General features: G+C 36.1%; 3 protein-coding genes across 6 annotated transcripts in view; 1 reads left to right on the top strand and 2 right to left on the bottom strand.

Moving 5' to 3' along the window:
• The window catches only part of LOC121424698 (tRNA pseudouridine synthase A-like), a 33,112-nt gene extending 7,029 nt beyond the window's left edge, over window positions 1–26,083 (top strand). Inside the window, exons 2-13 of one of the 3 annotated variants that reach the window (XM_041620449.1) lie at window positions 14,586–14,817; window positions 16,583–16,704; window positions 17,463–17,692; window positions 18,368–18,496; window positions 19,039–19,113; window positions 19,172–19,175; window positions 19,892–20,031; window positions 20,407–20,522; window positions 21,400–21,474; window positions 22,080–22,150; window positions 23,048–23,156; window positions 24,733–26,083. In XM_041620449.1, coding sequence (XP_041476383.1) covers window positions 14,626–14,817; window positions 16,583–16,704; window positions 17,463–17,692; window positions 18,368–18,496; window positions 19,039–19,113; window positions 19,172–19,175; window positions 19,892–20,031; window positions 20,407–20,522; window positions 21,400–21,474; window positions 22,080–22,150; window positions 23,048–23,156; window positions 24,733–24,957 — 1,488 coding nt within the window. In that variant the 5' untranslated portion in view covers window positions 14,586–14,625 and the 3' untranslated portion in view covers window positions 24,958–26,083. Of the gene's footprint in view, window positions 1–275; window positions 3,923–14,585; window positions 14,818–16,582; window positions 16,705–17,462; window positions 17,693–18,367; window positions 18,497–19,038; window positions 19,118–19,171; window positions 19,176–19,891; window positions 20,032–20,406; window positions 20,523–21,399; window positions 21,475–22,079; window positions 22,151–23,047; window positions 23,157–24,732 lie in introns of those variants that run through there. The other 2 variants (XM_041620448.1, XM_041620447.1) reach the window with 2 other exon arrangements.
• An 11,070-nt stretch (window positions 26,084–37,153) lies between these two features.
• Window positions 37,154–47,755, bottom strand: LOC121425415 (E3 ubiquitin-protein transferase MAEA-like). Its single transcript, XM_041621460.1, has 10 exons — window positions 47,576–47,755; window positions 46,184–46,261; window positions 45,053–45,160; window positions 44,122–44,325; window positions 43,366–43,488; window positions 41,073–41,249; window positions 40,183–40,316; window positions 39,747–39,871; window positions 38,760–38,824; window positions 37,154–38,178 (listed from the first exon to the last, which is right to left on the bottom strand). The coding sequence occupies exons 1-10, from the start codon at window positions 47,612–47,614 to the stop codon at window positions 38,077–38,079; spliced, it is 1,155 nt and encodes a 384-aa protein (XP_041477394.1). The 5' UTR covers window positions 47,615–47,755; the 3' UTR covers window positions 37,154–38,076.
• Window positions 47,756–50,603: 2,848 nt separating this feature from the next.
• On the bottom strand, window positions 50,604–71,872 carry LOC121424870 (U4/U6.U5 small nuclear ribonucleoprotein 27 kDa protein-like). 2 transcript variants are annotated; one of them, XM_041620708.1, is made up of 8 exons: window positions 71,732–71,872; window positions 67,531–67,623; window positions 60,844–60,895; window positions 57,452–57,520; window positions 56,591–56,655; window positions 55,647–55,726; window positions 54,737–54,801; window positions 50,604–53,640 (listed from the first exon to the last, which is right to left on the bottom strand). In XM_041620708.1, the coding sequence occupies exons 1-8, from the start codon at window positions 71,772–71,774 to the stop codon at window positions 53,586–53,588; spliced, it is 522 nt and encodes a 173-aa protein (XP_041476642.1). In that variant the 5' UTR covers window positions 71,775–71,872; the 3' UTR covers window positions 50,604–53,585. The 2 variants fall into 2 exon arrangements, with proteins under 2 accessions (XP_041476642.1, XP_041476643.1); XM_041620709.1 differs by lacking the exon at window positions 50,604–53,640 and having other exon boundaries at window positions 54,757–54,826.
• Window positions 71,873–72,089: the final 217 nt, after the last annotated feature.

The following is a 72,089-nucleotide window of genomic DNA, read 5'->3' as shown; positions in this document are numbered from 1 at the left end:
TGCTTTTGCAGTGTGCTTCATATTCAAAGTGACAAATGAAAAGTAATTGTGAATAAAATGCAGTGTACATGCAACTGTGTTATTTCAAGATTATAGTTTAACCCAACTCCGCAGTCAAAAAATTTAGTGAGTTCTTTCTCTCTCTCTCTCTCTCTTGAGGCAGAATATAAAACTCTGTTTGGATATATAGAGTAAGTTTTTAGCTCATATTTGCTCAAAATGACAGATGTAGATTGTCACTGATTGTCTCTGTCTTCTTTGCTTTGTCATCACAGGTCCTTGGTCAAGACTTATGTGTGACTGAGAATCAACTCTCTCACCATGGGCCTGTTGACAGACACTCGAACCCAAGCTGTCCTGTCTCGTATTATCCTGGCTGTCCATAAGCCTCTGGAGGTGGTTCTCTATATCGCCGGTGTGGCTTCATTGTTTGCATTGGCATTCACCCCTCTTAATGATAAGACTTACTTCTCTGAAAATGCTCTGTTACCAGGCCTGGTGGAGAGGAAGTACCTGATTGATCGTAGCATCAAGGATTACGCCAAGGAACTGACCCGACTTGGAGCTGTAGATAATGGTAAAGGGCCTATCCCTGAAGAATGGCTGAAAGCTCAGTTTATAAACCTGGGCTTAGATGTATATTCACAAAACTTTACTGTACAGCACCCGTTCATCACTAAAACAAATGGAACCCAAGGAACTGGAGGTGTCACTGGAACCAATGTGTATGCTATTCTTCGAGCCCCAAGGATTGCAGGTACCGAAGCTATAGTCATCACAGTACCCTATCGTAATAAAGAGGCTGAAGCAGGCAGGTCAAGGACTCACCATGGCATTGGCCTGATGTTGTCATTAGCAAGCTTCTTCAGCAAGAACACATTTTGGTCAAAGGACATTGTCTTTGTGGTTGTGGACAAAGAAGAGGTTGGGATGCAAGCCTGGTTATCAGGCTACCATGATATCCAGTCAGAGTATCTCCAAACAAGTCTAATGCTCGGACGTAGTGGCTCTATCATTGCAGCCATCAATTTAGAACTTGGTTCTGAATTTACTGATCACATTGACTTGAAGATTGAAGGTTTAAACGGACAGTTGCCCAACCTGGATCTGTTCAACCTGGCTGTCAGACTTTGTCGTTTAGAGAGGGTCCCTGTAACATTCCAGAATAGAGCTGACCCTCCCGAAAGACTGGTGCTAAAGTGGGCAGGACTAAAGCATTCAGCCACAACAATGCTTCTCAACATGGCTAAGCAAGCTAGTGGAAAGCCAAGTGGAATCCATGGTCTGTTTGTGCGCTACCACATAGAAGCCCTGACTCTCCAGGCTCATCCTGCAAAGCGTGGGTTGGGAGTAGAAGCAGTTGGACGTGTCATGGAGGGAGTTGTTCGCAGTATCAATAATCTCCTGGAGCGGTTTCACCAGTCTTTTTTCTTTTACGTCCTCCCCAGCTGTGAAAGATATGTTTCAATTGGCCTGTACATGATTCCGTTTGGACTTTTGTTGGTTGTGCCCACACTGCGCGCTATGGCCCTTTGGCTTCTTGCAGTTCAACCCATCGAACAGATTACCACTTCAGATGAAAAAGATCAGGATGAGAAAGAGGACATTGATAAAAAAGCAAAAAAAGAAGGTCGTCCCTTTGGTCAAGTAATGCCTCTCATAATAGGTGCACACATCATGGGAGCCATACTGTTTGTAAGTCCACAGTACCTCGTCAGTGAGCACATCAAAGCGTTCAATGTCAGCCAACAAGGTGCCATTGCTATTGGATTTGCAGCATTCTTTGTTGGCTCGTCATCACTTCCCATTTTTGGTCGGAGGAGTAATTTTCAAACAAATGAGCAACTTCCTTCGGACTGGCAGCTCTTAAAGTGTCTGACACTCATTTGGTACACTGTGACTCTGCTGGCGGTGTCCATGTTCAACTTTTCTCTCGCTTTCTTTGTTGCTGTGCCAACGATTCCCATTGTGGTCCTTGTCCGACCTGTAGAACGTGTAATCTTGAAAATAATTCAGGGGTTTCTTCTGATGGTGATATCCCCCCTATCTTTGATATATTCTTTTATAACTCTTAATCATGGCTATTTTCATTCTAGCGATGCTATGATAGACATTCTTAACCAGGGATTGTACAAGACTGTAGAATCCTTATTTGAAGGTGTGGTCAATGCTTACTTGTTTGGCAACAAAACATTTGCTTTGATAACACTTGTTTGGTTTCCCATCTGGTTTCTGTTTTGGGTAGTACTCTTTAGGAAAGCAAGTAGTACAAAGATTTCTAAATGATTTGTGTCAAAAGTTATCTATATAAAGCATGTGGAAGTAAGAATCTAAATAATTTCCTGTCCTAAATACATGTATGAATTTGTTCTTTCACTGATGACACATACAGTTTAATCTGCCCGAGTAAAATATTTTGGGACCAAAAAATGTTGTTGATAATGCAACATTGCACTCCAGTCTGAAAAACAAAATGCTTTGACATACACTATTCTTTGACTTTCATTGTTTTGAAAGTTGAATTTAAAAGCGTAGTCAAGTGTACATGTGAACCCTTGGTATGTAAAACACAATTGGCAGTCACATACATGTTAATACACTGTTCCAGTGAAATTCATCATGCAAATGATAAAATATATTGAAGTGAAATGCAATTATGCACAGTGCAAACTCAAAATGCAATTGCATTGGTTATGGACAAAGTCAATAGAAAATCTGTTTCATCTGAAATTTATAAATAAGTGATTATTCTCACTCTTATTGACAACAGTCATTTGATATGATGCTATTTATGACTGAATTATGAATTCTGTCTAAAAAACAATAAAATAAAAAGATTATAACACAAAGAAATGCATAAGATATTTAAAAAACAATAAAGTACATAAATTGATTTTGGTAGATTTTTTTTATTTTTAGTTGTTAGGGAAATGCCTCAAAGAATATTCTCACCAAGAATTAGCTTTCTAGGAGCTGTATTAAAGCAAAAAGTATGATTTCTTGAATAAATAAGCATAATAAATTCATGTTTAACATATGTGCACTTTTTGCAATTTACCTTATATGCATTGGCGTTTATTATGTCATTCTCTACCATTATGCAAATTTTCGTCGCGATTGCGTGCTGAGACTTAAGGGGGCCTAAACCCCCCTTCCCCCCCCCAGATTTTAAGCATACAAAATAGCCCAGGTTAAAGGGTTAAAAGATAATTTTTTCAAACCCTTGTGGTGCAGTCACATTTCCCCTGTGCCAAGTCAAAAACAGCAGTTTTCACATTTTTTTGTACCTGCTACACTTAGGTGGTTTGAATTAAACAGCTGTTTTTGACTTGCCGTACAGCCGCCGTTGGGGAATTGTGAGAGTAAAATGTTTAACCAATACATTTTCCAATGTACATGTAAGTAGTGCATTCATACATAGCACTTGAAAGATACTTTGAGTCTCACTGCTCTGAGTACTTTTTAATAATGTCAGTTCAAACAGGATGCCTACATGTATCTTTAATACATGTTGATATTAAAATATAGTTTTGTTTTTTGAAATAGTGATGGATGTTGTACACGTAGCCTTGCCACATTTTTTAGCAGTGGATCCTTAATATGGTCCAGGGAATCATAATAAAAAAAACAGAAAACAATGACCAAGTGTCTTGTATAAACTTACAAGCCACAGCCAGGGGGATTCAGGGAGTTTGATTGAACCCCCTAGATTTTCCCAAGCAGGAAAATTAAGGGAGAAAAACGGGTTCTTTTGTCCGAAAAACCCAACAAGTTTTTCTAATGACTTTTTTTGCTTGTCAAATTTTTCAGCCAAGGAATAGAAGGAATCAAACCCCCTCATGAACTTCCCTGGCTACGGAGCTGTATTTGTGTTATTTGTAAATTACACTGCATAAATAGAATCTTGTAGTTTTGCTGTGAAGGTGATCAAAGAAAAAAGACTAAACATTGATTTCTAAAATGTACAAGATTTCAACGTCCACGGATATTTTGTTTTGATGCCATATTTGTATTGTTTTGTATTACGGATGTTGCTATCATGTCTGCCTGTCATCCAAAATAAATATAAATTCAACACCAACAAAAACTTTTCTGATGATTTCATTTTAAAAATTAAACTGGGATTCAATATCCAAGGCAATTATGGTATAAACTGACTCCTCATACGCTGCACATAATAACTTTTGTTAGATTACAAATGGAACAGGCTTTGAGAAGGTACATGTACTGAGGGAATCATTTGTCCAAGAATGGACTGGCAGATACTTTTTTACCAAGGAAAAAATAGAGCTATTGCCAGTCTGTCACGTGGGAAGTGACTTTTTTTTTTATTAGACTACTGCTGCTCGACACCAAAATAATGAACACGTAAAAACTGAGGTTTACAGTTATGAAAGATTTAATCAAAGCTCTTAAATCATTCTGTGGTTTCCTTTGATTTCTTTTACAATGAGTTACATGAAAATATACATGGATATGGATTATGGATAACAAAATATAACTTAACTTAAACGGTAATATCGTTGATGTGAGCCCCCATCATCATATCTGGTCTGACACGCCCCACTTGGCCCTGGTGGTCGGTCCAGTTCCTGGCCTCCGCAGGTTGCGATGTCTCTTCTCCACTCGGCCTCGGCCTCCGCAGACTGTGTTACCCCTCGATGAGTATAGCCCCCAGATAAGATAGATGTGGCTTCAACGAATTAGTGGACGAGATCGAGCCCCCAATGATGACATGAATTTTGACCAGTCATGTCGGTGGAGAACCGGCGGCAGCTGGGGTCGTTATCTCGTCACCGACGTAGTCCCTCAGTTATAACTTAGACTGCCTATACGAACATCTGTAGTCTATTCTGGCTTAGGTGGTTCTCCCTGAATTACTAAAATTGACCTCCTAATATACACTACCGTTACTAGGAATAACTGTACAATTTCTAAAGAGTAATCCAAGGAATTTCAATAGCAGATGAGTGCATAAAGCAACACATTCTTAAAAAGACTTCCTGTGCATTCTATACATTCAATGCTAGAGCACTTTTTGCTATGTATGACACCTGTATGAAAATTCTTACATAGCATAAAATATGACATCAACCTGGTATAAGGGGGGGGGGGGGGGGGGCATCAAGCGTTTCCAATGCTTGCTTTTAAAACATTCAAAACAGTAAATATTTTAAACACATGTTTGAACTCTTCAAATGTATAATTAAATTTCTTTCCTGACAATATCCCCCACCTTAAGATAAAATTAAGGGAACCTGAATTATATCCATTAAAAGAAATTTAAAACAGAGTCTTCTTTAATAAGGTCAAATCTCTATCATTTTCCATGAAAACGTTAATATATCATAAAACGAATATTTCATTAACTATATACAGTGGTATATGTATAAATGCAAAGACATTTACAAGAGCTCATTTTCAATTAGCCATCTCAGTTTAAACAATATATATATATTTTTTTAGATAACAATGTAACCTTTACTGTCTATATCAATGTGTTTTGCAAACTGCTTTGAATTCTACAATATATGAAAGTCTTGTAAAAGACCAATAAGAATTATCGAATTCAGCAAACTTCTTGAATGCACTTTTTTTAAATACAGTGCTATAAAACTGCATTGATATTAATCAAAAATCATTAAACTGTCCTAAAGTTGTATTTTCTTAACAAAGTAAAGGTATTTGTATCATTGTTATGGTTAAAAATTCCACTTTACGAATACGGCGATATACCTTCCAAACTGCTTCAAAAATGAAGTCTTTTTACGATTTTACACATTGCTTTGCTAATTGAAAATCAATTATCTTATCAGAAATTACTGAGAAATCACTTCTTTTTCTTTTAAGATTAAAAATTCAAAATGACACTTAATATATGAAAACAAGATGTCTTAATACTGAGAGAAAATACCTTTGATACTGGTGTATGTATAATACGAAATGCAAGATAAGTTTTATATTTTTCAAATCCTGGTTCAATATAATGATTTATTTTGAAATACATCATTGATTGAAAATTTTATGTTAGTTCTGACTGGTTCAGTTAAATGCAGTGTATAATTTCGAAAAGTGTCAATTCAAATTTCAACTCTATATTCAACATTATTTCAAAATCGACAATGAAGATTTAATTATTCCTTTCTTTTTCTTTTTACTGACATGAATCATAAAAACATTTCACAATAGTGTCATTTAAAATGACTGAAGATTTTGCTTTCTTTTAGAGTGATTAAAAAAAATGGCTTAATTTGGTAAAATAACAAGATTTCTCTTTTCTTAAAACTACGATTACAATCTTAATCAACTTAATAAAACCTCTGTCCTAAACTAACCTATACTATGTATAACTAAGCCCTACCAAACAAAGTTTCCTTAACCTAAAACAGAACACTGCAGAGCCTTTTGAAACGTGAACGCTGTGTGCTGGTTCCAGGGTTCCTGAAAGAAATGAGAAAACCTTCATGAAGTATCTGTCATGTAATAATCATAAAAATATAATATGAAACAATTCATTTGACATTAAATACATCATTAAATAAATGAAACTTTAAGACTTATAATATTTACAATAATCTGCTCATTAAATCAGCAGCTTTGTTTTCTGATCCTTTTATTGAGATCATGCGAAACCTGTATTCTTGTAGGCACATACACCATCTCATAATTCGCTTGTTTGTCATTTTCATTGTTTGGAGATACGTGAGGGGCTTATGGTCAGTATGAATTTCAAATACTCTCCCAAACAGATAATAGTCAAATTTCTTGACCGCCCAGACAATGGCAAGACACTCTTTCTCTACTGTAGAATATCTCTGTTCTCTAGGGAGGAGTTTCTTGCTTGCATAAGCCAAGGGAAATTCTTCCCCACCATGCTCTTGCATGAGCACCGCCCCGATACCAACATCAGACGCATCAACCTTTAACATGAAAGTCTTTTCAAAGTCTGGCAATCTCAACACAGGAGGTTTAGCAATTGACTCTTTCAAACTGACAAAAGCATCTTCCTCTCTTGTTCCCCATTCAACATTATTAGGAGTACCTTTACGAGTCAGATTAGTTAAAGGCAGGGCCACGTTTGCATAATTGGGTATATAGTCCCGATAGTAGCCACAGAGCCCAAGAAATGACCTAACCTGCTTCTTAGTTTGGGGTCTTGGAGCTTTAAGCACTTTGTCAGTTAACCTATCACTAGTAAGGATTGCCCCATCGCCTATCCTATGACCGAGAAATTCTATGTTTCGAGAACCTATGGTGCACTTGGATGGCTTAGCAGCCAGATTGGCTTTGCGCAATCTAATCAAGACCTCATTCAGCACATCTACATGTTCTGCCCAGGTACTTGTGTGAATTAAAATGTCATCTATGTAATTCACGACATGTGACATTCCCTCTAGTACTTTTCTCATCATTCTTGTGAATTGGGCACTGGCGGTTACAAGCCCAAATGGCATGTATTTGAACTGATATTGTCCCTTGGGAGTAAGAAAAGCAGTTTTTTCCTTATCCTCATCACGCATTGGAATTTGCCAGTAGCCTTTTGTTAGGTCTAGTTTTGTGAAATATCTACTCTTGGTCAGTGACGCAAACAATTCTTGTGGGTTTGTCATTGGTTCTGGATCGAAGACTGTTACTTTATTCAAACGCCTAAAATCGACGCAGAAGCGATTTGAACCGTCTGGTTTCTTAACTATCACTATCGGATTACCATACGGGGAGTTAGATGGTTCAATTATTCCTAACTCAAGCATGGAATCAATTTCATTATCAATCTCCTTCTCCATTGATTGGGGTACTCTGTGAGGTGGAGATCGTATGGGTTGATTGGTGGTTAGCAAGATTTCACAACTAGATACGTTTGTCTTTTTAGGGATATCAGTGAATACGTCTTGATATTCACAAAGGATCTTTTGAACTTGCATCTTCTCATTTTCACCCAAAGCTGAATCTATCTCAACTCTATCTACAAACTCCTTTTGAGTTGAACTAGGCATTTTAGGCATTTCATTACCCAACTCAGAATTAAGTTCGGTCATCTCTTCAACTTCCATGACCTCATCATCATCATCATCATCATCAACTTCAAAGCAACCAACAACGGGTGTGTTCACTGGACGACTATGATATTTCTTCAATAAATTGATGTGATACGTCTTAGCTACACCCTCAACATCTACTATATAATCATAGTCAAATTTGACTCCTCTGATTTTGTAGGGACCTTGCCATCTCACCAACAATTTATTGTGCTCAGTCGGAAGGAGAATGAGCACGTCGTCACCTACATTCAATTTTCTAGTCCTAGCTTTCCTATCATAGTACCCCTTGTACCGTTTCGCAGAAGACTTCAGTGTTTCTTGCGCAATTTGCCAAGACTTGATTAACCTATCTCTCAATTCTATGACATATTCATATTCACTCTTAAGTTCAGGCTCTAACTTATCTGCCGTCCACAATTCTTTCAGGCAGTCCAATGGGCCACGAACATATCTCCCATATAATAGTTCAAACGGGGAAAACCCCAAGCTCGAACTCGGCGCTTCTCGTAAAGCAAACAATAGAGCCGGGAGGTATCTATCCCACTGAGACGGTTCTTCGGAGCATAACCGTTTCAAAGCCGATTTCACAACCGCATTGTAACGCTCGACTAACCCGTTACACATGGGATGGTACCGAGAACTTGTCAGTTGTCTGACCGACAACAACCTACATACTTCATGCATCAAATCCGATACAAACTGAGTACCCAAGTCCGACATAACTTCCGTGGGAATACCAACTCTGCTATATACTGAAACAAGGGCCTCTGCCACATCAACAGTCGATATCGACTTAAGAGGTATCGCCTCCACATATCTCGTAGCATAATCAACAATGGTTAATATGTGTGTGTGTTTACGAGCTGAAGGCATGAATGGACCCATAAGATCGATAGCGATACGCTGAAAAGGAACACCAATAAGTGGGATTTGACCAAGACTAGCCTTCGGCACACGACCTTTATCGACAGTTTTCTGACATATATCGCATGACCTACAGAAATTCGCGACATCTTCACACATCCCAGGCCAATAAAACTGCGCCTTAATCTTAGCCAAAGTATTATTGATTCCTAAATGTCCACTAAGTAATGATTCATGCGCAACTCGCATTATCTCTTCTCTACGAGTCTTGGGAACTACAAGGAATTTAGGACCTACACCTTGATTATTTCCATCCTTTTTCTGTTGGAACAGAAACTCACGCTCACACAAATACAAGTACCGTGAATTGTTAACCTTATCAACTTTCTGCCATAGAGGGCCTAACGATACATCATCTTTCTGTTCTTTCAAAAACTCATTGGATTCTATGTTAACTACGGGATCAGCTACAGTCAAGCCTTTAGTTGGCTTAGAGTCTCTCAATTTTTGTGAACGAGTCTGAACCGCCTGTAATTCAACATCGACTTCCTCCGAAATCACGCTCTCAGCTTCAGACTTCAAGTCACTTGAACACTCCTTATCTATTTCTTCCTTTTGTCTTACCACATCAATGACCTCAACATCATTCTTTGGGACCCAATGTAAATTGGGGTCACTCGCTTTACGAGCCCCTTTTACATTACCAATGACTAGATCATACAAGCAATTGGGCATACACACAGCCACAATCTCTCCTTCGAAATACGGCGAATCTACAACTATCCTAGCCAATGGAAAACGCCTGATTGTAGTATCTATTAACCTGACTGCTCGACATTTACCTATAAACTGATCTTTCATAACCAAAGCTTCCTTTACTACACAGGTAGTGCAACCTGTGTCACGCAACACTGATACGGGAACATTCCCAGGCATCAATCTCCCAGATACGACAGGCAAACCATCGTCCATTGAATCTATATCATCATAAGCCATTCCAACCTTTTCAACGACTTCGTCTTCACTACTGAAATCATCGACCACAGACCCGACAGACACACAACAAGCCGTCATGTCTACAACTTCAGACTCTATTTCATTTACCTGAGGACTCCCCTCACCCATGTCTGACTTAGGGCCTCCTTCCCCTACAAACATCATACCCTGAGCCGCCGCAGGCCGGGACAACATGGGACACGCCCTCCTTATGTGATTAGGATTCCCACACATGTAACACCCTCTCGCTTGAAAAGGCTTATTACCTTCATTCTTCCTTATTCTAGACTGAATTTCATTTGATTTCTGATTAGTCCTTCCAAATGGTTTTGACATAGGATTCTTACTACCCGACTTCGGATCTGATCGGAACCGTTCGGATTTCTGCCCACTAGAGAACACGTGAGGCCCATGCGCACTAACATAAACTTCCGCACAATTAACCGCCTCTTCAAAATTCATGCATTTTCGTTCCTTAATGAACCTAGCAACCTCCTTTGGACAATCAGTCAAAAATTGCTCTCGCAATATCAGATCCTCAAGAGCCCCTCTACTACTATCTATCTTAGCCGCCTCTACCCACTTATCAAAATGAGCCTTCATCCTAGTAGCAAATTGTTTGGGACGTTCAGAGTTTAACGGCCTACTTAATCTGAAATTTCGCCTATACCCTTCCTCAGTGAGATGATAGTATTGCATCAGCTCATCTTTTACCGCGGTATATTTCTGGCGATCATCTACATTCATCCTATTCACTACATCTAACGCTTTCCCTGTCAGATTAGAGATTAGATATATTACCCACAAGTTATCAGAAACTTTTTGGCTTTTCATTAACATCTCAAATTTGGTTATGTAAGCATCGAACTTATCGTGGGCATCGTCAAAACGACCTACTTCAAGCTTTATCCCACATAACTGAGGTACATCATTCACCTCTTCCTTACGCATATGCGCTAACTTCAGTTCATGCTCACGCTCCTTTTCTCGAGCTTCAATTTCTTTCTCTCGTTCTATCGCCTGGCAACGCTCAGACACAAACCTACTCAACTCGCCCCCACTAAGGCCCATTTCCCTACCTAACGTGGAAAATTCTTTCATTTGTTCAATGCTAGCCATAGCGACTATTAACTATAGATTCCAACAAATTCAAATATCCTAACAGGCTTTAACCATCCGCATAAACAAAGCAAAAGCTTTAACACCTGGCAACAAATGCCAAACCCCTAGTGCCTTTCAACAAGCACACTAGAATGTATCTCCCAATGAGCATACAATTAAACCATGCGGAACCACACTAATCCACTTCACACAAGAGGATTCAAAGCCTAGTCAAATTCAACACCGGAATCTATTCAAGCACGTAAACTTGCACCAACAATCACAAATTGCCTAAACACCGGGCATTACCAAGGACGTAACCTTGGGGAGAAACCACTAAACATTGTATCAATGTCAATAGACTACTTCATTAATTATTTCCTAAACATGGAAAGGGAACCATAGCAGTAATTAATTCTTTTCCAGAATAATTTTAAATATTTCAAGCAGCAGTGTCTCGGTGGGACCTCCAAATTGTCACGTGGGAAGTGACTTTTTTTTATTATTTAACTACTGCTGCTCGACACCAAAATAATGAACACGTAAAAACTGAGGTTTACAGTTATGAAAGATTTAATCAAAGCTCTTAAATCATTCTGTGGTTTCCTTTGATTTCTTTTACAATGAGTTACATGAAAATATACATGGATATGGATTATGGATAACAAAATATAACTTAACTTAAACGGTAATATCGTTGATGTGAGCCCCCATCATCATATCTGGTCTGACACGCCCCACTTGGCCCTGGTGGTCGGTCCAGTTCCTGGCCTCCGCAGGTTGCGATGTCTCTTCTCCACTCGGCCTCGGCCTCCGCAGACTGTGTTACCCCTCGATGAGTATAGCCCCCAGATAAGATAGATGTGGCTTCAACGAATTAGTGGACGAGATCGAGCCCCCAATGATGACATGAATTTTGACCAGTCATGTCGGTGGAGAACCGGCGGCAGCTGGGGTCGTTATCTCGTCACCGACGTAGTCCCTCAGTTATAACTTAGACTGCCTATACGAACATCTGTAGTCTATTCTGGCTTAGGTGGTTCTCCCTGAATTACTAAAATTGACCTCCTAATATACACTACCGTTACTACGAATAACTGTACAATTTCTAAAGAGTAATCCAAGGAATTTCAATAGCAGATGAGTGCATAAAGCAACACATTCTTAAAAAGACTTCCTGTGCATTCTATACATTCAATGCTAGAGCACTTTTTGCTATGTATGACACCTGTATGAAAATTCTTACATAGCATAAAATATGACATCAACCTGGTATAAGGGGGGGGGGGGCATCAAGCGTTTCCAATGCTTGCTTTTAAAACATTCAAAACAGTAAATATTTTAAACACATGTTTGAACTCTTCAAATGTATAATTAAATTTCTTTCCTGACACAGTCCAACCGAGGATGATACCATGACTTGTTATAAAATATGACTGGACCTATTTGGACACGCAAATCGGGCAAACTCAATGCCAGTGCTCTTTGACACAATGTTTTTTTTCCCCATTTTCTAAATTAGTTCTCAAGCATTTCACAAGCTCTTTTAATTGCAGTGCAGTAGAATATTTGCACATAGTTTCTGCACTATATAAATCGGTATATATATTGTAGTGATCACTAATACCTGGTCACATTTGTTCTACGGCGTCTGTATGGCGAGTCGAAAACGGTAGTTTCATTCATTTTTATTTAAACCACCTATATGTACATGTAGCTGGTACAAAAAAATGTTAAAACGGCTGTTTTGGACTTGTCGTACGGCCACCGTAGAACAAATGTGACCAAGGTATAAATGGCATACATGTAGGGAACGCCACACTGTCACTCTGGATCCTTGCAGCATGACTGAGCATTTGTGCTTTCATATTTGTAACCCATTGCAAACCATGTGTTATAAAGCCCATGTGGTCAGAGGTGCACTCTCAGCCCATCGTGTGATTACAATCCATTTCATCATACGATAATTGCACTTACTGGTGATCAACATGGAAATTACTTTTTTATATAATGATTATATGAGTGTTATTCTTATAATGTGACCTAGTAGGCCTATAACCACACCCCAAAAAAAAACAACAACACACTCTTTCCCCTCCAAAATATGTAATAATTAATTTAAAGATAAATGGGGATGGTGATGATGATGATGGTGGTGGTGGTGATATGATTATAGTAGCTGTGATGATGATGATGATGATGATGATGATGATGGTGGTTGTGGTGGTGGTGGTGGTGATATGATTATAGTAGCTGTGATGATGATGAGGATGATGATGATGATAATGGTAGTGGTGGTGGTGGTGGTGATGGTGGTGGTGGTGTTGATATAGTTAGGACTTGATATAGTTATAGGACTAGGTGTGATGATGATGATGGTGGTGGTGGTGATATAGTTATAGTAGATGTGATGATGGTGATGATGATGGTTGTGTGGTGGTGATCATATTTATGATTGTAGTAAATATGATGAAGATGATGACGATAGTATTGAAATTTATATACATACATGTAGTTTGATGATGGTGATGATAGATGGAACTCATAATGATATCAAAATAATGCTGATTGTTTGAAATAAATGACATGGATATCTGGAAAGCGAATGAAAGATTCTGTGGTCTAGATTTTTCATGATATTTAATGGACTGGATTGATATTATACAGACCTTAAAGCATGTGATTCAGGGATGAGTTTTTAAATGGCGATTATTGTATCATTAAACAAGTGCAATAAATTTTATAAAATGGACCAGTGGTGCCTATTTTAAACAATTTTGCTTAATTTAAAGGTCAAGTCCACCCCAGAAAATGTTGATTTGAATAAATAGAGAAAAATCAAGCAAGCATTATGCTGAAAATTTCATCAAAATCCAATGTAAAATGAGAAAGTTATGACATTTTAAAGTTTCGCTTATTTTTCACAAAACAGTGATATGCACAAATCAATGACATGCAAATGAGACGGTCGATGATGTCCCTCACTATTTCTTTTGTTTTTTATTGTTTGAATTATATAATAATTCATTTTTTACAGATTTGACAATAAGGACCAACTTGATTGAATCATATAAATATTAAACAATGCTAAATTGCACATGTTCAGGGAGGAATTTATCATTGTTTCACAGAACAACGGAGAAAATTGGAATATTTCATATTTCACATAATAAAATACAAAAGAAATAGTGAGTGATGTCATCAGTCTCCTCATTTGCATACCGACAAGGATGTGAATATAACTGTTTTGTGAAATTAAGTGAAACTTTAAAATGTCGTAACTTTCTTATTTTACATCCAATTGTGATGAAATTTTCAGTGTTATGCTTGTTGGATTTTTCTCTTTTTATTCGAATTAACTTTTTGTTGGGGTGGACTTGTCCTTTAAAGGTCCCAGTTTTAACATGTAGCACAATATAGTGAACCTACATTGTTTGGGAGAGTGTGATCTACATTACTGTATTGTGTTACTTCTCTCATGAATAGTGTGAATTTGTGAAATGTACAGTACAGGGTATAAGACCATGATGTGTACTCTAACTCTCTTATTAATAATCTCCAGCTTCTTTGAATAATCTTTTAAAGGTTTGACAGATACCGGTAAGGCTATTCACTTTGGATTTCCATGATTCGTAGAACATTAACCAACCTCTTGAAAAGTGCTGCATCATCTTTAAAAATGGCTGACGCTGTCCCGGTGACTACAGCACTGTCTGCTGATGGAGGTGGCACATTGGTATCAGCCAGAGCAGACGATAGGAAGAGGGCAGCAGATAATTTGCTAGATGATAAAGACAGCAAGATACAGAAAACAGAGGTATGGATCTTCAGAAAATCAAATTATACTTGCATGGTATGCAGTGCATGATGGTGCCATGGTTCTGAATTGACCCCTTTCCACCTCCCTTTGACCTCTTAACTCTTTGCATGCTGAATTCATTTTGGGGGATGTTAATGGCAATTGTTTCCATGTTATTTTCTTCAATTAAAGATGGCCATATTGCACCATTGATACTTCTTATCATTATCACTATTATATAGATGTTATCCAAAAACTATTGCATTTTATTTAGATGATCTAATTTGAAGGTAGGGGAAAACTAATTATTACGATAGTTGAATTTAATTGTACGAATGTGCAAGATTGCAACATCAGCATGCAAAGGGTTCATTTTTTGTCTCACCTGCGAAGCAAAGTGAGACTATAGGCGCCGCTTTTCCGACGGCGGCGGCGGCGTCAACATCAAATCTTAACCTGAGGTTAAGTTTTTGAAATGACATCATAACTTAGAAAGTATATGGACCTAGTTCATGAAACTTGGCCATAAGGTTAATCAAGTATTACTGAACATCCTATTAGAGTTTCATGTCACATGACCAAGGTCAAAGGTCATTTAGGGTCAATGAACTTAGACCATGTTGGAGGAATCAACATCGAAATCTTAACCTGTGGTTAAGTTTTTGAAATGTCATCATAACAGAAAATATATGGACCTAGTTCATGAAACTTGGACATAAGGTTAATCAAGTATCACTGAACATCCTGCATGAGTTTCACGTCACATGACCAAGGTCAAAGGTCATTTAGGGTCAATGAACTTTGGCCGAATTGGGGATATCTGTTGAATTCCCATCATAACTTTGAAAGTTTATGGATCTGATTCATGAAACTTGGACATTATAGTAATCAAGCATCACTGAAAATTTTGTGCAAGTTTCAGGTCTCATGATTAAGGTCAAAGGTCATTTAGGGTCAATGAACTTTGGCCGAATCAGGGGTATCTGTTGAATTACCATCATAACTTTGATAGTTTATTGGTCTAGTTCATTAAACTTGGACATTAGAGTAATCAAGTATCACTGAACATCCTGTGCACGTTTCAGGTCACATGAGCAAGGTCAAAGGTCAATGAACTTTGGCCGAATTGGGTGTATCTGTTGAATTACCATCATAACTTTGAAAGTTTATGGATCTGATTCATGAAACTTGTACATAAGAGTAATCAAGTATCACTGAATATCCTGTTTGAGTTTCAGGTCACATGATCAAGGTCAAAGGTCATGTAAGGTCAATGAACTTTGGCCATGTTGGGGTTTTTTTGTGAATCTCTGTAAGTTTATTGGTCTAGTTCATAAAAAGTGGACATAAGAGTAACCATGTATCACTGAACATCTTGTGCGAGTTAGAGTAGTATTCAAAGTCAGCACTGCTGCTATATTGAACCGCGTGATGCAGGTGAGACGGCCAGAGGCATTCCACTTGTTTGTAGACTATTGCCTCCTCTTGAAAAATCCTGGATCCAACAGTCGAAAGGAAAAACATAATCACAATTACATGTAACTGTAAACTTACTTGATTAAATCTGCATAATGGTAGTGACCAAAGCGAAGGTTGAGGTTAATAATTGAAAAATATGACAAGACTAGTACAGAGGACCATTTTATGTCTATCAAATATGGCATTGTAATTTTATAAATTGTTTGCTTTTGTTTTAAAATTTGTTTTGTATCCTTTTTTAACATCAAATAAAGAAATGATTAGAAAATGAGATAAGAATGTTAATTGTCTTGTACATTTACAGGATACTGTCAGCAGCACAGTCACCAATGGTGGTAGTGAAGGTCAAAAACGAAACAAGGTGTTAAAACGTAAAGTAGCCATTCTCCTTTCTTATGCTGGGGCAAACTATGTCGGCATGCAGAGGTAAGCATAGTTCGGTGACTCGATATTGTTTTTAGTTTTTGGACGGCATGGTTATGGTTAGGCTTACTAGTGGGTGTAGAACATTAAACTCGTAATGGAAGCATTACAATGTCATGAGTTTGCCCATGCTATTTTGAAAACATTAAGATTTCAAATAATAATTGGTGCATTTTTCTCATCATGTAAATGTTACAGTGCTTTGTTACATCATGTATTAACAAGGCGTGCGTAATAGTACTTCTTCATAGCCTATCAAACACAATGACTTTAATTATTAGTGAAAAAAAGTGATAAGTGAATCTGGCTACTCTCATTCACGGGGACAAAACCAGATTCAAAACTTTGGATTGAAGATGAGTGAAAGTTTTATTACAAGTATTGAAGGTGGGCTCTACATGTATGCCTGCATGCCTAAATTTGTTGATGTTGTTCTTTGTATTCTTGAGAGTGAAGTGTGCTTTATCAAGACTAAAACAACATATTCACTAAAAATCTTTAAACCACCATTCCACAGAGAACAAGACAGCCGAAAGACCTTTGAAAGACCAAGAATCTTGGTTGATCTTTCAGAGTTCTCTCATTGAACCTACAATGGTCTTTGAGGTCTCACATGAGTCCTGACCAATCTTTCAGTGGTCTTCATGAACTTCAAAACTTTTTGAAATGGTTCAAAACAGTCTAACAACGGTCTTACAGGAATAAAAAAAGCAAAACAATCGTGCCCCAATTTTATCCATCAAAACTGTTTTTACCCTCAGGAACCCGGGAGTACAGACCATTGAGGAGGATCTAGTGAATGCATTGGTCAAATCAGGAGCCATCCCAGAGGATTGTGGAAGGAACATGAATAAGATGAGCTTTCAGAGATGTGCAAGGACAGACAAGGGGGTATCGGCAGCAGGCCAGGTAGTCTCACTCAAGCTACTCATGCTTGATAACCTAGTAGATAAAATCAATGAGCATCTACCACCGGTCATCCGAGTCATGGGTAAGCTTCACTATTGTTATAAAATCCATCACCTTCTTGCTAGATAGTACCTTGATGAAGTGTGATGTACCTTTTATTTGGAAGTGTTTTGTCTTGCTTAAACAGTTATGGTTATTAAGAGGTCTTATAATCACATTTATATCCTGAACATACAAGGCTTTCAAAGAGCATTTATATATGAAACATTCCTTTTTTCAGGATTGGTTTTAATACTTGATTGTAATATTCTGATTTTAGATAAAAGTAAGTTAAACTTTAGGTATGAGCAAAGATAAGGAGGGGAATATAGAGAGAAGAAGGCCAATTAATATGTGACAATGGGACATGTGACTGCTTCACCAACTGGATGAAGGTGGGGATTGCAAAGGCAACACCCTTTTTTATGTCTTATTTCTTTTCTCTCAGCTCTTCATACCCTGTGTCCCCATTCTCTTCTTCCTCCTCACATGTACCTACGTCTAGCCAAGTCAGTTGCCGATATCAAGGTTATTAAAATGCATTTTTCTTGACTCTAACATGTATCTTTACTACACACCATGTTCAATAGTTTTCATTCAATTGGAGATATTGTTCCTTTAATGTTAGATGCCCTAACTTATTTCTTGAAAAAGTCTTGCATCAAGTTAAATTTCTTGAACCTTTTTTTACAAAGATATTTGGTTTTATTTTTAACAGATGTTGTAAGGACAACAGGAGGTTTTAACTGCAAGAATAATTGTGAGTTCAGGACCTACATGTATCTGCTACCAACATTTTCTTTTACCCCGCTAGAGAGCTTCACAGAGGAGAAATACAGAGTTACTGGTTAGTACATATATTCATGGGTAGATCCAGGATTTCATGATAAAAGCAATTATCAGTAATATACAACATTAATAAAGCACTTAATACACATTGTTTATTGAAAAGTTGAAGAACTTAATAATAACTTCTGTCAAATGGATGGAAGGGGGGGAATACTAAATAACATAAACATAAGCCTTCACAATTAAATAAACGAAAATAAAAGGGGGAAGGCAAAGATAGAAGAGGGGCACTAAAATAATTATTCACATGTTATTCGCATAGGCCATGAGGGAAAATTGAAAATTGAAGAAATATTAACTGAATGATGAATTTTAAGTACAGCAAAGTATGAGAATTAATCATTAGAGTTTCAGGAAAATACCAAGTAGTGTTCAAATGAGGCTTGTAATCAGGTGAAAGAAAAAATGCATGAGGTTAAGTACACTTTCGTAAACAATTTTCTCAGGATCGAGACGTATTAAAGTCACAAAGGCGCAACTTGAACACATGCATTATGAAATGCAAAGATTGTCATGTTTGTTTGTTTGAATTTTCTACAGATGAAAAGATTGAGGAAGTGAATGAGCAACTCAAGAAGTATATCGGCACTCACAATTTTCACAATTTTACATCAGGAAAGTAAGTAATACTTCTCAGTGATCATCCATACATGTTATAACAATTTTACATCAGGAAAGTAAGTAATACTTCTCAGTGAACATCCATACATGTTATAACAATTTTACATGCATGGCTGGATAGTCCCATTAGCTTGTATTCCAAAGTCAAGTTTAAGTAAGACCATGCTCAATTGTAAATTATGAGAAGCCCAAAACATCAAGATTTTGTTTATGTTGTAAGCTTCTTATGTGAGGTACTTCTCCATGCCTTATTGGCAAAAGAAAAGAAAAAATACTATGAGAAAACTTGTGGGTTAGGAGTTGGATGGAATTAAATTATCATAGAGCAGTGCTGTAAGAACTCTTTGTTTTGCTTCTTCATGTGGACTTACTTACATATGTGGATCCAGTAATGTATATTTTTAATTTTCCTGTAGTTTATTCTAACGGCACTCTCATTAAAACAAAAGAATATATGCACCATATATGCATTAACCTTTAGTCCACTTTGAAGTAAATGCAGAAGAAATGAGCACCATTCTCTTTGATCACTCTTTGAATGAAATACAAAATCAAACTCATGAAAGTTTCAGACATACTTTACTGGTATTAATAATTTTAGTACTTTGTCTTTGATTGTGATAATTTTCATGTATAGAAGAAATCTATCAAATACACTTTTATAAAAGATTGAAACAATTTACACCATTCTCAGATCTCTTGTTCCTTGCCAGCAGAGCCAGACTTACCTGTTTTTCCTTTTCTTTGTCACTCTCTCTCTTTTCCTTTGAAGAGCCTACAAAGATCCCAGTGCCAATAGATACATCAAGGAGTTCACATGCGAAAAAGGCTTTGTGGATGATGGCTTAGAGTTCGCCGTCATAAAGGTCAAAGGTCAGAGCTTTATGCTACATCAAATTCGCAAGATGATTGGTAAGTTTTTCTTTTATTTTACTTGTTCTATTTGACATTATAGAGAGTTATTGCTTCCAGGATGCAGGAGCGATTCAAGAAAATAGGAAATGTATTGTAAAGTGCCCTTCATGACAGAGGGCAACCAATAAAGCCTTTAGCAAAAACAGCAGTTTCATCATGGATTTTGAAAACCCCTGACATATTTGCAATTTTTTGTCAGCTCGGAAACTTTGGATGATATGGCTTTTCTGGTTCACCAATTTTTTACGAAGACATCCCAGCTGTTATCTTTCCCTAGAAATCTCTATGTTGATTGGTCATTTACTTGAATAACTATATGTATCCAGCAGTTATCTTTAGATAGTAAGTGGGGTTTATCCTTTTTGTTTCTAGGTCTTGTTCTAGCTGTAGTGAGAGGTCTGACCCCACCAAGTACTATTGAGAGAGCCTTTGAAGAACCCAAGCTAGACATTCCTAGAGCACCTGGCTTAGGCCTGGTATTAGAAGCGGTATGTTTACCATTGTCAATACACTAAATGGGGTACTCAGTGTTGAAAATAATCATACATAAATAAATAAGAGTTAAACTCACCAAGCCAAAAGAAATCTGATAAGAAATATTAAACAAGGTAATTTAATTTCAAATCTTAGCAATATTTTGTGATAATGGTTTGATGCATGCAGTCATGAATATTCATTAGGTGGGCTCATGATGTCATGTCCCCACTCTCCTATTTCTTTATGATATTGCATGAAATCATCTTTATTTTTCATATCATATTTTCATGTACGGTATGTGTGTTTGATATGTTTCCCCTGTAACAAAAATGTTGTACAATTGATAGTGCATACATTAACCCTTAGCATGTCATGGATACATTTTTGTGCAATTGAGTTATCATTTTTTCTTTAATGCTAACAGTACATGTTATATCCAATACTACTAATAAGCACTCTAATTGATTGGGCATGTATTGATTGCACCATGAAATACAAATGCCAGTTGTGATAACTGTTTCAAAATGATTTCATACACAATCCAATATGACTACCTGAGTGTTAGTATGTATGAATAAAAAATAAAGGCCAAATGATTCTTGAAGAAATTACAAAAAAGCATTGTATTTCATCAAAATGTCAGGTCTTTTTCCTCGTTTTTAAAATACACCTCTCCACATGTGCTTATTTGTGGTGTTAATTTTTAGTGTGATTATTTTGCTGCTTATATTTCATGATTTCACAAAATTTGGTTTATGTAACTGTACTAGATCTATATCCTCAATGATATTGTGACAATTAACCTTGATTTTACAGACTTTGTCATGAAATCATTGTTTACTGCTTTTAATTTTAACCTAATGCTATCAATACTCTTCTGGCTCCTAGGTTCATTATGATTGCTACAACAGACGATGGGGCAGTGATGGGCTCCATGAACCACTCACCTTTGAGCATTCTAAGGTAAGCCATTCTAAAGCCAACTCTTCACCAAAATTCAAATGCATAAGCACACATATACAAAGTCTGCATAACAAAGTTTGTGAATTATAATAAGCAATAGTGGTAGGGGTAGAGGAAACGTTGCTCTATTTTTTGGCTGGAGTGGCTTTTCATAGTATTCCAAAAGAGTGGAATGTTCAGGATATCCCCCAAGCTGTCATTACAATATTGACAGACTTCCTTTGATATGGCATGGTGGCCTTTTATTATTATATATTGTAGAATACCTGTCTGTGGCTGGGATTTAGAAAGATTAGTTGATGTATTTTGTAATCATTATGATAGAGTTTGAGATTTCTCTCAAAATTTCCCTCTATATGTGTTTTTGCAGAAGGTATAATATTGAAAATGTGAGGTTCTTTTCCTATTAAAATATTGTTAAAGTCTGATACTAATCAGTTCGATTTTTTACAATATAAAATGGACCTTTCTAGATCTAGTATTTGTAGATCTATATTTTTTAAGTGCGACTGTGTGTTCAATGACTTTCTCTTGAGAATTTTGCAATCTGACCCCAAGGTTTACTTAATTATTATTCATGTTTTTATTCTCTTTTGTTTTTATAGGATAAAATTGAGGCATTCAAACACAAGCACATCTATCCCAACATCATTGTCAGAGAAAAGTACAACAAGTCGTATCCTTTAACATGAATCTCTGTTAGTCTGCTAAAAAGACCCTTTGCGCGCTGATGTTTCAATTTTGCACATTCGTATAATTCTGTTTCTGTTTATGGTTACTCCCGTAGGAACTCGACAGGACAGCATTTTGCTGGTAAACGCAAGCTGGTATATAACCAATTACCTAGGAAACATTTTAAGTCTAGGTTAATCAGTCAGAGTGGCTGACCTTATAGATGATAGATTTTACTCTTGGGCCTTTTTATCAAAGTGGAGACAATGGCAGAGTGGGGATTCGAACACACAACCTTGCAGTTATGAGTCCAATGCTCTAACCACTGGACCACACAACACGTTGACTTCAACAATCGTAATAGTTTTCTCCACTAACTTCATATTAGAGAAGCTAATTAATGGCAAAAGTTCTTGGACAACATCTATATAATAATCATCAGTATCAATGGTTCAAAATGGAAATCTTGAATCAAAGAAAATAACATGGAAATAATTGTCATTATTCTCCCAAAATTAATTCAGCATGCAAAGCGTATATCTTGTAGCAGGGGGGGGGGGGCAGCCCCCTCCCCCTATCTCAGATCTTGGCCGTAAAGCTTGTCCAATGTTACAAATGTATGCAGTAGGTTTAAAAAAATAGCCCACGAAAATAAGATAGGCCTATATATATATATATATATATATATATATATATATATATATATATATATATTAGCCTGTATTATATACTTGCCTCTTTTATTTCTATTAAAGGAAAAAAAATGTGGTCCAGGCTGGTTCATGTCTACTTGTATACTGTTTCAAAGCATTAGATACATGTATAGCAGCTTATTGTTCAATTAAGTAGCAAAACGAGTAGGTATATGTATTTCCTTAATGCATCCTTTGTGACTGGTCAGTATGTTTCAATGGTTGACAACGTTACCCCTTCACACCTATGACGTAGTAGGAACCAGGAATCCATTGAGAGTTGCACATACAGAAATGAAAGCAGCCATTGAAAATCAGGTTTGTTATCTTAGACATTTTCAAGGGCTGGCTTATTCAGTCACGGCAGGGATTAGCTGTGAAATGAAATCAGACAATTGTCCAATATTCATATCTATTTGGTCAGATTTACCTCACACTTGTGAAAATTGCTCTTATATCCCCTCTCTCCACTTTTCACAATTCAATGCATCCTCCATCCTCACTTCATTCCACCCACTCTCCTCCACCTGCTTCTTCCATGTCTAAGCCATCTCCTCCACAAACCATTCACCTCAAACTCAGAAGCCCTTCTCACAACATGCCCATACCGACGTACCCAATTTGTCTTTGATTTTTCAAACAATAGGACATAATGTACATTAGGAGACACAAAATTTGTTGAATAAGCAGGAGATACTCTTTGTTGCTCGGCTACAAAAACTGTGGACTAATCTTGTTCTGTAATGGTTCAGAATGTGAATTCGTTGGTTTTTATGCACAAATCAGCCCACAGCATATTAAAATTAATTTACTTAATTGATGGTCCTGAAACTATAGCTACAAGCATACTTTTATTTTCCTTTGTCAAGAGCATGCATCCATCATTAGATCTCTGTCAGTATATTTACTGACTTAAGGACAATGTTACACAAAATCTGCACAGAACATGGTGTTAAAATCTAAATCTGAATCTAAATTTGAAAATCCCTACTGGTTTAAACCAGTTTTGTGAATTTGGATCTTTATTGTAATATCATTACTTTTTTGTTGAAACACAAGTTTTGGTGAATTTGTTTTATATTTTTTTTCCATTATCATCATCATCATCATCATCACCTCCTTCACATCCATCATCATTCCCATCATCACCACCACCACCATCGCTGCCATCATCACCACCACCACCATCACCACCACCATCACAACCATCATCACCAACATCATCACCACCATCATTACCACTATTATCACCAAAATCATCACCAACATCATCACCTCCATCGCTGCCATCATCACCACCATCATCACCACCATCATCACCAACATCATCACCAACATCATCACCAACATCATCAACACCATCGCTGCCATCATCACCACCATCATCACCAACATCATCACCAACATCATCACCACCATCATCACCACCATCATCACCAACATCATCACCACCATCGCTGCCATCATCGCCACCATCATCACCACCATCATCACCGCCATCATCACCATCGTCACAACCACCATCATCACCGCCATCATCACCATCGTCATCACCACCATCATCACCACCATCATCACCATCGTCATCACCACCATCATCACCGCCATCACCGCCATCATCACCGCCATCATCACCACCATCATCACCACCATCATCACCACCACCACCATCACCACCACCATCACAACCATCATCACCAACATCATCACCACCATCATCACCACCATCATCACCACCATCATCACCAACATCATCACCGTCATCATCACCATCGTCATCACCACCATCATCACTACCACCATCACCATAATCATCACCGACATCATCACTAGCACATTCACTAACCTTTGTTTATCCAGTATTACCATTATTTTCTTGTTTTGCTTCATTAAGGGCAATTCATCATCAATTGAAGCATCTAACACTGATAAAGAGTCGGCCATCCAGGCAGAGCTGAAAGAGAGATCAGAGACTTTATCAGAACACCTACAAGAAACAGAGCCAATCCATTGCGAGGGAAGTGATACCAAGCAAGACTCTCCATCCTCATCAGCCAGGAGTCGGGAAGAAAGCAGAACAGAAACTCTTTCAACAAATAAGACTGATGAGACCTCGTAAGATGGAGTAGACTGAAATACACACCGAAATCCCATCAAGAAAATCATGGTCTGCAAATTCAAACCAGTGCTTGAAACTCTGAATGTGATCATCTATCAAATTGAAACATTGAATTACTTTTTAAATTGGAAAGAAAGTGAATCCATTGATACCATTCATTCAGCATTGCTGAAGAGATGACGACATGGAATATTGGATGTTACTGATGGATTCAAGTTTGAAGTCATTTTAAATTTGCTTTTATTTATTTTAGAAATTATTTCAGGATTTTTAAATGTTTATACACACATGATTCATCATGATGATAATCATTTTTTAAATATGTTTTTCTTCAAACTTTAATTGCAAATTTTAGCTGTTTACATGACTATCATGATGACAATCATTTAATAAAGATCTTTAATATGTGTTGTAGAGTATACAGTGTCTGTAGGATGAACAATGCTGGAAATAACAGTTCTCAACCTGAATATTGTAAAATCTTATTTGCAAACCATATGAACATTGGCGGCGGAGCAGAAGATTATCTTTTGTGTTTGGGGGGGGGGACGGCTATTGTTGCGTCCTCCCCAAACACCAAAGATAATCCTCTGCTCCACCACCAATGCATATGAAAGAATATTATAGCCTTTGTTTTTCACCTCTTTGCAAATTTTGATAAGTCATGCAGGAATGATAATGAATCATAAAATGTGATAATACATCTTTTCATACCTTTTGAGATCATCGAAAAGTGACATGCAATGCTTCAATAAGCATTACTTACCCAATTATTTTCATGATTGATAATGCACAACTATGTAAAAACAACGGCCATACTTTTTCTCTTTCATAAGATTTACAATTATACATTTATAGATGCTGTGACTGTCCGGTTAGCAATTTTTTAAAATTTCCAGCATGGTTCATCTTTTCCTCTTATATGCTTTTCACACTGCACTTTTTTTCCTTAACCCCGGGAAATTGGTGGGGCTAAGGGGGTCTTAGCCCCACCAATTGCCCAGGGTTAAGCTTAGCCCACTTTTTTTTACACTATGTTTTAGCAAATTGGGCTAGCACGGTAAATAGTACGGTACTATCTGGCCCTGCAAAAAAGCAGGGTTAGCCGGCTTATTGTGGTGCTAGTGTGGTGCTAGCACCACAATTGTGGTGCTGAGAGATGCAGTGTGAAAACGAAACGGGGCAAAGGAAAGTGGGGCTAAGCATTAGCCAATCACAAAAATGGAATTGCAGGTTAATCACGCTCTGTATGGTAAAATCATCAATATTCATGAGCTGAGGGATAGTCCGGGGTTAAGGCATTAACCCCGGCTGAGCAGATAGTATGGGGTTAAGAAAGACAGTATGAATCGAAAAAAGATAGTATGGGGTTAAGGAAATGCAGTGTGAAAAGCATATAACAGTGCTGTTATTGATTAATGTAAACATTTCTTGGGATACTGCAGATACATCTACATGTTTCTGGGTGCGCATCTCATAAATCTCTCTTGAGGTGCTGCTGAACTTAACTGTAATATGAAAAATGTCCCTCAACACTTCAGCCTATTGTAATAACATTCCCTTTCAAAGAAATTCTTAGATGCTTTTTTGTCTTCTTTTTTCTGATCTGAATTTGTGGTTGTTGAATGGCTCAGGAAATGCCAAGAGTCTGCAGTAAAAAAAAATCAGTGTAAAGGCCAAGCCTCCCTTTCCTGTGTTTATTATATGTACATGTATAAGCTTCATTTTAGAACTTTACCAACAGACCAGATGGGAGTTTCATAAAGCTGTTCGTAAGTTAAGAGCAACTTTATGAATGACTGGTGGTTCTTTCTTGAAGCAACGTATTTTCATTGGTGTAGGTTTAGCTCCTAAGAAAAGATCACCTGTCGTTCGTAAAGTCACTTGTCACTCAAGAATTACAGCTATATGATACACCCATCTGCTGTGTGTTTCATAAGGCTGTTTGTAAGTTACAAGTGATATTGCACACATGTGCCTTTCTTGGGAGCCTATGATATTCACCAATGAAATATTGGGTTAATATTATTGCTCGCAAAAAAATTGTTAAGTTATGAGTAGCTTTATGAAAAGCCCCAGTGTTACACAATGCCTTTTTTTGAAGTTGTGCACGGCCTCTTATACAACTGAAATATGAAGGGTGAAATTAAATGCCCTGTGCTTTTCCTGTGTCCATCGCAAAAAGAAAATTGCAATCAAACACAATTTCATCAACTAATGAGAAGACTGCATTTCTGACTTGCATATTATTTTAATGAGATGTGTTTAAATGCAACTCTTTATCTGTAAATTTTCTCTGATGTCATCAATATATGACTTGCATCATTAATTATAAAATAGTAATCACAGAATTGTTGGAAAATTTTCAACTTTATTTATTCTAATGAAAAAGCCATCCTCTTGGTTCTCCATGTTCTAATTATTCACAAATTTGTTAATATCTTTACAAACTGCTATATGAAACAGCTCCTAGATTTGTGGAAAAGGGGTAGGGATGGGCAATCATATATACTGTCATGTGTAAGAATAAATGCATGGCTTTTACAAGATTTGTTTTGTACATGTGTCAACTACAGTATATGTGACTGTATTGTGTGTTCTCTAGCAAATTTTTTTTAAAAAAATGAACTCCTAAACAAGTACAGGAATGTTTTATTGTTACGGGTCCTTCGGTCGTCGGCTTTACCTTATTTGGTTTAGTACGACCCCACCTTCTACTCCTCGCGCAAATCGGACTCTAAACACGAAGTGTTGGGGCAAAAAGGACATCCATTATAAAACATTTTAATTTGTTTTATCATCCCCGCAAATTCGACCCTTAACATGTAATTTTCCTAGCGAAATACATACCCTTTTTCATTATTTTTGTGTTTTTAACACCCTTATCACGTTTTGTACGTAACGTGCCCTATCGTGAAAAAGACATCCTTTTTACGTGTTTTTTTGGTCGCGCATGGTATCCACTCGTCAATGTAAGTGGCCCCCGGGGGATGTTGTGGCTCATTGGATAAGTCTCTTGACTTCAAACCACTATAGGTTCAGGGTTCAAATTCCACCTCAGCACTTGGTCCTTTAGCAAGGTGTTTGTCTACAATTGCCACTCTCCACCCAGGTGTAGTAGATACTCAATAGGAAGGAATTCCATGAATTCTGGATGTGCCCGATCTAGGTAGCTGTGCTAAAGCAGCAGCTCAAAACATTTGTATTAAGCGCGATATGTTGTATACGGTATTATTATTAAAAAGATTTAATATTCAATGATCCTTGCATACCAGCCCCCTAAGATTGGATTGCCTTCATTTTTATATGCATTGTCCAGTCAGGGCCCTGTTGCAAATTGTGTTTCGATCAATTATAACTAAAAAATCAAATACAAACCGACTTTCAAGTTCAACCTATGAATTATGCAGATGAGGGACTTGCACATAGTTTTACAGTTATGTTACCCTATCTAGGCTGGGGTATTTTGGGAGTTCATATGGCGGGGGGCCCCTGAGATCTCGGCTGTCGACCGCGCCGAAAATCGGCATGTGGGTTGTCTAGGACATTATCTACAAAATTGTTTAGTAATTTATTTCATGCAAATTGCTATTAAGTTATTATGCTAATTTATGTGTAGTTAGTATGTGAAATCATACTTTTTCCTTCAACTCCCAAAATAAAGCTCCAAATGTTCTAACTTTGGTATAGAAACTCATTGTGGTGTTCTTAGCAAGTGTACATGAACAAAATTGTGATATCAAATCATTTTCCTATGTATTGTATTGTTTTTTGCAATTTCGTATGTATTTCTTTGTTTTTTTACCTTATGTTTTTCATTGTGTTTTCTATGAAATTTGTTGGGGACTCTTCTGAGATCATAAAAAGCATAAAATTAATACATTTAGACCAGCAAAACTACATATAATCATACATTTATGATTTTTTGTTGAAAACGCAATTTGCATTAACTTTTTTCGGAAACCACATACCCGGGTGATGCAAAATTGGTCTCAAAAGTTGCGCAAGACTTGAAAGTAAAAAGTCAGCGAGCGGCGCCATAAAAAAACTTCGCGCGGCAAAATATTGCACGAATCGTTAAGGGGAGGGCCCTCCGAGGCCCCCTCCCCCCAGATAAGGTAAAACCAAGCTCTATGCAATGTGCCTCAGTCAGGCCTCCATTAAAACTGCACAGGACAGTTTATTTTGAATGATCATCCACACCAGTTCACAAACCTCATTCTTGTCATGCAAAACAGTTCAACACTTAAACAAGCACATAAAAACAAGGTACACATTCTTTTTCATTTTAAACAGCTTTTATTAGTAAATCATATACAGTTAACAACTAAACCAAACAGTGTATATTCCTTTGGTGTATCCATTTCCCTTACTGAAGTTTGACTAAATTCATGCAACTTCATAAGCGCAATTTGTCAAGATCAATGTTTCATTCAGTTCTTAACTGTATATTATCAAAGCGATGTGAATGTCGTGTTAAAACAATAGGATATACAATGTGCATTCAGGGAGGAAAGTATCTCTGAGGAATGAGCAAAAAGAACAAGTAAGCAAAATTATTACAGAAACAGGATTTCTCTTAAAAATATTAATTCAAAATGTCTGGTCAGAAGGCTAACAACTGCTCAATTTTGGGGGGATGGTAATGTGAACATCTAGAACATCTAATAGCTCCTAGACAAATTTGCCTTGGGGATTTTTATTCATCACATTTAGATTTTATTGGCATTTTTGTAAGTAATAGTAAACTAGGAATTTAGATAAGATTTGTTAATCCAACATAGATCTAGTAGACTAATGTTTACTTCATACACAATCCATTTAGCTTACCAAAAGACAAGGATCCCTACATCTCATAAATTAAAACAGATGATGTGAGGCTCTTATCTGCGCATCGGCTCAAATTGGCTCATTTGATAACTTAAGAATTGTCCAAAGTCACTCTGCTGCACGTCATGACTTCAAATAATAATTACAATATCCGCGGTAACAATACACATCACTTAAAAACATTGTATTAAAGGGGAAGTTCACCCTGAAGAAAACTTTCTTGTGAAAATAGCAGAAAAAATAGTAAAAAATATTGGTGAAGGTTTGAGGAAATTCCGTTCAAGAGTAAGAAAGTTATTAGAGTTCAAAGTTTTGGATTTGTGACGTCATAAACGAGCAGCTGTCTCATGTGTTATGTAATATAAAATGCATAAATTTCAAATTTTGTATGGTTCCTGATGACTTAATTTTGTTTTCTTTTCATGATCGGGTGTGAAACGAATTGTCTATTGATATACAAAAGTTACAATGAAAACCATTTTCAATTTTCTGAGAAAATGACATTTCATTGATTTTTTACCATTCGCTATGTAGAAATGCTGCTCGCATATGACGTCACAAATCAAATAATTGAAATTCTAATAACTTTTTAATTATTTGATGAATTTTTCTCAAACCTTCGGCAATATTTTTAATTAATTTTTCTGCTATTTTTACAATAAACTTTTTGTCAGGGTGAACTTCCCCTTTAAGGGTTATATAAATGTTGCATATCATATTACAATAAAGTTATCACATGCACTAATTTGAGCCAACGAAATCAGAGCATTATTTGTAAATTTCTTAGCCAATTTTTTTTAAAGTCATACAGATATAAGGTCTCAATAGATTTGACTCGGGCAAAGTTACCTGTACTTTATTTGTATATGTAGGTGAGGGGAAAATATTTGTATTGAGCTCAATGATGGTTAAAAATAACTTATTACAAGTTCAGATTTTTCTTAGCCCCTCTGGCAGAGCAAAGACTTCAGCTAAGCCTTAAAAATATTTTGAAATATTCCAAATCCAAAATATTTAAGATTTGCAGTCAGTTACATACATCATTCTCACTACTAACAGTGAACGCAAATGAAGAATTTAACACTTGATGCAAAAAAATAAATAAAAAGAGAGAGCTTATAATACCCATTCAAATAATATTTCCATGGCATCATTAAAGGCAATACAAGAAATGTACAGAGCAAATATATTTGGGAATAACAAGTTTATACATGACCACATACATGTACATGTGCTCTTGCACGGGCATGAATGTGCTTCATGAATAATATTATGTAAATGATATCAAACTGATAAACATTCACAAAGATTGCCATCTCCACCTATATTTAATTTCAGTGCCATGCCAAAAGGTTTGTCCACTTAAGTCTATATTTAAGATGACATGTATACAAGGAGGTAACACTGTTCACAATATGCCAATCGATGAATTTCATTCATGTACCATTGATGTACCACGAAGTTGTAAAGAAGTAGCGGGGTCTCACACTAACCATTCACTAGCTTTTAAATTTATATCGCAATTTTACCATTATTTTTTTGTATAAATTCAATACTGGTACTGGGCTTCTGAAAATTATCTTAGAAGAAGAACGGTGTGCCACATGGAAGTTCAAAGTCAGGTGGGATGATAGATACAAATCCCATTCTTAGCTTTAGAACCCATCAATGCATTCATGAATAATATTATGTAAATGATATCAAATGATATCAATCTGATAAACATTCACAAAGATTGCCATCATCTCCACCTATATTTAATTTCAGTGCCATGCCAAAAGGTTTGTCCACTTAAAGTCTATATTTAAGATAACATGTATACAAGTAGGTAACACTGTTCACAATATGCCAATTGATGAATTTCATTCATGTACCATTGATGTACCACGAAGGTGTAAGGAAGTAGCGGGGTCTCACACAAACCATTCAATAGCTTTTAAATTTATATCACAATTTTACTATTATTTTTTGTATAAATTCAATACTGGTACTGGGCTTCTGAAAATCACCTTAGAAGAAGAACGGTGTGCCACATGGAAGTTCAATGCCAGGTGGGATGATGGATACAAATCCCATTCTTAGCTTTAGAACCCATCAATGCATTCTGCATACATTACAAGAGTTCAAGTTCCTTCCTATTGATTCCCCAGAGGAACGGGTCACCGGTAATGAAAAGCCATTTTACAGCATAAATCTGAAGTAGTGCACGCTGTTTGACAAGATTTAATCAACGTTTGAGTCATTAATATCAACAGAATAATAAAATATTGGATAATTTGAAGAGGAAAAACAACAACCAAGAATACCATATTATAAAGAGGGTTCATTATCCTAATTAACAAAGGTTACAGTCATATTATTAAAACATTTGTATGTCTCTCACATTCTCAAAGACATAATGCAGTCCTGCATTTTTGGAAGCCTTCAGTGTTTTTTTTTTCAGATTCTGCAAGAAAGCCAGTACAAATCTTAAAATAGATAACAGTTGGCAATTCAGGATTACAGATATGTATTTATGGAAGTTACATAAAAATGATATTAATAATAATTTATCTTGGCATTACACTACTTATATTTTGGGGATACACGTGTGTAATTTTGTCATGAAATCTGAAAGAGAGCAACAGCTTCTCATATTTTGAACTATTTCTCATCTGACTCAAACATGACTTGGTGCCTAGAAATAGATGGATATTAGGCATCTTGTACAAAAGCAAGACTGAGCCCCATATCTCCATTTGGAATCCCGTAAATCCCTTTTCATTGATAATCTTCTTTGATAAAGAAAAAGAGATTGGGCTGTGGATAAGATGTAACAAAGCATTTTTATTGCAGAAATCAATGCTGCTATAAAGGAATGATGCAGTTTCCAGCAGCCTCATTTATCTTTTCTGTGATGAAATGCAGATTCAAGGCCGTCACATCTTTCCGTGCAAGCCTTAAGGCGAGTTGCAAGCAATCACCTGGAATTCACCCGCAACAATTTTTCAGCATGTTCACAACATTTCTGTGAGCAAATCATACTTGTCTGCGGTCCTGCGTGCGAAGTTCTGTCAATGTGGACGAACTGTGGGCAACATGCGGGTAGCAAAAACAGCCACCCGTAAGTAACACGAAAGGCCTGAACGGAACTATGTGATATACTGTACCTTAGTGATAAAAAGATGCCTGTGGGATTCCTGTGTGAAAGACGTAGCACTTACTTTTCGGGAAGGTACTATGTTGCTTGTGCAATACTGTTGAAAGTGATTTCTTAGAAGACTTCAATCAATATGAGATTCAAATGAAGTTATAATGAAATGAGGTCATGTGAGTGTTTCATAAAACTGTTACAAGTTTTGCACTAATTGTAACCCATCTTGAGCAATATTAGATTCTCAATGTTTACAATGGACACTCCAAAATTTTGATTAATAAGGCAATAGAAAATGCACTTTTAAATATGTTAAAACGGAAAATTTTGGAAAAAGACTTTTTTCCAAAAGGAAGGGTCACCAATTGTGTGTAAAATCATGGTAAATGACCAACAGCTTTATGAAACACCATCAAGTCTATATCGAAATATTGTAACCTTCATTTTCTAAAACTACTTGCCTACAAATAAATACATAATACTAAATAAACGCATTATAATGCAACAATGATGACATATATCAGTATTTGTTGCTCCAGCATCCTGATGTGAACAAAGGTGAGGTTTTTTTTTGTTCTACTAGAATGCCCAGTAAGATCCCAAGAACACCATCGTAAAGTGTGAGTAAACTTCCATAAAGCTGCAACCTTGGTGGTAATGGGTTCAGATCAGCAGGGATGTAGTCCATGCCGGCATGCGGCAGGGGTGTGAGTGGTCACAAATAAAGATTTGAAAAAAGCTGAAGTGTTGAAAAAGTCTGAAATAAAAAGAGCTCCCGTTCTTTTTCAACAGAGGAAAGCCAAAAATAAGCTGAAAATCAAACAAAATATGAAATCAGATAAAAATCTGAACTCTCACACCCCTGATGAGGCCACATATTACCATTTTTGTATGGCTGAGTCACATGTACTAAGTCTATGGGAGAATGCTTCTACCAGCGGCCTCATGAATTGGAAATACTGGCCTTGACTACATGTACCCTGATCTACAGGGTAAACATGTAATTGTGGATTTGCTTATAAAAATATTATTATGGTGACTTAGTGTGGTATTTTGTCCTATCCACAAAATAAGCATGAAATTGACGAAAGCAAGATAACAGTAAACCTACTGCTCCCCATTAGCATACATGTAGACTGTTGGATGGATTTCATGCATAAAATAGCCACAACACTGCAGCTTTTGCCAATACATGTAACTCACGTATATTAAACTGGGTACAAAGTATCACCAATATGGAATGAAAAGGTAGACAAAGCTGGAGTATATTCCATGTAACCAGCAAATATTGATGATTGGGTAAAGCATATTAAATGACATCTATGTACCAGAGCCAATTTGACATTGGTTCAACTTTTGTTCAAGTTCTGCAAATGTAAACACAATCCTTAAGCTGTAATTTCTGTCTCCGCAAATGGACCAGTTCATTCTTCTATGCATATCCAAGTATCTATATAGGTTTAAAGGTCCATTATTGAACAGGATTTCATTGCGCATTTAAGACCGGATGACATTTCACCTCTTACACACAAATCTTTTTATTTACTTTGATGCTTTTTTTCCATGCCAAACTGCATTCATATTAAGCTGTCAAATGATCTTTATAGTAACATGCAATTTTTTGTCAGTGAGATACAGTCAAACTTCAGAGACAGCAGCTTGCCATTTTACAGCATTTTTTGTCTTTCTCTCTTTATAGCCATTTTGCAGCCGTTTTATAGTCCTTTTGTAAAACAGCTAGAAATCTGTGAATTTGATCAATTTGTTTATTAGGATTTTTCTCAAGGATTAGTAAATGAAAAGGATAAAAAGTGAGTATAAATTTGATTAATTTGCACACCTTGATGCAAGGTGTCCTGCTTTAGCCTGCCCATAAAGACTAATAGCTTATAATAGCTGCATTTCTTGTCTCCATGGTGTAGTCTTTATGGACAAGTTTGACTTTAAAGGGGAATCCAACCCAAATAAAAACTTGTTTTTATAAGAAAAAGAAAAATCAGACAAGTTGATAGGTGAAAGTTTGAACAATATTGGACAAACAACAAGAAAGTTATGAATTTTTAAAAGTTGTAAATATTGGTAATCACTATATTCATGGAGACTTCAAATTGGCCGCATATGGGATGGCACAGTGATGTAAGGCAAGGACTACTCTTCCATGTACTCCAATACATATTATGGCTAAAATGTCATTTTTCCCAAAAGTTTTATTTCAAATTATATTTTTCTTTCATAAGGACATAAAACAATATACTACCTGGATTATATTTAGATTACTGCCCCAGGGAAATTGGTACATAGGAGAAAACCACAAATCCCTGATAATAAAGTACATGGCCTATGGGAAAGTTGTCCTTGCCCCTTGTCATAATTTACTTACCCTGTTGCCAATTTGAAATCTACATAGTATTAGTGATCTCAATTTTAAAGCAGCTATAACTTTCTTATTGCTTGTCCGATTTCTTTCAAACTTTCACCATTCTGTTTAATTTATTTTTCTCCTTCCCAACATAACATTTTATGGCCAAGGCTGGATTCCCCTTTAAGCCAGAATATTTGACCTCTTAGAATCAGTACCCAATCTGAGGCCCCTTATACACAACTTGTTACAATAACAAATTAACAAATAAACCTACTGAAGTCAGTTGATTGGACTGAGAGATAGTAAACTTGCAATAAAGATTGTGCATTTGTTATTATTACAAGTCTTTATGAACGAGGCCCAAGATCATCTCAACGTATTTTACTTGCATTAATCTGTACATGACTGATTATGCTATTACACATTTTCCTTTGAACACAGCACACACACATATATATGTGAGCTCAGTCTTACAAGTTAAAATCTTTGGCCCGTATTCTGATAGCAGGTTTAACTTAAAGAGAAATTCCAGTAGTTGCAGTTAACACTGATTTCATGAGAAAGTCTGTAAAACAAGGCTTAATTGCCAGTATATCATCGAGGATCTAGATCTGGTACAGTTACATTAACTGGACTTTGTGAAATCTTGAAATCTACGCTGAAAAATGTTCACACCGAAAATCCCCAACACAGATAAGCGCACGTGGGACAATGTATAATTATTGCTTAGGGCGTCGGGCCCGACGCCCTATCCGAATCCCGTGCTTATTTGCTGATTTCTCCGCAATTACACGATTTCTTCCAGAATCCTTTGGCACATGCGTTTTATTTATACAAACAGACACTTTAGTGGTCATTTCATTGGATTCTGTACGAACTCATTTTGATATCGTTACCAAAACTAGCATTTACCTTTAAACTCAGGTTTAATTAAAGTTATGGTTTAAGTATGGATAGCAAATCACTAACGATAGAGATATCATATTTCAGCTCATTCGGCTCTCAAATCATTCATAATTCATAATAATTCATTCATAATGAATCAGGAAAGAGCACAGTAAACATAAGAAACGTTCAACTTAGTACAAAATTCTAATACTTTTGGCTTCCCATACTTAAACCACAACTGGTTCTGGATTCATCAAAGTAATAACATGTGTGATGAGAAGATGATCTGTGAAGCCAAAGAATAGTCGTAATCCTTATTCTGGATTTGTAGAAAGTGTTTCATAAAGCATCTATCAATGATAAACACTGACAAATGTGCCAATCAGATGCAAGGATTTCAGTAACTTATGACAACTGGTTTGTGAAAATGACACTACTAGTATCTGTTTCATGAAGTGCTCCCCAGTTCAACTTACACTGTGGTCTAAATCTGTTTTGAGTAAAGGAAGCCAAATGTTATGCAAATCTCAAACAGTTCATGTTACTAGTAAATTTAGCAGCAAATTGGGTATCCAAACCATTCGACCTGTCTGTGAATGAGTTTTCATGGGAAGAGAACCCAGGCATAAAGAACACTTTTCAATCATTGGCTTTCTATAATCTCAGCACAGACTAACATGTAGACCAAGGTTTACCTGTAAGTCAACTTAGAGTTCACAATGTCTCCATCACCATTGGCTGTGAGCATACAACATGTGTACTAGAGTTCTAACACCTACAAGTACATAACTTACACTTTTTAACAGATATGCCAGTTTGTATTACTCACCGGGCCTGAAAAATCCACAACTCATTAAACCCCCATATGTGATATAAAATTCAAAACATGAAAGGCCTGGGGGGCGTTTCATGAAAGGACTCGTCGGACGTTTTATCCGACAAGTCCCATTTTATCCGAAAGTTACCATAGTAACAGTACCTCTCAGCCAATCAACATCAGAGAAAGATGTCAGATCTGACAACTTGTCAGATGAAAATGTTGATGAAACACTCCCCTGAAATGGTATTATCAGGGCCTAAAATCAGGAAAAAGCCTGAAGACTAGCTTCTTTGTTCTTTAGTCCCAACCACAGTGAAGTATTTTTCATACAAATACACTTAGCATAACTGTAATAAGCCTCATTCACACATTAGGGCCAGTTTCATAAACCTTGTTAATTGCAATAACAGTTAAAAGCTACTGAAATCATCTAGTCTGATTGGCTGATGGTAAATTTATGCATTTGTTATTATAACAAGTCTTCATGAAATGATGCCATGGTGTGACAAAGCTCAGCAACAAACTTCAGCAGTATTGTGTACAAAGTCAATTGGTTATAAGAAATATCTTGCCTATGCAACATCGTTTTATCGCAGAGCAACCCTAATATTGTTTATCTCAGCATCACTCATGTTTCCTAAAGTTATGCAGCTTTTCCTTACAAATTGAAGACATAAAAAAATACTCATGGCATTGTAAATATCTTGTTATAATATTAAACAAGGCTTGTGGCATCAAGACAAAAAGGATTGTGATATCATGAGTTTGTCAAGCGCAGCTACAGGACATGAAGAATGTAATGCCCAAAAGTGTTGTGTCTCATCGTATCTGAACACTAAGAAAAATGTTGCTGAGCTTGTCTCACCATAGCATAACAAGGTTTAATCTAGCACATTGAACAAACTCTGTGGATACTCTCAGCCCCATAACTTCTGTCACATGACCACAAATCTTTTATAACCTTGCAATAAAAATACTTATCTCTGTACCAAGACTTTTTAAAATACAAAATGCAGCCTTGGCAATAATAAACGGGGACACAAAATAGCGACCTATCTATCTAACTCTGTCAGCCAGGAGATGTGTTTACATGATAAATACTTTCTCCAGTTCATCCATGGAATAGACTTTCTTGGTCTTGGGACATATAATTCGACCGTTGTTTTCAGCAGCAAAGGTCAGGAGTGACTGTATAGGATAAGATGAAAAGGAAAAAATTCTTCAATTGGTGGTAGGATTAAATTTTCATGCTAATGCAACAAGAACACTTTTTAAGAAGAACAAAAAATACATACAGCATTTCAATGCATACAATCAGACCCAGCACTGGTACTTTTTGAAAACAATTGCACAATTGCACATTTGAATCATTTTAATTTTTATTTTGTCATATAAAATATAGCAGATACGTTATATTGGCTTTGAAGGTCCAACAGATTCAGGTGTTATAAAAATCAACCTGAATTTTTTTTTTCAAATGTATCATTAAATTCGAATAGTGTCATTGATCATGTATTTGGGTATCTTTCTACAATGATAGACATTTACAATGGCTTATCAAGGAAAAGCAGTACAAAAGGTAAATGATAGACTTGTGCCCTCTTCAAAACATGCAGGCCAGGGCAAAATACCAAAATTGCACCCTTCGTAACTATTTAGTAATTCTAGGACTACTTATTATATAAACTTTTTGGACACCCCCCCTGTCATGCCTATGGTATATCACCCCCCCCCCCCTACCTAACTGAATATTTAGACACTTATCATACCTTTTCACCATAAACATAGCCATTTGGTAGCATCATAGGTGGGTTATGTTCATTCATTACTTGACCTGTGAATAGTAATTAGCAAAATAAATCATTCAATGTTATAGTATTCCAATCTACAAATACATAAACATACATTTATCCTTTATAAATATGAATATTAAATATACAATATAAACATACATCCCGTATAAAGGTATCATAATATTCATTATTTTGTTTGACGCTATATTTTTGGAACAATGTGGTTATATTTATGACAATGTTAAACATTCTGACTTTCAAAAAACATACGTTTACAAAAGTTTTCTGCGGTGATTTTTAATGCAATGTGTCTCTATCAGTTTTTATAGAATAATCTCATACATTTTCATGTCCCCCCCCCCTTCTCTCTTAGAACATCAATAATTATGTGTGCAATGATTCATTGCTTGTTCCTATCATAATACAAACAAATTCAAATAGAAGGTAATGCTTTCCATAAGAAGATGTGTGGTTTATTTTGCTACAGGGCCTGTAAGGGGATCCCCATTGCATTAGTCTTTCATCACTATTACCATTAACACCCCCCCCCCCTTTGATGATCCAATCGGAACACATTTATTGCACATCAAGTGGGTTGACTCATTATTATTATTTTTTTTGGTTGAATTCCCTATCTATCGTTCCCCCCAAATTGTTTCAAATAAATTAATTAGAATTGTTTTTAATCTAAGATATGTGGTTACTTTTAAAGACATTTTTGATGTAGGGATTCAAATATTTTACATAGCTGGATGTTATAATTATATTATTTCTTTACAAACCTTTAGTATCTCTGATTTTTTACTTTTATCTAGACTAACTTAATGTCAGGTTAGACTTATGAACGCACAATGAGAATAGCTGCTATACGAAGACAGAGGAGATATGAAGGGAATTAAGAATAGAATGGAATGGAAAGAACAAAATATTGAAAGGATGTAAGAAAGCATTACATAGCCATACCTGATATTGAACAGACTAGTCTTGATTGTGCACAGTGAGCAAATGGTAAGCTCTTAGCTAATTCATTCAAGTTCTTGCTACATACAGGGCAATCAGCATTCTTAGCATGGTCTGTGTAGCATTGTCTAAACAACAATAAGGTCAAGGAGTACAATAACATCTTCAAAGTCATTAAACCTCATATGAATATCAACCATGGCAATGATCTCAAAATGAAATTGAAATAAAAGAATTTAATTAAATGACCATTGTTTAAAATAGTACATAAAAAATTACATATATTGTAATGAAAAAAAACAATGAGACATCATTAATTGCATTACTAAAAACATTGGAAGGAAAAACAAATAGTGATATTTTGGTTGCGGATATGACATTTAATGTTGATCAGGCAGGATTATCAATCATAGACATTAATTTTTATCATTAAGGATACGGTGTTTTCATTGCTGCCAGACCAGCCTCTAGTGTCAACGTTAGTACTGGTGTTGTGTTGAACTGGAAGAGCTTATAGTTCTCCTCACGGAACTGACTAACTAGTTTTTGCCATCGTAGGTCATCGAACAGTTCCTAGACATAAAAAAGTGATAAAATACGACAAATGATTCATCAAATTAAATGTTTGTTGTTTTTCTTAGATGAAAGGATCACAGTTGGAAAATTAGGTGTGTTTTCTACCAGCAAGTGGTTAATATGTTTCACGTCCTTTGAAACAGAGAATAATGTTGAATAAAATTTCAAGTATTTACAAAAGTGTTGGATTAATCAGCATTCAGATTTTTTAAACAGTTAATGGCGTAATATACTGTACATACTCTATCAAGCAAATGGTCTCTATTTACTGGGTGTGAGCAAAATATTCCAAGCAAAAATGTAAGCAAACCATTTATTTTATTTTGATTTGCCATCGTCTTCCATGGAAAATTTGATACCCAAAATGTTTATCTACTAAAAGATGGTTCTAAATCAAGAGAATCAAATAAAGTTTAGCAGCCAACAGATGTTATGTCATTTTTACATATTTTCTTCTCCTTGCCTAAATACAGGTCTGTTTATCATCTCCCCACTCTTGCCCGAAATTTCCTGATTTCAACAATAAATGATTGCCATCCCATAAAATGGTACAATTAATTAGCTGAGCCCAAACAAGATGGTATGTTACAGAATTTTTCAACTTTCCACTGATTTCTAGAGAGTATGGTATCATCGAATGATAATTTTTTCACATGAAAGGTCAAGACAAATTTACTTTTACTTCCCGACAGTAACCGTAAATTTCAGTTCAATCCTTTACCGTATAGGATTTTAACGATGACTCTGACTCACTTTATATTCTGATATGTTTGGATTAGAAGGAAACGCCAGAAGAACCATTATCTTCTTAATCTGTTCACCATCAAGAGAACCAAAGTATTTTCTAGCATGCCTGACTGCCTCCACACGGAAATCACATCGGATCAATTCTATGAACTCTTGCGTACGTAGGTTGACTTCTAATGTGCTCTGGAAGAAATAGAATAGAAAATCCTGTGTTTAGTTGAAAAATAAATGAATTCAATTATAACTTGGTCTCATTTAGCATATAAATAATCACCTGAGCCCATTAATCTATCTTATCTTCTACAAAGCCTTGATACATGCCGGAAACAGGTTTAGACTCAGTTTTATATGATTTTATTGGCCCCTAAGAGGCACTGTAGCTTACAATTTTGTACAGTGTAAAGTTTGAAATAGCTGTCAAACTTTATATTACACATGGAATTACACAATTTAAAACAAGACAGTGTAATGAGGGCTGGATTAACCATACAGTGTATGCAATTTCAGGAAGACATTAGGCCAAAGCAAATTGTAAAGCGATAGCAAAGCCACTGCACAATCTCTCTGTGCTCTCTGCAGCATTGCACAAAATCACATGATCTGTATTTCTGTGTATAGGATGAACAAGTGGAATGCCTCTGGCCGTCTCACCTGCATCACGCGGTTCAATATAGCAGCAGTGCTGACTTTGAATACTACTCTAACTCGCACAAGATGTTCAGTATTACATGGTTACTCTTATGTCCACTTTTTATGAACTAGACCAATAAACTTACAGAGATATGATGGTTATTCAACAAAAAACCCCAACATGGCCAAAGTTCATTGACCGTACATGACCTTTGACCTTGATCATGTGACCTGAAACTCGCACAGGATGTTCAGTGATACTTGATTACTCTTATGTACAAGTTTCATGAATCAGATCCATAAACTTTCAAAGTTTTGATGGTAATTCAACAGATACACCCAATTCGGCCAAAGTTCATTGACCTTTGACCTTGGTCATGTGACCTGAAACGCGCACAGGATGTTCAGTGATATTTGATTACTCATATGTCCAAGTTTAATGAACTAGACTAATAAACTTTCAAAGTTATGATGGTAATTCAACAGATACCCCCGATTCTGCCAAAGTTCATTGACCCTAAATGACCTTTGACCTCAATCATGAGACCTGAAACTTGCACAAAATATTCAGTGATGCTTGATTACTATTATGTCCAAGTTTCATGAATCAGATCCATAAACTTTCAAAGTTATGATGGGAATTCAACAGATATCCCCAATTCGCCAAAGTTCATTGACCCTAAATGACCTTTGACCTTGATCATGTGACGTGAAACTCATGCAGGATGTTCAGTGATTCTTGATTAACCTTATGTCCAAGTTTCATGAACTAGGTCCATATATTTTCTAAGTTATGATGACATTTCAAAAACTTAACCTCAGGTTAAGATTTCAATGTTGATTCCTCCAACATGGTTAAGTTCATTGACCCTAAATGACCTTTGACCTTGGTCATGTGACATGAAACTTTAATAGGATGTTCAGTAATACTTGATTAACCTTATGGCCAAGTTTCATGAACTAGGTCCATATACTTTCTAAGTTATGATGTCATTTCAAAAACTTAACCTCAGGTTAAGATTTGATGTTGACGCCGCCGCCGTCGCAAAAGCAGCGCCTATAGTCTCACTCTGCTTCGAAGGTGAGACAAAAACAATGCATTGTTCCTACACAATCACCGAACATCCTATACATTACAATCTGCTTCATGTGGTCAAATAAACATAAATGCTAGTTGAGGTAACTGTATCAAAAAGATTTCTAATGAATCCAATAAAATAAGTGTCTGCATGTATAAATATAATATGTTCCAAATAATTCTGATAGAAATCTTTGATTGCTGAGAAATGGGCAAAAATAAGTATGGCATTCCTATTACGTGTTGATTATTTTTCCAAATGCAAAAATACACTGCCTAACATGTGTATATCTGTGTTGATCATCTTTAGAATGATAATTTTTCAACTTTAGCTTTTAATGATTTTGGCAAGTAACACTTATGTGAATTCACCATGGGGCCATTTCATGAAGCTGTTTGTGGTTACCCTCTCTATTAAATAATCCAAACATAGCTGATTTGACAGAACAAGATCCACCAGTGCACAAAAAAGTTGTGGGTAATTTTACAAACCTTTCTGAAACAAGATTTTTTTATTTAATAGGCATCTCAAGAAATCAATGTCTGCAACTGCATGAGTTAAGCTTTGATTCTGATAATTTCAAAGTTTACCTTTATTCTTCTTAGCTTGGTTTTGTTGTTATGACACCATTGTAAACAAGGCGCTGTTTCCCGTCTGATTAGAGATTCTTCAACTTCTTTAGAAACTAGAAACAGGTCTATATTTGTCAGATCCTAGAGGATAGGAGAATACAAGAAATTTTAAAAATGGAATGAAAAATGGCAATATAAAACTTCCCTACATTGGTGAAAAGAAATCATGTAACAAATGTGTGATTTCCTGTAACAGAGAAATATGTGTTTGTCATTTTATCAGCATGATGGTTAACTGGCATATAGCAAGATCATGAGGAAGAATTCAATATACAACATATAAACACATCTAAGACTAATTTTTTGTCATCATGGCACTTTCTTGCTTTTACCCAAGTATAGGACAGCTTAAAATCCTTTCCTAGTAGAAAAAAAAAACTTTTATCACTTTTCAAACAGGAAATAATCTATAAATGACTACAAAAACCTAAATGTAACATAAGCAAATGGCTTCTACTGTAATGATCAGTTGGAATTTTTTCAGGATTTTCAATCTAAGACTCAAAATCTATTCTTTGATATCACTTGTCCATAATTTAGTTTGGGCTTATTTTCAATCTTTTTTAATTTGCTCTCTTCCTGATAGGCAGTGAAAGACGAATCTTATTACGTAGAAAAGTGCTTTTAATTCACTACATGCAAACAGTTTAGGGTTATTTCCTTGTATGTTTCTTCGTTATGTCACAAGAAAATTTGTAAATATGCTCAATGTACCTCAATTTGAGAATGTCTTGCTAGCTTTACAGCAGTCTCATAGTACCCTGCCCTGAGGAAGTATTCAACCAACATTCTATCTATCCTCTTCTTCTTCCATTGTGAGAGGGAACTACCCGTTGTGGTATCATGTTCCTTTAGGTGGGCAAGTCGTTTCTTACAGGCCTGGGCGCTCTCTTCCTCCAGTGCTATAGCCTCCGCAGCCTGGAAATAAATATGACAAACAATGTCAGGGGTTAACATGATACATTGGTCCTTTTATAATAAAATGTCACAATTCATGAAAGAGACATGTATTTTTTGGCCTATAGCTTCATATCTATGCATAATTTCTGCAATACTTCATTATCATTATAATTATTTGAATCACTATTACCCGCAGGTCTCTCCTCCCGATATAACTGATTGGGGGGAGTGCACCAAGAAACAAACCTAAAGTGTCCTTTTGTTCTATTTTAGTTTCTTTTGCGGGGGTTGGGGGGCAATTAGGGTTGAAAATTGATTTATTTATGCACTGGAAGCTTTCCATGGGAATAGACACATCTTGCTGAGAATGTTGGGCATTTTTCAGGAATTTCTCAGAAATATTTGTAATTTTCAAGAGGTATTTTCTGATACATATACAGGAAAAAGAAAGAATAAGCTGGGTAAATGTTGCTAAATCATGCTTTTTCAACAACGTTCAAGGCAAACATTATGCTCAAACAGCAAGACAAGGAACACAACTCAGCAGTATGTGTGAAAAAAAATCCAGAAAATCTCCAACTTCCCAGTGAGTGAAAATTCCCGAAACTTTTCGTGGAAATTTCTGCATGGTTTTCAGCCTTTCGCAACTCTATACTCTACGGTTGTAAATGAATAAGAAGATGTCATTTTGTGCCCTTGACCTGATAGTTCTAAATGAATGCACAAAACTATGAGATTTCTTTACCTTTCTCTTAAGGACCGACAGCTTGTCCACAACTGAATCAAGAAGGGTTACTACAGACCCGACAGTAGGTTCTTTCCCATCTAGACATTTCTCCAAGTCATTAGTAACCTGTATCACAAATATAAACGGACATGAAAAATATGATTATCACATTATTCAAACTGGCAATACCGGTAGTTATTTTAAGGACATGTAATGCATTCATATTTATCACCCAAAGTCATGTAAGAATTTTTTTTTCCTGAACATCATCTTTGAGCTCTAATAAATAGGTTTCACAAAGAAAAATTGCAAAAGCCCTATTTATCCTTTTTTTTTCCATCTTTTTAAATAACTAAATTAATAGCCACAAATTAGTTAAGCAGACCAATTAGAATGGAAATATCCTTTCGTGAATTTCAATTTCAGCTCATGAATTTCATCAAATGAACCATTTCAACATTACATTGTCATGAAAAAAGTCAAGTGGTATCGCGATGCTATACTCTTATGTCACGAAAAAGGTCTCATAAGTTGCAGGAGACTTGAAAGAAAAAGTCATTAAATTTTGCGGCACTAACTTTGTCCCATCCAGAATGATCGCGCGAATCGTGGACGGGGTCATCATGCCCCCCCCCCCCGTCCTGTTGTTTTGTCATTTCTTAGCAATTACACATTGTCTTCCAGAATCAAAGGCACATTTTTTAAATTCATACATACCTTGGTTGTCATTTTATTGGATTCTGTTCCAACTTGTTTCTAATTATTACAACAACTGGCATTTATGTTTAAGTCAGGTCTGAATTAAACATGTAACACTACTTTTCTTGTTGATCTCATTCATAATGCATCCCTTAGTAGAATTTCAAATCATTTATCATGTAATCATTCAAGGATTGATGAAGGGTTTTTTTTTCTTCAGTATTATTTTGAAACTTCAAATTCAAACAATAAAAATATTAGCTTCATTTTTACTGATATGCTTTTTTTTCATTGATCTTCATGTATGTTTTGTGTATCCATTTTCAAAATAAGACCAGTAATGTAGAACTTATAAACATTTCCCTGACTCCCCAAACTGCAAATCAAATTTGAGAAATAAAATTGTACCTCCTGTAATCAATGACTTGATTGATGGACTAGAAGTCTTACCTGCATAACATGTGCAACTTCTCTATCGATGACCTTCTGACAGTTCCTGAAATTCTTGTTCAGGTTCTCATAAGGAACCTATAAGGATTGAACATAGATTAATGGAATAAGTATAATTTATAATACATGCATGAAACAATGCCTTACTTGCTTTCTTGAGAAATGTCTAGTACAGATTCCCCTTGGCACTTTAATTTTCACCTCTGTAGGCCATCCCTCATTGTTTTGAAGTCACCTGAGCAGCTGACTTGGGGCACCATACGATGGTAAGATGCCATAAGTCTGTGCAGTGCCCCTTGACTTGTCTGCGCATACGCAGACCTGCGTGATTCTAAGAAAAGATACGCAAGTTTACATGCAGAGAAAGCTCGGTTTCTTCAGATGATGCACACTAGGCACTCGCCGCAAGCGGCTCGTGCACAGTGCGGCATCTATCTAAAGAAACCTCGTGTGCTCTGCATTTCCACTAACGAACTCGGCTGCATGCATTATTTGTATAATATACCTAGTTGTTGTGTGTCCAGACAACTTGTGTGTCCGGTCGATTTTAGAAAGTCATTTATTGGAAGAATACAACTTGAAGTTTCATCAGTTTTTAATACAAAATGTTCGGAAATATTTTAGAGAACAAAATAGAAGATGATATCAACTATTGAATTCATATTTTTTGTGTAATCCAAAGACAAAAGAGACGGCTTCAAAAATATAAGTGTCCAGACACCCAACGGCCATCCTACCAGTTGTTGTGTATGTGTCCGGACAGGTTATTTTTTGTGTGTCCTGACTGAGTGATGATTTAGAGTCATTTGGAGAAATTTACAAGCAAAGTTTTGTCAATTTTTAGTACAAAATGTTAGGAAATATTATAGAGAACAAAATAGAAGATGATTACAACTATTGAAATTGAGTTAATATTTTTATTGTAATCCAAACACAAAAAATAAGGCTTCCAAAATAGTGACTGTCAGTGTCTGAACACAATATTTGTGCAATGGCAAACTCGCAAAGGCAAAAAAAAGAGAAGGGGCTTCAAAACTGTCTGTAGATTGCTATTGCTAAGGTTAGACACCCAACCCCACATCCTTATGCCTCGGTGTTTATGAGAGTCATAGGATAATCAACTCTCCAAAAAATCAATCGTGTCACCATTACTACTCGTATCAGTATCACATGCAGTCAGTATAGATGAGTGTTTACAATTTTTGCTGCCGAGAAAATACAAGCCGGGAATCCAAGACGAACTTCCAGAAGCACTCAATCTATTTTCATCGTATTTTCAACTCAAAATACCTTGAAAGTTATCGTTATCAATTACAGAAACTATAAGCATGCTACTGATATAATTTTAAGCAGTTAATTATAGCTAAACACAGACAGAAAGAGTTATTCTACCTTCAATGTCGCGTGTTCCAGGGTGCAAATGTCAGCCATTTTCTCGAATTCTCGTAGGCCTACCGGTTCGACATCCTCGACTGCTCCAGCAGGCCGGATCGATCGGCTACTAGCTAGCGCCAATTCGGCACCCGTACCGTACGTACGCCCGGAGCGCGGCGGAGGGCTTGGTTCCAGCACGGCAGATAATTTAAGGGCGGGAGGTAACTCTTCCCCAATTGACTTCGTGTTTTCACGGGGGAGGGGGGGGGGGGATGGTTGTCCTGCAGTTTTACATCATAATTTTCATCCTAAAGGCCTTTGTAAAAGGTATGAACACGAAGAGCAAGCTGAAGGGGGGGGGGGCGGGTGGACGAGGCCCGGGGGGATTGACCGGTAAAGGCCGGGCGCCTTAATTGGCCATGCAGGCGCGTATAGCCAGGGGGGCAGTCGCCTCCCCCCCCAAAAAAAAAAGAAAGGGAAAAAAGAGAGGGGAAAAGGAAAGCGAAGGGAAGAAAGGTATAGCTTTTTGGATTTTTCTTTTCTTTTTTTCTCTCAAAAGAGAAACTCCTTCACTCTCAGTGCTCTATGATTTTTTCTTCCACGCTGTGCGTGGTTGAATTACAATATTGCAGTTCTCCTTTCTTTCCCTCACCCTTTCACTAACCCTGTTCTTCCACCTTAGCTATATGTGTTTCTTGCCAGTTAAAGTTCAAATGTATACATTAGGGTATGGAATTAGAGTAAGGTTAGGCCGAAGTATATGAAGTTATCTTTTTTTTCAAATTCATAGCGCAATAACTGGTCGGGTCGACTCCGGGCGGGTAAAATCTTTATATCAATTTTTGCCGTCACCTCCATATAGGCAACTTTTCCCACTTTTCAGCTCATTACTAAACAGCCATAATTTGGGGGCAAACAGGTTCCTAATTAAAAGAGGTATAAAAAAACAAGTGGAATGCCTCTGGCGGTCACACCTACATGATGCAATTCAATATTGCAGCGGTGCTGACTTTGCCAACTACTATAACTCACACAAGATGTTCAGTGATACTTTGATTACTCTCATGTCCACGTTTTATGAATTAGACCAATACACTTACAGAGATATGATGGTAATATCGACAAATACCCCCAACATGGCCAAAGTTCATTGACCTTTGACCTTGGTCATGTGACCTGAAATGTGCACAGGATGTTCAGTGATACTTGATTACTCTTATATCCAACTTTTTTTAACTAGACCAATATAATTAGAGTTATGATGGTAATTCAACAAATACCCCCAATTAAGCCAAAGTTCATTGACCCTAAATGACCTTTGACCTTGGTAATGTGACACATGCAGGATGTTTGGTGATACTTGATTAACCTTATGTCCAAGTTTAATGAACTAGGTCCATATATTTTCTAAGTTATGATGACATTTCAAAAACTTAACCTTAGGTTCAGATTTTGATGTTGATTCCCCCAACATGGTCTAAGTTCATTGACCCTAAATGACCTTTGACCTTGGTCATGTGACATGAAACTCAGGCAAGATGTTCAGTAATACTTGATTAACTTAATGGCCAAGTTTCATGAACTAGGTCCATATACTTTCTAAGTTATGCGGTCATTTCAAAAACTTAACCTTCAGTTAAGATTTGGTGTTGACGCTGCCGCCGTCAGAAAAGCGGCGCCTATAGTCTCACTCTGCTGTGCAGGTGAGACAAAAAAATTTGGGGGGGGGAGTTCAGTCTCCTTATAGAATCGCACCTGACAATATTGTATTATTTGGCCAAATGGCTATCATGCAGACTATTGTATTATAAAAACATTATACCTATTGTACAATGCCTATAAATAACTTGTTGGACATGAGCAAATGGGAGGCTGAATGTCAAACCATTGCACACGTACCTTCCAAAATTACTGTCCATAATGTACAGATGCAATACGCATAGGGCTTACTGGCTGAAAGCGCATTACTGCTGCAGTACAGATGCACAATGGAGGGTCTTTGCTTTTTGCTAAGTTCAACAAAGGAAACAAAATGACTGTATTTTCGCTCATTTCCGAGGCATTGTACAACACGAATAGCGAATACTAGTACTCTTATTCAGGCAATGGAAAAAACACTCTATTCAACTCAGCTATGTCTCAAAGAGCATCTTTCTCTCACCTGACAAACCTTGCACTATCGCACTCATGCATATTTTATATTGATCTCCTTTTCATAGTTTGTGATTTACAAAAGAATGATCTTTTTAAAGGACAAGTCAAACCAAAAAAAAGTTTATTTGTATAAAATGAGAAAAATACAAGAAGCATGACACTAAAAATTTTCCATCAAAATCGGATGTAAAATAAGAAAGTTATGACATTTTAAAGTTTGCTTAACTTCACAAAACAGTTATATGCACATCCTGGTCGGTATGCAAATGAGGAACCTGATGACATCATCCAGCCACTTCTGTATTTTTTATTACATGAAATATTCTAATCTTCTTTTGTATTTTATTATATGAAATATTTTAATTTTCTCCTCATTGTCAAGTGAAACAATGATTAATTCCTCCCTGAACATGTTAAATTAGCATTGTTCACTACTATATGGTTCAGTCAAGTAGATCCCTATTATCAAATCTGTAAAAAATGAAATATTGCAGAATTCAAACAATAACAAGCAAAAGAAATAGTGAGGGACATTATCGTCTGTCTCATTTGCATGTCACTGAGTTGTACAACATAACACTTTTGTAAAAACATAAGCGAAATTTTGAATGTCATAACTTTCTTATTTTACATCCGATTTGGATGAAATATTCAGTGTTATGCTAATATGCTACATGTAGTTTGATTTTTCTCTATTCAAATCAACATTTTTCTGGGGTGGACTTGACCTTTACATAGTTGACATTAACACATGTTTTCTATTACTCTTGACCTCAGATCAATAGAAATACTGTTTGTTTTTTCATCCGTTGCACTAATGGTTTTTCATACAATTATGATAAAATGCATTCATAGAATCCAATCAGAAAGAAATCAACATCATACCATGTAGTAACTAGACAAGAATATTTAATCATGTTGTTCCTCCAAGTGTCTATGGAATTTCATTTCAAACTTCTTTTCGTTAATACTAATGACTTTAAAAAAAGAAATAATCCCAAAAGTCAAAAAAATATATATACACAATAAGGAGAAAATAAAGGACCATCATTGTTCAAGAGTGAACATGATAATTAAAAAATGAGTGATGAGTCATGCAGAGCTGTAAAATAAATACCCCTATCAAAGAAAAAGAGATGAATGTAAGTTTCAGAACACTTGTTTAAATAGTTTCATAAAAAACCTAAACTATGTCCTTTGTACTTCAACTTCAAACTTAAAATAAATCAGATTTTTACATGAAGGCAGATATATCACTGGGGTGTTCTTAAATTTATTTAAATCATGGCTTCATTATGATTGATATGCAATCAAAGGGCACAACCTTTTTTTCTTTACAAAGATTTTAGAATTCAAAATTTACATGCAATTTGCAATATAGCTTTGTTCTACATGATCACATCCAATATTGATATTAGATTTTCTAAACAAGGATATTTTTTCAAATAACCGTAGCCCCTAATTTTATGTATGGAAATGAGGACAATTTCATTGAAAATAGGACATAAACCACTGTTTGCCATAGGGGTGTGTTGTCAAAATTATCAATAATTAATAGACCAGGGCTCCGTAACAATGATTATCAATTAATGGTATGCTTGATTTTCATGATTGATTGTACAATGTAGTCAATGCAATCAATTTTAGAAAATGTTCTACCATCATTGCTAAGATTTGTGTTATGGGCCCAATATCAGAAATACCTCATGTAAGTATGTTCAAAATTACCTTTCCTTTCATTAGGATAGGCAGATTTCAATTAAGATATTAGGTAAGCATGCCTGACATACTGTATAAGGATGCAGAGATTGCATAGACCAGGTGACTAGAATAGCACATCACTGAACAGTTTATGAAGGCAGTGGTAGCACCAGGGGGGGGGGGGGGGGCATTTGCTCCCCAGTCATAATCATCGCCCCCCCTCACAAAAAAAAGAAAACAGAAAAAAATATAGTAAATGCTGTCATAAGCATCCTACTTAAGCTGTAAAGTGCTCCAAAACATAATAACAGTCGCTGTTGATTAGATAAATAAATGATCTCTTCGATAGGATAACATGAGGCTTGAAAATCCAGTGTTTTGAGTCAATATGCTTCTTGCGATTAGTTTTCATTATTTTAGCAAGATACACATCCTACATATTCAGTTGAAACTACGCGCTTACATAAATTCTTTTTAGTAAGACTCTGTTAATGATTAAAAAAAGTGCTTAGAAAGTCCAGTTATTATCTCAGGATATTTAAAAAATTTCAGCTCGCGCTTTGTTCGCATTATTCATTTGGTGAGATATCATCTTCATGACCCACTGCGAACAGGCTTAACAGGTCACTTTTCAAGTCAGTAGGGCCTACATTAAAAATTTTAGCTTGCATTCCGCACACGATTTTGTGAAACAGACAAAATATGTTGTGTCCGGCTTTGTCCCCCAAAAAGTTCTTTTGTTCCCACTTGCCTCCACAGTTTCAAAATCTTGGTGCCGCCACTATATGATGGTATTTGTTGCATTTCTACTTTGAATGCATTAGCATGTTGCTACTTGGCAAACTCTTTCTTAGTTGCTTATGGATGCATTCTTGCTTTCCAGTGTATCTAATGAAGAGCACACTTCAAGATAATGTTTTGTTTATTCATTGAATAAACAAAAAATTAAACTTGGTGCTTTTCTCATTGAATATCACACCACCATGCCACTTGATATCAAATGACCCTCTTCTGATCATGCACAGAATGGAACTACGAACTGGTCTAATGGGTAACAAATTTATACAAGAACATGGAATGGTCAAATGTTGTTGTTCTTGGACCAGAATATGAAAAAGCATCATTTTCTAAATCAAATTTTGTGGAGTTGAACATATTTGTGTGGTCCCAAGACAGTTGACTATGGTAGAGTCATTGTCAAAGGATATTAGGTCAGCGCTAAGGTACTCATGCACTGATGCGATTATACATCTACATCTTAATTTGCAATGCCATACATCTCTTTCAATTCAGTATTTTCTCAGTTTTTTAGCATATTACACTGTACATGAATATCATTACACACATTTGAATTATGTACATTAAATGAATTATAATTTAGGAAAGGACTGATTATCATAATGCTGTAAATGTCACATCAACCAAGTATGTTCTGACCCCCCCCCCCCCCCCCTTCCCACTGCATTCAGCCATGATCAGTTAAGAAAATTCAGTCAACCCTTCAGTATATACATGTATAGTATATCATCGATTCTTGCTCTGTATTTTTTTTTTCATCAAGAACTAAAAGATGCAAAGACAGGGTGTAACACATTACTTATGTAAGACAAATAATGCAGACAGAACACAGTGACAAAACAATTGCTGCTGAATCACAAAACCTTGTTTCTTCATTGCTGATGAAAAACTCACTTTTTTGCTTAAAAAGTTCTCTAATCCCAGGACATGAAGTCATTAATATATGTTAGGTCAGACTATAAGGCAGTCACATGATTCCATCCTACTAAACTTTACACTCGGGGAAGATACAAGGTTCTGTTACACTTGCAGCAATATTACTCTTATACATGTACATTGGCAATTAAAAAACCTCCCAAGATGGATGTCATCTCATCAGAAAGCAAGTCCAGGTTTTCATTTTTATTAAAAGTTTTTTGTGATGCACAACTCCACAATTCCAAACTCCCCTAAAACAGGGACACTGCTCCATAAAGGTGACAACTCTCTACCAAACCTGAGATGGATGTCATCCAAACGAATGCAACAGCTTCCAAAATGTAACCTAAAGTTACCAACACCTCTCAGTTTGTGCATACAGGACAATGTTCTCTTGGTGTTAAAAGATGTGACAAAGTTCTACTTGCTCCAACATCAAAACGGAATTTATGAGGATCTAAGCGATGAAATCAAGAGGGCGATTGAAGCCTCCTCTCCTGTTCATGTACTGCCTGTTATGAAGATAAAAATACAGCAACATCCATTTAAAGATACCATACTTTCGTTATTAAATAATCAGTGAATATACAGGTACATATATACAGAGAGAAAAAAAGAGAGAGACAGAGAGAAGTAATGCAATCTTCAGACTATTGCCCAAGATCACTGTCACTCTCATAAATGAGCAATGTACATGTACAGAGTTCATCCATGAAACAATTCTAAAATTCTTCACATCTAAAAAAAGTAAATTAATCGCAAAAATTATCCATATGCATGAATATGAACTCTTTGAGTTTTGAAATTCAAACCTGTGACCATTAATCTGATCAGATCATCGTTACTCACATAAGCACAGTTTGAAGTTGATACATGAAAACCTCCATGACCTTTGGTATTTGACCTTGTGACCCCCGAATCTACCCCCTCCCTTAGGTACACATGGTTCTTTAAACTCTGACCTTGATACCCCCAAGAACTAACAAGGGATCTGTTACATGAAGGTTGGATATTAATCTGCCTATCAAGACCATTCTTTGCATATCTTGCTCACAATACTGACCAGAAACTAATTAGAATTGAGTTTTCATATTCCCAATCTATCACAATCCTTTGTAGTAGAGGGACATAATAAACCTTTCATCTAAATCACAGAAACGATAATGGGCTGGACGACCTAAAACAATGCCTCAGGCATCGTCAAAATGAGGAGGAGGAAGAGGAGGAGGAGGAAAGAGGAAGAGGAGGGAGGACGAGGAGGAAGGAGGAGGAAAGAGGGAGGAGGAATTAGGAGGAAGGAGGAGGAAGGAGGAGGAGAAGGGGGAAGAGGTAGAGGAAGAGGAGGAGGGAGAGGAGGAAGGAGGAAGAAGAGGAAGGAGGTGGAGGAATAAGGAGAAAGGAGGAAGAGAGGGGAAGAGGAGGGGGGAAGAGGAGGAGGGAGGAGAAAGGAGGAAGAGGAATTAGGAGGAGAAAGGAGGTGGAGAAATTTGAGGAGGGGGGAGGAGAGAAGTAAGGAGGATAAATGCAATGAAAATGGAAGGAAAAATAATGAGCAGAAGGTGGAAGAGTACAGTATAGTATAAAACTTTGCTTTATAATAAGACTTACCTGTACTTCCTCTTTGTTTGTATGTTAGCTGCAAATGCGTTACTTGCACCATCTACATGTTTACCCTGTGAACATAAACAAACGTTTACCCTGTGAAAATAAAGAAACAGGATAGGATGACCATGTTTTTATCACAGATGTTCATTGAATTGACAGATTTGCAACATGTTTTATTGTGGATTTCAACAAAAAAATTTCTAGGAAAAGTTCATAATCAAGGAATATTCAAGCAAGTGTGAAACTGCAAATTCAGATGAAAATTCAGTGTTCAAGTAGCAAGTAGCTGATGCGTGAAATTAAGTGGAAACCTGAAATGTCATAACTTTCTTTATATGGATTTTGGTAATGTTTTCAGTGTTGTGGATTCACAATTTGATTTTCGCTTTTTATTCATATGAACTTTAGAACATGTACCATACATGCATCAACTGAGAATTCAATCACTGAATTCTCAGTCAAAATTACTCTTTATCTGGTTCAATGCATTTATTCCTGGGTCTGAAAACCAGATTTGTGTGTTAAAACCAGTGTAATAAGCATTGGGAAACTGGGTTCGTGATAATATACTGACACCATAAAAGCACTAAGAAAACCTGCCGTTAATAGTTGCATTGTTTATTCTAAGGATCCAACCAATTATTATTCTGTCCACCAAGGTCCTGTTTTATAAAGAGATCTCTGTAACTATGGTAACCATTCCAGCAAGTGCCATGGGTAACATGGCTCAGAACCATTATCTCAGGCATAGGGCTCAGATGGTTTAGCAAGTTTGCGCCTAACAGGTTGCTTGGAATGCTATGAATCCAGTGACCGGGTAATAATAAATGTGAAGCACTTTGAACAGTCGCAGATTGATAAAGCGCTATATAAATGCCAATTATTATTAATATGTCAAATTTTTTAAACTCACCTTGGTGGTATCAAATGCTGCAAAACCCATGACTTTCATCATCTCAATCTCATCCTCTGTCATGTCCTCCAACTTTTTCTCTGAAATGAACACCACAAGATATAAAACATGCTAAATGCAACAACCGGCACAACTTGCACAATTAACATGCATTGTTTTAACATGTCTTCATAATGAAAAGTAACAGGATTCAACCTGCATGTCCTCAGCCCTAAAAAGGGGGATTTCACACCATTTTGTCATATAAGGGTGCTTATAGCTAATAGAAAAAAAACTACCCAGGCCTCTGTAACACTTTCTTCACCTTAGGATGTGCATGTATGTCTATTCTTATGCTTCATGAAATTTTTGTTGGACTTTATAGCAGAGTAATTAGTATTTTAACTCAGGTAGTAAATGAGGCATAACACAGGCTAAAATTAAAAACTGATTTTATTGCATATACCTTAATGAATTTAATTCAATAAAGTGAAAGAGGATCAGGACCCAATCTTACAAAGAGATATGATTGAACTGTTCTACCTCAGCTACATTAAAATCCATCAATGTCATAATTTTTACTACAGGAAATTTGCAAAATGTCCTTTGTAAATAAAGAAAGAAGCACAATGAATTTTCAAGAAATCAATGAAGGTATGAAGATACATCTTATCTAGAAAATATTTAGCAAAAACATGAAATTAGAAATTGACGCTGCTGGCTTTCCATAGTTGTGGTTGATCAAATCAATCGCAACTCTTTGTAAGATGAGGCCCTGGTAATACCCACAAATAAGGTTACGTGAAACTTACTGGTGTTCAACTTATGCAAGCTTACTATTTATAAATTACTATAAAATGATTCCACAAGAAGTCACTCTCCTAGAATTTCAATTTTTAATATCTTGGCAGTGCATTGATACTGGTTTAATCCATGATAGAAATGATTTCCTATCTTCCACTTACCATCAATTTCTGGCTTTTCCTGTTCATAACTCCGTCCTCTGCTAGGCCCAGGTCTCTCCGGTGTTCTGCAGAAGAAGGATCACAGAATTATATTTTTAGTAAAAGAACTGATATCAGTACAAAAACACAAACAGAATTTTGAGATGCATAGGTGCATTCTGAAAAAAAAGGATAACATAATTACATTCACTGATTCTTGTGGTGCCAACTTAGCAACTTTAAAATCACTATGAAAAATGCTCAAAGGTATTCATACCAATATTTGGATGAAAAACTTTGCCTTTAATGCACACAATTTCTGCAAGTATTAACAATCAAGTTTATCTTTTAAAAGTCAATAAAAAACTCAGAATTAGAGAGAGATAATCCAACCTGACAATGTGTCTGACTATAAGGAATTAGAAAGTTATAAATCATTAACAAACCAGCATTTGATTAAAACCAAATCACACAGTGCAATAAAGCAGATATTTTCAATAGAAAGCCTTTCAAATCAAGGTTGACCGTTATCATACCAGGTCGTAGACATTTAGAACTGAAAAGTGCTGCATAGTTTATGTAATTCAACTTCTGTGAAATAGATCTACATTGAAACCAGAGAATGCTCAAGATCACCAACACAAAGAAGCACATGCTTTATTATGACTCTGATAAATATCTGTCTACCTAATAAAACTTATTTTACCACTCAGCAATTACTATTCTTCTACCAAAATAATTGTAACACACATTGGCACTTCATTCTATAGTTACATAACCAAACACATGGGTGACAATTTGTTTGTTTTTCTAACATTCATACACATTTCATGATCGTTACCACTACATGTTTAATTGAAATACTGAGATTACAGAACTTACTCGCTCCTTCTTCTCCTCCTTGGTGATGGAGTCCGGGATCTTCTCCTCCTTGGCGACCTTGATCTTGACCTAAAGCAAAGGGAAAGCAGAAAACACTATCAACTAGGTCAGAGCTGCCAACCTGAAAAAGTACATTTCAGAAATTTAAAGGATGAAAATCAGTATTTTCAAAGAAATAACATACATGTAGGGCAACACATTAAAACTGAAACATCATAAGAAATTAGCACTTTGCATGAAACCATCAGTATTCTTTTTTATTATTATTATTTGTTTGGCGTCACCTGTGCGTGGGACGCGAAAAGCGAACTGAATCACTATGACCCGCAGGTCTCTCCTCCCGATATAACTGATTGGGGGGAATGCAGGTGGACCACTACACCGGGGTTTCCCCCTACTCTTATACGAATAGTGCAGTGGGTTCTTAACGTGCAAAGGTGGTGACTCTCCACTACACGGGGCCTCCATTTAACGTCCTATCCGAGGGACGGAGTGTTTTCCATTGTAACATAGCCTGCATCTACGAAACATGGGAGAGACGTTTACACACAACGCACTGGCTTCAGTCATCCGCCCAGGGTGGACTCGAACCCACGATCTTTGGTTCGACGGGCAGACGCGTTACCGACTGAGCCAACACCGCTCTCATTTGTAGGAACTCAATACTGAAAGTCAGTACTAGTTAGCAGCTCTGCTTAGTGGCTACTCAACAAAGCAATACCCATAGGCTTCATACAGGAACAGCTAGGTAGTCAATTGGTCAAGTTCATAATAATGAAAATATAACAAAGTAACCATTGCTTGATAACAGTTAATGATAGTTAGCATTTGTATATTCAGATTAATCAAGTGTATACTACTATTTGGGGGCTTCCTCATAAAGTTGATCCTAATTGATATATATGTATGACTTCTCCCACATCTTCATACAACTGGGTCATGCAACATAATGATTAGCGATCAATCGTACGATTGACTCTCATGTTTAATTGTGCATTTTAAACAAACGCAATCAAAGAATTTTTATGATTGCTAAACTTTGTGTTACGGGTCCAAGGTGATATTCTTGTGCCAAATGACCCCTACATGTATGTAGCTGATTAAACACTAACAGATCATCAGTCATTTGCAAAGGTGTTTATAAGTTAGAAACAGCTTTATGAAACACCACCATGGGCCCCATAACACAAAATGTAGCAATCGATCACAATGTCAATGGTAGATTTATTTATGATGCCTATGAAGAGTAGATAGCACTTACTTAATCTACAAATATCAGTCACCTTCCAACATAAACCAGCCACCCCAAGTGCACGTTTTTACAAACAAAATTGGTTGTATTACAGTCCGACCTTTCTTATCCGGACACGTTGGGACTGGCACCAATCCGGATCAGGGATTTATCCGGATCTGGGAGACCCAATATTAAATACACGCAGCTGCGCTGCTGGCTGCCTCCCCAGGCGAACGGCGGTACCTACATGTTATCTATTGTAGTGGGTGCACAGACAGTATTCACTGCAGTGTCAGTGCAAACTATATGCTGTATTTTTACGGAAATGAAATCGATCAATGGCTAAAACTGTTGGATAATTCACCTGCTAAAATGATTGAGGTATACATCGAGCATACCTCGAAAAAAAAGAGAATGACTCGATAAAACTAAGTTTTACAATTAGATCATCGCGGCGGGTATCGCAGCTTCGCAATGTCAGCCATTGTTACACTGACAGTAGGCTTAAACATGATAGATGGTGCTATCAGTATTGAGGCCTAACTTTAGCTAGCAAGACATGTGTTGTTTTTCCCGGGAAGCCAAAAGAGAAACGTGATGAAATTTTTGCGCTGCGCCCTGATTTACTGGAAATTATCATGCCTAAGTTCTCTCGGTGATTTGGGTGACATATTTTCATGAAAAATAATTTTGTTGTAGGTAGACTAAATTGGAAAATATATGTAATCAAAGTGAGTTTGCATATAGGATTGAGTTTAGATTAAAATCTCCTCACATACTAGATTGAATTAAAGAAAAAGAAAACTTGGCGAGTGTGCGTCCGGATAATAGAGAGATCCGGATAAGGGGAGGCCGGATAAGAGAGGTCGTACTGTACTTCAAAATTTTTCTTTGCTTCAATTTTAATTTCATTTTCTATTTGTTCCATTGCTTTTGCAACATGTACCTATTTTCCTGCTGAAAGAATGAACTGAAACTAGCTACAAAAATTGGCAACAATTACTGTGTTTACACTTAATCGGCTTTTGGTTCTGAACCAAAAGCCGATGCAGAATCAGCTTTTGGTTTATCTTGCAATGCGTTTACAGGCTGTTACAGCTCGTGGTTCAGAACCGCGAGCCGATGCAAAAATCTGAAATGATACGCACACCAACAATATATGTCATAATAAAGATAACGCTGGATCTGTGCGCTTACAATTACGTCACAATGGTAAAGTAAATGAAATGCGCACCAATTGCCGATGCAGAATCTGCTCTCTGTTTACATGTAGTAAAAAAGCTGATTCTGCATCGGCTCGCGGTTCAGAACCACGAGCCGATGCAAAAGCCGATTAAGTGTAAACACGGTATAATGCCAGATGCTTGTGTGGATGATTTGTCTCTATATTCAGTATATAACCTGAATACAGCAAAGTTGATACAGCAAAGAGATCATGCCAACTTACCAAGCCATGACAGACACGATTTGACATTACATGATTGCAAAGAAAACTATACCCATTCCTTCTCCTGTATTTTTTCGAAGTATGTACATAAGAGAAATTTTACAAAGAGACCAAAATTTTGATCTTGTACAATGTTTGTTTTTTTCTCCATCAGGATACTGTATTCCTGTATTAATAGCAGAGTTCTCCCAGGCCCAGTGACACAATGGCGAACAACGATCATAAAACAATTTTTGCAATCAATTTGCATTGAAAACAATGTGCAATTAACTTTGGAAATCAAATGTGCGTTCAATCACTGGTTTGTATTTCTGGCCCCTACGTGTATGTCCTGGGGGTGTTTCACAAAGATGCTGACGCATAAATGAAATGCATCGCCCCATCTTATTGATAAATATGCAGTAGTGCTCTTCCTTTTGGCATGATCTGATCAATGTGGTCATGTGTTTTATACCGTGCGCAAGTAGGCATTTAAGTGCGACTCTAATTCATCTTTGTGAAACCCCCTCCTGTACCTCAAACTGCAGCCAATCCCAAACCAGCTGACAATACTTAAATAGCTTGAAGAAAAAAAGCTGTAATGCTAAAGTCAAACCAACGACACCAAATCTTGACCAATCAAAGCTTCTGTGTTTTCCAATGACATACCACTGGTAAATTTGGAGTTGGTTATGCCATTGTGACTGTGGCATCAATGTGTTCCTGTCTTACCTTGATCTCCTATACCTCCGTACAGGTGATCTTGATCTTGAGCGACGTCTCTCTGTGAATAAAAGAAAATAGTGTTTGTTTAGTATGCTAATTGTTGGAAGAAAGCAGCAGGTCTAATTCCCTGGGGAAGATGGCTGAGAGGGTGGGGGGTACTCTGGTAAAAGACTCAGGTTTTACGAAAGTAAACAACTTTTAGTGTAACTATTGTACCAACTATTGAATTTTAAATGCTTAAATACAAGATCAATGACTTATTCAACTACAGTACCGTGAGCCCACATTTCCAAAAAAATTATCAAACCAGATGTAGATCAAATACATGTTTAGAAATGGACTGCAAAATCCATACAAATAAAAATAAACCAATTTTACATGTACATATATACAGGCTTTAAGACTTGCCATGGGTGGATTTCTATAATGGACGATAATAAGGTTGATGACATTTCATAATAATCAGAATTAGGCCAAAAAGAGAAATTAGTTGGTTATACAATAAGAGCATTTAAAAATCTGGATTTATTAATTTTTCCCCATTATTTGTTAATACAAACACAAAATATAAATAACAGAAAAGATTATTAAATAACAGAAAAGATTATTAAATAACAGAAAAGATTATTAAATATAAATAACAGAAAAGATTATTTATGAAAGAACTATTTTTATAAAAGAACTATTAATTTTCTCAAATCAAATAATATACTTTCAAATTCCCAATTTGGATTTAGGGAAAAGCATAGCACTACACATGCATTATTGAGTTTCATTGAAAAAGCGGCACATTCAATCGATAAATCTTCTCATTTAATTGGTTTGTTCCTGGACTTCTCCAAGGCCTTCGACACCATTAATCATGATATTTTACTAAACAAATTACTGTAGGAGCTGTTATTTTCGCGGGGGTTTTATTTTCGCGGATTTCGCGAATTGCCGATCGGCCGCGAATTTAACAACACGCGAAAATATTGACACATTTCTTAGACAGTGCCAATGCCCCCAACAGCAAAGCTTTGCTATTGAAAACATCCTGCATATTGAGAAAGATATGCACCTCTATATGTACAAAAAATATGCTTAGAAAGTACAGTTAGTGATTCAAAAAGTTAGCTAGAATTTCACTTTTTTTTAATTTCTCAAACAAAATCAGGGCCTAAACTATTTTCTAACATTATTTTATCAATATTTATACACTCACTGTAATATTAAAATGTATTTTCCATGAAACAATTTGATTTTATTGTCATCTGATTGACTCTATACACACGTATTGGTAGCTATTTGCATACTCATTAATATTCATAAGTCACATGACCATAATTTTGAAGGTGAACATTCTGTTCACAAAATTCCACAATTTTGCACTTTTTACCAACTTTTTGAAAAATGAATCGAACCAAACACAAATTCCAAAGATTGCTTAACCCTATAGATCCTGTGGCATGATGAATTTTTAGATCTAAAGGTTAAAAAAGTGAAATATAAGCCACTTTTTCCACAATTTGTAACTGTTTTTACAGGGACATATTTATGTACAAAAGACATATCAGCATGGTGACTTTGAGGAGTGTAGATTTGCACATGAATTGCACTAGTTTTGCTTCTTTGAAATGCTGTGGAAATGTATCTACATCTTCCGATCGCGAATTGAACAACCCGCGAAAATGTCGGGACCCCCGCGATTCGCGAAAAATTCTGTACGCGAAAATAACAGCTTTTACAGCACATCATTATGGAGTGTGTGGGAAGGCCTTGGAGTGGTTCAGGAGCTACCTCTTGAATAGGAAGCAATATGTCTTTTTAAACGGATGCAATTCTCAACTGAAAAAAATAATTGTGGAGTTCCACAGGGTAGTCTTTTAGGCCCAATTTTGTTTATAGTTTATATTAATGATTTTTGTAGATCATCAGATGTTCTTTCTTTCATTCTCTTTGCGGACGACTCTAACTTATTTTTTTCACATAAAAATCCTCTTCACCTTGCTAATACAATCAACTCTGAACTAAAAAAAGTCACCCAATGGATAAGAGCAAATAAATTGTCAATAAATTTACAAAAAACAAAATATATGTTGTTTAGCAACTCTATTAATACACTTCCTGTTGATATTATTTTGGATGGTACTCCCTTGGAAAATGTATCCCATATTAAGTTTCTTGGAATAACAGTCGATAATAAGCTCTCATGGAAATTCCACATAGATAACATATGTAAAACTATTTCACGCAACATTGGTATAATTAACAAGCTTAAATTTTGTTTGCCATTATCGTCCCTGCTTACATTATATTCATCCCTTATATTACCTTAAATTATGGAATTTTAGCGTGGGGCAACACACATCAATCACTCTTAGACAAATTACTCCTATTACAAAAGAAGTCTCTTCGTGTCATATGTCACAAAGCATATTTGTCTCATACTGACCCATTATTTTTGGAACATAAAATATTGAAAATTAAAGACTTGTATTTGTTCAATCTCGGTCAGTTTATGTACAATTATAACAATAACAACCTCCCAAATGTATTTCATTCAATGTTTCCAAAAAATTAATCCATTCATAACTATCCAACAAGGCGATTGGGTGAATTCCATTTACCACTTCTAAGAACTTTGCTGGCTCAGAACACATTTATATATGAGGGACCGAAGTTATGGAACTCACTTCATAATGATATAAGAACTGCAAAATCTTTGAACTCTTTTAAGACTAAATTCAAATTATCTCTATTAAAATCTTATAATGTATCCTCAAATTAAATCTTATTCATCATCTCTGTCAAGAGGCTAGTCATCATTTTTACTATAAAGACTATAATTAAAACATAAATCATCCCTTTTTTTAATTGAAAAAAATCCTTCCCAATTGTGCTCGGTTTTTAATCTATTTGTGTCTATCCTCTCATCTTTTTTCTCTTTCCTGTCCGCTTATCCGCCTTCCTACCGCTTATTTATTTACGGCATCAATCACATTTTTCGCGCATTTTATTCTTTCCAGGTCATTCTATATATTTTTTTCTCCTGGGCAGTTCCATAAAATAGTAAACCTTTTGGTCAAAATTTCAAAATCCTACAAACAGAACAAATTAGGTATCACTTGAAAGCTAAGACACTGAAATGCATAAATCTGAAAGAAATAATTTCAAACAATGTATCGTTTCATTCTGGTAAGGCATTGAAGTCACCATAGCAACAAACTAAAATGTTCCTTATTTTAAAAGGTCAAGTTTGCAACAAGTTTTAAACCTTTTAAAAGCTTTGAAATGATCAAAGTTGAATGTTGTCCAAGTTGTTATTATGTCAGGTTTCTAAAAAATAAGTTAGGTTTTTCTATTTTTCTTATATTTTTTTAAACCAAATATATTAAAAGCAGGCACTTTCAAATGTACGTCCGACCCCCTTTCACATACACTTTTTTTCTTACAAGCAAAACAAAAGCAGATAAATTTTCCCAAAGTCAGATGCAAAGCAAGCTTGGTTTGTTTAATATATACACCAGAAGGTAGCTCACCACTAGTCCAGGATTTCAAGTTAAGTGGGGGTCGGACGTACAACATTTTTGTACTTCCGACCCCCTGTACGTCCAACCCCTTTGAAACTTTTTATTTATGAAGTTATCTTTCACTGCTCAGATGTTTTTTGCAAAAGTTTAATATCATAACATCTTTTACTCTTATCAATCTTTAAAAATTGAATACAAATTTCAATTTCAATCTAGTTTAAAATGGCCTTTTTGGATTTTTTTTTTACCCAACAAATACTGGGGGCAAAATTCACCTCCATCTTTAATATTTTGTGTGATAGTCCTTTAACACACTTTGATATGGCTGTATAGTTTTGTTGGTTTTTTCATTGAAGTCTTGCACAAGTTTTGAGACCAATTTCACAAAGAATACCACACATTTTTGACAATATGTAGATTTTCAAATGATGATATCATCTTCAAGAAATGGTGATTTATTTGTGTTTTGTGTGCATATTAAACGGAAACTGCCTTCTTTCATCTCAAATTATCACACAACTTAATGAATTTAGTGTTAATTATGACTGAATAATAGCCTGCAGGAAATTAAAAAAGAAAATCAAAATCAAAAACCTACAAATACATGAGAAATTTAATAAACAAAGAAGTTCCATATAAAAGAAGAAATTGCCCCTTCCCTCAATCTCAGGTACAGCAATTGCCCCTCTATGGGAAATAGATCTGCCCATTTGCTATAATGGTACATGGATGTCTAGACTATTCTACTTTTGCCTATAGGGGTGTAAGTTATGAAAATGTGAAGGGTTATTCATTTAATTTTGACTTGTTCTCATTTCTTTATTTCTGCATCAACCTTGTTCAAACTTAGTACAAATGATCCTTGGTTGATACCATGTGTGTGTTGATGAGGTCAAATGTCATCTAGGGGTCAAAAGGTCAAAAAATAAGAGGCCATTCAGTCATTTTTGACAGATTTTGTTTAAATCATTTTTTTGTTTGCATCAATATTGTTCAAACTTGAAACAGAAAATCAGTGGGTAATACAATTATTTGGTTGATGAAGATGATAATTTCTAAGGTTATTTAGGGGTCAAAGGTCACTTTTGCTCATTTTGTTATTTCAAGGTCAATTGTTCAAGCTTTCTAGGGGTCAAAAGTTTAACTTTCGATACCAGTAGTTTTTTATGTGTATTGTATTCAAATGTATTCAAACTTGGAACAAATTTTCAGTGGGTAGTACCACATATTTGTTAAAGAGGATGGAGAGGTCAAATGTCATCTAGGTGTAAAAATGTCAAATGATATATATATATATATATATATATTTCTGCATTGATTTTGCCCAAACTTGGAACAAAACAATCAGTGGGAAAAATTACATGTGTTCTTGAGGATGGAGAGATCAAAGGTTATCTAGGGGTCAAAAGGTCATATTGCATGTTTTGTTAATTGTAACATCAGGGAAGACTCATGATTCATAACCCACCTTGTTCAAACAAAGTTTGTAACAGGACAAGTTTTTTAATGTTGAAGAAATTCTTTGTCATGTCTTTTGCAAACCATTAAAAAAGATACATTTTGCTTGAAGTTTAACAGTAAAAAATATCCTGCATTGTGTGAATAGTTAAGTTGTTTCATTATTGATGTGATCTAAAAATGTAGATATCAAAATGGAAACAGTTTAAACCCACTGACTCATTTGTAATAGATATGAGGAGCATCTTGCGTGACTGTGAGAAAAATCAGTATGGGGGTCGGACGTACACTGTCTGAATGCATGTCATCTTTAATCAAGCATAACTCTTCACCAGCATCAAATTCATTTGTTAATTCTGTCTTATGTGAAAGACAACTAACCAAACAATATGTATATTTAAAAAATCCAGTTTAGAATGCCTATGTTTTGTGTAACTGATCTTCAAAAGGGGTCGGATGTACAGTGTGCAAATATCTTGCACAATGTACGTCCGACCCTTTCAAAGTGTACGTCCGACCCCAAATAGATCAGCCTGTAACTAAAACAAGGCAATGCCTATCAATTTCTTTGCTTCATTTCTCTTAAGATTCATCCTTTAGCTAACAGCTCATATTACAATTTTAGTACCTGCATCACAAAAATCACAGAGATTTTGACATGAACTCTAAAAGCATAAAACCTGCTTTCGTCTGATGTACGTCCGACCCCTCACATTTTTGCCCATATTTTCTATTCTTCATATTGCAGCCTATTCCTGTCATGGTGTCATGATAACCTAGGTCACATGTCATGATATACAAAAAAAAAAATCACTGCTATCAAATCAAAGGAGATACAGCTCTTAAATGTGTCCGAATGTACGTCCGACCTTTATGGAATGACCCTCCTTTTATACACATTGAATCCAGTTTGCTTGAGTCCACGATGGCATGTGTTCTATCTACGTTTAGCAGCACCCATCCATCTTCTCAGGGCATTCTCCCCTTTCTCTTTTCTTTTTTTTGGGGGGTGGGAAGGGTGGATATATTTTTGGATATATTTTAGGACGGTTTGTTTTGTCCTATACAAACTATATTTTTTGATATCTTCGTATTTTATATTTTGTAAGTATTATTTCTCTCTCATTTATTTTTTTTTTCTCATTTGATTACATATGTCTGCATTTGTACTCTGTTAATGGTTTTGTTATGTATTTTTGAGGGGCCCACATTGTACAAGCATTGCTTTTTAGTGGATCCCTCCATTTCCATCTTAATTTAATTTCTAAATTGAAAAATAGTATACTTATTTAAAACCTCCAATGTGTTGCCCAAATCGTGTAAGTTTTTTTTCACAACATATGTATTATTATTTTTGTTTCTTTGCAATGGATACAAATACTTATTTTTATATATATGGTATACAATTTGTTTTTGTTTGATGGAAGTGAAATAAATAAAATTGAAATTGAAACCTAATCTAAATTGTATTTGTAAGCTTCAGTTTTTGAATGCAACATTTTAATGGATTTTAGTTGTGGATTGACAAAAAAAAATAGATGAATGACCCTATTACAATACATAAGGTTGGTCAGTTGAGGACAGTCAGACAATTTTTTTTTTTTTGGGGGGGGGCCAATGATATACAGATATAATGTTACTATTCTTCTTCACAGAATTTAATACATTGCCATTATAGCATCTACACATTTTCTACTCAATTGAGGGCATCATCATTCATTACCTGTAAATCTCCTGCGTCTATCCACATCTCTGTCTCTATCTCTGTCTCCTCGATCTCTATCTCTAGGTGAAAATGACCTTGAACGTCTCCTCTCTAGGGTGAAAAAACACAGTGTATAAATGAAATTTCAATGTACTAAGCTTGCATGGGCAAATCTACAAACTATGAGACACCCCTTTTATGTTTCAAATGACATTATTTTAAAGGTAAAGGGTATTGCATACTGCATTGACTTTGGTGGTCACTTGTAGTAAAGAGGGCCCTGGGAATAATTTCATGAAGCTAACTCCAAGACAGTTGTATCTTTGTTGGCCACCTTCCGGAGATATCAGCTTGCCAACAAGTTCATTTCATAAAACCATGACAGATATCAAATACAATAACATGTACAACAAAATGTTACAGAAATAGTCTTACTCATGATGCTTCCCCTTTACATTTGCCGACGAAGAAAATGCTGCACAGTTTTTGGCCAATATTGTGTCATTTCTGTTGAGCAAGTGATAGTCTACCATAATATTGGGTTCTCAATAATTGAATTTTTAATTTATGAGCCTCCAAACATGTATCCGAAAATGCTGACTCAGATGCTGAATGCAATGACCTCGTGAGCGAGAACAGGTTGTTAAATCTATTTGCAATTTCGTGTAATTGAAGTGTTGCATGCATTGTGCCTGTGATTTTCTTTTGCACGGCGGCATGTTACGAATGTATGGACTATGGGTACATGGGTGGCCTTTCTCTTCAAAATCCCCGAATTATATGTAAAGTGAATGGGTGTGCAGACATGGAGCAGCATTTTTTGTTCAATCTGAAAATGACTACATGTAGCTAAGGTTTTTTTCCAGGAAAATCATACATTTCTCTCAATTTTCGACACACATACATGTACGAGTTTGATCACAGTTACAATGTAAAGCCTAAATTCAGATTTAGATCTAGATTTACTAATATTAAAGGAGCATTATCAACTGATTTTTTGTGTGAAATCAAAATAGACAATGATTAATTTAAAGGGGAATGAAACTTTTGGAACAAATAGGCTTGTGTAGAAACAGAAAAATCAACGAATAAGAATAAAGAAAGTTTGAGAAAAATCGGACAAATAGTGAGAAAGTTATGAGCATTTGAATATTGCAATCACTAATGCTGTGCTATGGAGATCCTCACATTGGCAATGCAACAAGGATGTGTGATGTCACTGATGAACAACTTTCCCTTGGCCTTGGCTTTGGTGGACTATAATTATACCCTCAAAATGTCTCTTTTTGCTTTTTCTTATGATACAACCTCTTTATCCATGATGTATCCTTAAAAAATATGTAATACATGTACATGCCCTCATGTAGACAGAACACATGACTTATGGATAGATGTGATAAAAGAGGCAATTCTAGTGAAATATATACTTAAGGAATGGGGAGAGTTGTATTAGTCTTGAGGACGCAATGATGATGATTTTTTTAGAGATGTCATATACTTCTTCATCATTGACGTCTTGACACTCTCTCCATAGTGTCTTCAGCGAAGGACCAAAACAAAGATGGATTCCCCAAAAAAATCCATCTTTTTAAACCGAAGTCACTAGATGTTTGTTAATTTTATTAATTCTTACACCTTCCTACGCCTAATGCGTAGGAAGGTTTTAAATATTACTTTTAAAAATGTAAAAAAAATGAAGATTTCTTACCTAACTGATGCCGCGTAGACCCCTCGTTCCACATGTAAACAACGGAAATACAATAGCGTCGACCCTTGAACCGCTGATGTATGACGTACTTCCGGAAAGCAATGCCGTCTTAACGAACAATTTAGAGATAAAAAATCTTATTTAACAAATATAAAAATTTATTTCGTGATCTTAAATAATTTATATATTTATATAAATTATTTATGATCACGAAATAAATTTTTATATTTGTTAAATAAGATTTTTTATCTCTAAATTGTTCGTTAAGACGGCATTGCTTTCCGGAAGTACGTCATACATAAGCGGTTCAAGGGTCGACGCTATTGTATTTCCGTTGTTTACATGTGGAACGAGGGGTCTACGCGGCATCAGTTAGGTAAGAAATCTTCATTTTTTTTACATTTTTAAAAGTAATATTTAAAACCTTCCTACGCATTAGGCGTAGGAAGGTGTAAGAATTAATAAAATTAACAAACATCTAGTGACTTCGGTTTAAAAAGATGGATTTTTGGGGGGAATCCATCTTTGTTTTGGTCCTTCGCTGAAGACACTATGGAGAGAGTGTCAAGACGTCAATGATGAAGAAGTATATGACATCTCTAAAAAAATCATCATCATTGCGTCCTCAAGACTAGAGTTGTATGATGGGGTGTCCAAACTTCGCGCACTTTTCAAAAATATTCATCAGGCTTAATTTTGTCCACAAATTATTGATAATTTATACAAAACCAATTCAAGAAATAGTTACCACATTGACGGCAAGATCGTAAAATATAAAATCATGGACGAAAATGTAAAGTAGGTCACCGGGTTTCGCCGGTATCGCGATCTCAAAATTCTATTCCGATCGGCGAATGCGGGCTGTGCTGGAAAACCGTTCAGAAAAAGTGTGACCTAACTTCGCGCACCAAAGCTTTTGTGGAGATTTAAACTAAGACTCAAGCTCAAAAAGTGAAATATTTATATCAGATTGATGGCAAAATGCTATGGAATCGGTTAGTACCACATTTAACTCACATTTTTTATGATTTCTGCTTGTAAAATGGTGATATCGTGATGCTTGTTGCTTTCTTCAAAACGGGCGCTAACGGTGAAAATTTTGCCGATCTTTTGCCAATATTTTCATGAATAGGACTAATCCTAAAGAAACTTTCAGCGAAGGGTAATTTTAGGTCGCTTTTCACATTGATGATGTCAGATTTTAAGGATATTGGCAAGTTTTGGAGATAATGACCGTCCGCGAAGTTTGGACACGCGCGAAGTTTGGACTCACTGCCATATATGACATATTTAAAAAAATCATCATCATTGCGTCCTCAAGACTAGCCAGCGCCCGCGGTCCGAGTTGTCCCGTGCCCGTGGATCGAGTTGTGCCCGATTCCACTCGTGCGTGGTACACGGTACCGGTACCGTCCGTAGGCACTCACACATTGTACGAGGTTAGTATGTACTAACCTCGTACAATAGACTGTGTTTGACCCTGGATTTCGAAGTAGTCGGCAAACATCGCTTCATTGCTGAAGTAATATTTGCCGAAGCTCCTTCTCGCTACGCCCCGGGGCTCTTGCCGGTAAGTAGCAAGAGTTTTTTTAATATAAAATAATAATAAAATAATAATCCGATAAAAAAAAGCACATTTTGCTTACCTCGGCCTCGAAAGTGACTTCGCTTGTCTCTTCCACGGAAATACAAGGAAGCCCGTTGGTGGCGCTAATAATTTCACAACCTTGATTCAGCTCCTCGGTAATTTTAAAACTGTATCTAAATTCTTTGAATGCGCAATCCTCATGATTAATTTACTAATTATGGGCACCAATTAATGAAATGCCTTCAAAAAACATAATTAATGATTATTATTGGTGATGACAACACTCATTTGCATTAATTTAAAAAGATGACTGATAAAAAAAAATGAAAATAATATACGTGCCTGGAAAGAAACCAGCAGTACAAGCTTTGACGAACGTCAATAATACGTATACGGTGTACCAAAGTCTATACAATGAAAAGATTGGACACTTCACGGACTTTGCGTAATGCCTTGCGTCGATATGCGTGTAAAATAGTGTAGGTGCCTATTCTTTCCCTTGTCGTGTCTTTGATATGAATATAAATCGCGCGCCCTCTTCAGGAGAAAATTGATATCAACGCTGTCTAATTTCTATCTCCGTAAAATCTTCACTAAAGATCAAGAAAATATACATATTTTTAGAAAGAAACTTCAAGGAGAAGTCACGGAAGGATCTAAATGATTCGGTAAGTGTCATAGCAGGATGTTGAATGTTTATTTAAACAAAATATTTTATGTGGGCAAAAGCCCACTGTATTTTCGAAGTGTAGTGGTGTGTCGCGTGCGTATGACTGATAATCCTTCACTCGCGAGACGATATGAACCCATGGGTGCGTCCGTAGGTACACACGCGAAGTTTCGACTCACTCGCCATATTCAACTACAGGAAACTACGTGTATTTAAGCGCAGTATAAAGTGTTAAGCAGCATTAAAATTTTACCTCTCCTTCTCGGTGATCGAGACCTACTTCTGCTCCTACCCATATTCTTATTTTTCACGGAAAATCCTTCTGCAACTAGTATTCTAGGCCTAGGGCTAGGCCTCAGAGTCGAACAACGATCAAACACTCGATCGCAATATCGCCGAATATATGCGAACCAACGAACGTAGAGGGCAGCAACACACAAGCGTGTTGCTCTAAGGAAGGTCAACTCCGCTCGAATTTTGTGACCATTCTAAAAAATAAGGGGGACTTTTCGGAAATTTGTCGAGTTGATTTTTTTTCATTTGTTAATTTTTAATATTTTTAATGAACAATTATTAGGTCGGTTATTCTAGGTAGAAATATTACAAATATT

This window comes from Lytechinus variegatus, chromosome 12 (genome assembly GCF_018143015.1).
Source record: "Lytechinus variegatus isolate NC3 chromosome 12, Lvar_3.0, whole genome shotgun sequence".
NCBI lineage: Eukaryota > Metazoa > Echinodermata > Echinoidea > Temnopleuroida > Toxopneustidae > Lytechinus > Lytechinus variegatus.
The sequence above is the reverse complement of the archived record's forward strand: the minus strand, read 5'-3'. Positions and strand labels throughout refer to the sequence as shown.

Excerpts from the sequence above, each read along its gene's own strand:
- LOC121424870 (XM_041620708.1), bottom strand. The coding sequence starts at position 71,774 with ATGGGTAGGAGCAGAAGTAGGTCTCGATCACCGAGAAGGAGAG. Across the intron at positions 57,521-60,843 it reads CGGAGGTATAGGAGATCAAG|GTCAAGATCAAGGTCGCCAA; the intron begins GTAAGACAGGAA and ends CCTTTGCTTTAG. Across the intron at positions 53,641-54,736 it reads CAAACAAAGAGGAAGTACAG|GCAGTACATGAACAGGAGAG; the intron begins GTAAGTCTTATT and ends TCTTCATAACAG.
- LOC121425415 (XM_041621460.1), bottom strand. The coding sequence starts at position 47,614 with ATGGCTGACATTTGCACCCTGGAACACGCGACATTGAAG. Across the intron at positions 45,161-46,183 it reads AAGTTGCACATGTTATGCAG|GTTACTAATGACTTGGAGAA; the intron begins GTAAGACTTCTA and ends TTTGTGATACAG. Across the intron at positions 44,326-45,052 it reads TGTCGGTCCTTAAGAGAAAG|GCTGCGGAGGCTATAGCACT; the intron begins GTAAAGAAATCT and ends ATTTATTTCCAG.